Source organism: Silene latifolia, chromosome 2 (assembly GCF_048544455.1).
Source record: "Silene latifolia isolate original U9 population chromosome 2, ASM4854445v1, whole genome shotgun sequence".
NCBI lineage: Eukaryota > Viridiplantae > Streptophyta > Magnoliopsida > Caryophyllales > Caryophyllaceae > Silene > Silene latifolia.
The window spans coordinates 58,010,864-58,082,952 of NC_133527.1; the positions used below are offsets into that span (position 1 = coordinate 58,010,864).

Here is a 72,089-nt window from a genome sequence, read left to right on the forward strand (position 1 = left end):
ACCACCGTCATACGATAGTAATGTCAAACTCTAGTCAGCTAACCATTACCGATTAATGTGGATCAGTTGACAATAAATATTACTTTCCCTCATGTATTCTTATGATGAGATTTAAACATGTGATCGCATTATTGTCGAGGACACATACTCCAACAATCTCCCACTTGTCCGCGACAAGTGTGCGTCACCAATTCTCTTGTCCTATTACTATTTCCCACTCAATGCAAGGTGTCTTGCAGGTCGTACTTGCACTTGATCATATCATGAGTAGTTTTCTCGACCTGGAGAATAACTGTCTGACCAGAATTATCTACCGTAGATACCTTCCGAGCGTTGCCTCTGTAATACCCCGTATTTTGATAATGATTTATGAGAATAATTTATGTAATTTAATAATTAATTAAAGGCATTTCTAATAATAATTACAAGTAAGACGTTAATTAAATAATAAATTAAGTATCCAAGTCGGGAATTGGGCTTAGCTAATAATTGAGCGTTGGGCCGTGTGCCATTGTTAATTGGACCGAAACTTATTAATTTAGTACGAGTATGATACGGGATTTTTGTATCGGGATTTAATAAATAATATTAAGGGAATAATAAAATATAAATAAAGGTAAAAGGTAATAATAATTATATCAGTAATAATATGTAATAATAATAATAGAATTAGTAAAATAGTAAGTGGAAGTCCTACTTATTGTAAGAATAACATAATATGTAATAATAATTATTATATTAGTAATTCCTATAATAATTAGAATAAGGAAATAATTCTCAGTTTCCTAATCAACGTCATATGCTCTCTAATTCTAGACTATAAATACACAATAAGCTGAAAAATAATTCATAAAAGAAGAAGGAAGAAATCTAAAGGAAAGAAGAAAAGAATTAAGGAAGAGAAAAACAAAAGAATTAACTTTTATTATCGCCTCAAGGTAATACTTTAAGACCGTCTCATGTATACCCTATGCTTTGTTATAACTTGTTAACTAGATCACCATACGACTTGCTAAGACCATGACCATGACCGGGAAACATCAGGGAGTAGCCGGACCTCCGTTTGACCACCATTGACCGACGGGAAAGAGGTGTTCGTTGGGTGTTTCGAGGGTGGTTTGAAGGGGGTTGTAATATGGGTTTACCCGAGTTAAACACCTTGGCTTGACTTATCTGACCTGGACCTGGGTTGGGGTTGGCTTGGGGTAGTTAGTAGACGTCAGTGGTGGTGTTAGGGTGGTCAATAGTGGTGTTTGGTACGGTGGTTGACCGGAATTACGAGCTAGGGCATAATTGTCGTTTTAACACAATGGAACCCTTTAATAGTCTTTGAATTGACCTGGGTTAGGGTTGGTTGGGTGTGGGTGGTGTAGTCGACCATGAGGGAGGTGTTGTGGTGGTTTTATGTGGTGGCTAGGGATGGCAGTGGTCGGAATAGCGAGAAACAGGGGAGGATGTGTGTTTGTGTCGCTGCTGCTGCTTTTGAGTCGTGTTTGGAGGAGGTTGCTGGGGCTGGTCTGGGATACTGCTGCACCGTGGATGGGGTGTCACGGTTGTGGCGAATGGTGGTGATATTGGTGTTTGTGGCGTTGTCGGGGTGCGGTTGTTTAATTGTTGTTGGGGTCGCGTGTTGTGGTGGCTAGGGCGATGGTTTGGGCAGTCGTGTGGGGTGTTGCTGCTGGTGGTTGGGCGTGGCTGGGTAGTGCTGTAGGTGGCTCACGGTGGGGGCTGGGGCAGTAGTAGTTTCCATGCTAAGTGTTGGTTGTTGAGAGGACGTGTATGGCGTGAAGGAGTTGAGAGGTTAATGAGTATGTATATATTGTGTCACGTGTGTTGGTTGATAAGTTCGATTTGTCTTTTCTTCTAGTTATTGTAGAGCGGGTTAAGATTCGGGTTTTGAGTTGGGTTTATTCATGGGTTTTTAATTAGCATAATTTTATAATTTATAAATAATGAAATGTAAATAATTATAATTAGTTAATTAATTATAAGAGTTGAGTAATTAGTAATTATAGTCATTATTATAATATTTTGATTAGGTGACGATTGTGAAGAAATTATAATCGGATTTGGATTGCTTTATTATTGGACCGCTTTGAGCTGCTTGATTGGATTTGCTTGCCAGGTAGGATAGCTACTCAATCACTTTAATGTTTACTTGAATGATCTTAGCTGATTGTATTGGTTGACTTAATTGGAATTGTGATGGATGATATATGCGTATGCTCAATGAATGGGTAAGCAACCCTCTCTCACTTCTCTCATGCAAGAAAAATAAAGGTATATACAATATTATATAATGCAAAAATTATGGGAAGGCATATCTTACAAATGGTGGTTTTGAGATAGGACTCCACCAAACTAGTTTGAATTGTTGAAATTATTTGCTTTGTCCATAGAGCTCAACGCTCTTAGAAGAAGATCAAAGGCTTGTGAGCAAGCCCCAAATAAGCATAAGTATGGTTTGCTCCAACTCAAAATAAAGCTTGGCCAAGGAAGCTTGTCATTCATTCTTTCTTTCACTTTGCCCTTAGCACTTGAGTATTTGCAATGCTTGAAATTAATAAGCCCGTGATTCTTGTCAACATGAGGAATGAAGTACGGCTCATTCTCCTCCGGAGACTAAAGCTTACCAACTTTTTCTTCAATTTTGGTGATGACGATAGCACTTGGATTAATCAATCCTTCCAAGGTAGAAGGAGAATTTTCATAACATTGATGACCGGATGCTTTAGGAGTTGGAATCGTGGGTACCAAATCTCCACAATTAAGCTCATTCGCAAGTTTGTTCTTGAGCTTTTCCACCAAGTACCCTTTATATGATGATTTGAATTTTTGGAGAAGGTCCACTATATCATCTCCAACAATCATAGGTTCCATGGTGAGTGCGAAAAGGTCTTCATGGTCAATAGGAAAGAGAAGTTCATCTTCCTTATGGAAGCATATCTCAAATTTCTCAAGGATAGGCTCCTCAAGTGAGGTAATTTCACAAGTTCATTCTTCTTCCCTATTCCAAAGGCCCTTGTAAGACACATATTCTTCATAAGCTTCTTTTACGATCTTGTCATCATAGCTACCTTCATAAGAATCATAAATAGGGGCTTCATCTTTCTTCAATAGTTCATCTTCCACCATCTCAATATTCACATCAAAAGTTACACCCTCATACTCACAAAGGCTAAGAGTATTTGGTGTGCTCAACCTCATATCTTCCTCATCAAATACCACACTTTCATACTCACAAGAGATCAAAGAGAGTGGCTCTTCCCACTTCACATCTTTTTCATCAAAGGTCATTGCCTCAAATTCACATTCACGGTCAATGCTCAAGGTTTGGTGGGGAGTGGTTGCTTTCATTTGGGTGATTTGAATTGTCAACTCCTCACCATGGGTAGCAATGCTTTGAAGAACATTGTCCCTATTTTGGCTCACCTCTAGAATTTGTTTGAAGAAGTTTTGTTGATCTCCCATCATTTGGAGAATCACATTTTGAATGGCAAATTCATGCTCAATTTCTTGTTGTGGGTGTGTGTGAAAGTGGTTGTATTGTGGCATTTTAAATTCATTGTAAAGTGGATATTGGATGTGGTGATTTTGGTGGGAAAGTTTGGGGTAGTAGTTAGGATTTTCATTGTATGAGTAGTAAGGTAGGTTTGTGTTGACTTGCTCCTCAAACTCCCCATACCCATAGTCACATTCAAAAGATCCACCACATACTCCATATGTCAAATCTTGAGCCATCATAGCTAAGACAAAGAAACAACTACAAGCATGGAAACTACAATAAAACGGTAAGTACGAACCTTGAGGAACAAGTTCCTCAAGATTAAAGCACAATTAAAATAGACAAACAAGCAAGAACTTTATCACATAACACCGTCCCCGGCAACGGCGCCATTTTGATGTAAGAAGCGAGTCGTTGTTCACTCCATCAAACACATTTATATTCTCAACAAACAACTAGTCAGTGGTTAAGTCGAGGTCGATCCCTGGGACGGTGTGCTTTGGGTTCTAAGTCTATCTATCTCAATTTATGCTAGTGTCACAATTGATTCGGTTTGGAATTGGTTCTAAACTAATGCAAGCAACAAAGTAAAATAAGCAATAAAGCGAATAAAGATGTAGACAATTAATAAAGGATACTAGGATGTCATAGGATCATAGGGGATTCATGGGAGTTGATCATACAAACATATTCTCAATTATATAGCAAGCACTTATTGTTGTGATGGGATCGAGTTGGTGTATAAGCTTACAATCCCTAAGAAGGTTTGGATCCTGGAGCCGAATCGATTAGATTATGTAACACCTACAAGTCGACTTAATCCTTCCTATTCAACTCTAAGTATGGTCTAATGAGGCTCAAGTTGGTTTATATGCTTACAAGTCTCATTGAAAAGATAGGTGATGGGTAGAAGATGCAAGGATTCATAGGCTCGCATTTCATCAAACATAACATGTGCATAAGTTGAAATCACAATAAGCAAGTAAATCAAGAAAACATATTAGATTAAGCATAGATTAATCCCCATGTTTGTTTCCCCTAATTCTCCACTAAGCCTAGTTAAGAAACTACTCACTCATTATCATAGGAAACATGTCATTAATGGTTTCAATCATCACAACAAGTATAAACATGATAAGAAAATTAGGAAATAAACAATAAAAAGTAGAGAGTAAAGAGACTATACCAAACTTAAGATGAATAAATGGAAAGGAAAGAATAATAGAAAAGAACTTGATTGATTGATGAAGAGTTGTCAATTCTCCAATAATAACCCAATAAACTTTGAACAATGATTTAAGGAAAGATTAATATGGAATGGTTGAGATTTATCTATTCTAATCTACTCCTAATCTAGCCTAAGGAAGGTTTGCCTCCACTAAGAGGGCTCTCTCCTTTAAATATTACAAATGGAGTATATATAGTAGTACATCATTAGGTTAAGCAAGGGTGGGTTAGTAAATGACAATGCTAAGTTGTAACTAGGGAACTGCAAGTCTCTAGGGAGATGCGCATATTACGTGAAGGGGTCCGCTCCTCTTGCTAGGGAGACGCTCGGATCAAGAGTCAATGATCCGCTCGTCTCAATGCTCGGGCTGCTCGGATCTTGATAGGGCAATCCGCCCATCTTATGCATAAGACGCACGGATCCAGCAACAGTTCGCCACCGTCTTGCTTTAGGGCCTATGATCTACGTATACTCTTTATTCTTGCTTCACTGGTCATTGCTCTTGCCTCCTCTTCATATTAGTCCATATAGGATTGTCAACAAGCTTCAAAATATGCACGGGAGACGGGAATTCCGCCTCCTCTTCTCCTTTCCTATAAGACATATGAAATGCACTAGGAAGGCAAAATAGGAAGGAATTAACGGATAAAATGGCCATGAAATGCTATATTAGTATGCAAAATAGGTTCAATTAGGGGACTAAATATGTGCAATTAAGAGTCACATCAGTTGCATAAACTGAATAACGATTCTAACAAACTAATAGTAATAAAAGACAAGAGAATTAAAGGAGCAAAAGAAATTAAATTGAGTTAAAGAGAGTAAAGAAATTACAAAAGTTGAGATCTGGAAAATAGAGAGCAAAGTAACGTTGCAAGAGAAATGTCTACTGAATGATTAAGAGTAAAGTATAAGATAATGATCTATGTTAAATCTAATTAAGTCCCTCCTTTATAAAGGCGAGATGCTTATTTAACCTAAAAACGAAACTAGGATATTAAGTAAATAAGATTACACGAGAAAATCTCGCATCAGATAGCAAAGTGCTCGATCGAGTACTTTCAGACTCCTCGATCGAACACTCTTCCATCAAAACCTCTCGATTGAGTACTTAATATACTCGATCGAGGACCTCCAAAATACCACATCTCGATCAAGAACAGCATGGTCTCGATCGAGGTCTTCTCTGCATCTTGTAGATACCCGTATCCGTCGATATTGGAATTTATAGAGAACCCGACAAACACCCGATGATGATAGGACACATGTATTCTTTAGTTGTCATTGTCATTATTTGGGCTCGTTTTACGATGTAGAATGAGCGTTGTCGACAAAGTATTTTATTAATTTAAATGATATTTAAATTAAATGTTTTTTTTGAGTGAATTCATTTTATTGTTTTAACTTGAATTTATTTTCTTAAATTTATTTTATTGAAAATAAAATATATTTTTTGATGTGAAAATATTTCTTTAGTTAATTGATTTGAAAAATCAATTTAAATCGTTTTATAAATCGTATTTGAAGAACTCGTTTTTTACGACGATTTTATACGCGATTTTGAGCTCGTTTTCAACTTGATTTGGGCACGATTTTCGAAGCAAACTCGAACCAACTCTTGACCTATAACCCAACCCATCACTCACCCTCATAACCAGGCCCTAATACTATGCAAACCCACGTCCATACCTCCTTATTTTCGAGCCCCAAACAACAGCACAAACCAGTCCGTCACCCTTCAACCCGAGTCCACTAAACAGCCCCAAACCCGCTCCAAACACCAGTTAAACCCGTGCCCATTAACCCTAATCCATACCCTAGTATCCTACCCATATTAACCTAGCTTAAACACCAAGAAAAACCCCTCCAAAACCCTACACGGGCTCACAATAGCTGCTGGACAGCAGCAGCAAAACAGAGCAGCCCGACTGCTTGTTGCTCTCTTTTACCCTATTTTAACTCCCTATAAATACCTCCCCTCTGCCATACTTTCATTCCTCAAAGTTCTCCATACATACCACCGTCATTCACAAGCTTTAAACTCCAGAAACAAACCCTAATTGCCTCTCAAAAACCCTCGACAAAACCGACTTACAAACTGAGAATCAGTTTGTGTGTCCTCTTTGAAACCGTTCGTTCAACCATCAAACCTCCATTAAAATTCGAGTTTCTTGTTCCAAATTAACCACACAACATCCATATACATCTTAGACAAAGATTTACGAGCCAAATTACCCTTGAGAGTACACGAATCCCCTCGAAAAACAGAGTGTTATACACTCTGTTTTCGCGGCTTTTCCTGTCTGTCCAGTTCTGTTTGTGCTCGTTTTTCGTGCCCAATAACTCAGAACGAGCAGGGATTGTTTTAAGATCTCTGTTCTCCTCTCTTTCTAGTTTTAAAAACATCTTTTAAATCGAATTTTCACCGTGAAACGAGAGAGAAATCACAGTTTGAAAGTTGCTGTCCAGATTTGCAAAAAACGTGTTGTTTGCTTTGTTTCTTCGTCGACGACGGCCTCTCGAGATAAAATCTACCATCGATTACGATCCAAGACGGTGTCAACGATACATGTAGGTTGAGGGTGCATCAAATCCTCCTCTTTCTCCCTTTTATTTCGTTTTTTATGTTTGTTTTCTTATAGTTCGTTTTTGTTTGTTTATCGTTTTTGTTTATCGATTGTTATTATTAACTATGAAACTAGTTTAGTCCGAGTATGAGTTAAAGTACCACCATGAACACCCGCGTTGACTTGAGATGGGAAAGAAACCCTTACATCAGTCGGTCGTAACCCCTGTCTCATTTACATATCCTCGTGTTCAAGGTAGGGCATTAATAAAACGAATTCTAACTTCGCTCTTCGCTTTTGACCCCTCTTTTGTTTCGTGTAATTCGACCCACCCTAGGACCATTCACATGTTAGTAGGACCTCTGATTGTTAACATATAACTCGTTTAGATGACATTAGATCAGTTTAATAACCTAATTAGACACGTTAGGGTACATCGACATAGCTTTAAAAATCAACTAACAATTCTGTAACTTAATTGAATGCATCTCTCTCTTTCACTTAATTTCTCGCTAGTATAAGAGTGCGTGGTTAGCACCTTCTTATTAACACTCGATGAGTTAAATTAATTAGCGAACTTGACCTAATTTGACCCCTTTAGGCCGTGTAGAATACACCTTTGCAAGATATCTTTTCAATCGATCAACGTCGTTTCTAACTTGTTTTCTAGCCCGCTTTCGAACTTGTTTCGCAATCAATTGATCTAACTAATGAACCTGACCTAGGACCTAGGTTATCCGTGTCTAGAGTGGCCGTGGCTTGGCCGTGTCCTTTGGTCTTTCTTGCTTCGCTTTTTTATGAATCGTTCGTTCTTTATTGTTTTGTCGCTTGTAATTTATCGTTTGCTCGTCGAGTTGTAATTTTCAAGTTAGCTTTCTTTTATCGAGTCAAAACCTCTTCCAAAAACCTTAGTCTTGTTTGGTTAGATGGTTGTGCCCCAATGCATGTAAGAGCGTAGTAAATCGCATGTTGTTTAAAGCAACATGGCCCGATTTATTCTAATGCATGCTTTGGTGTGTGGCCCTATGTCTAAATCGATAAGATTAAGTGAAAGCACGCATCACGAGGAGTGACCCAAGGCCGTGAGTCATGTAAGCCGTGGGCCACCCCCCTTGTGCACGTTTCCCTAGGCCGAATTGGCCGTGTAATGTGTCGTGTACGGTTTTGTGTATAGCGTTGTATTTTAGATCGAGTTGTATCTTTAATTTATCGTTGTGTCGGCATGAAATGCCTGGGTTGTAATAGGATAGATCCCAACGGCTCCCCCATTCCCCTTAAGCCTTGTTTGCTTTGTATGTTGTTAGATCAATCAACCCACATGCTAAATTACAACTTTGACAAAGTTAGTTTAGTTTCATCTAAATCGACATAGAAACTTCACATGTTAGGGTTTTAAAAACGATGTTTGCATATCATATATCGTAGTAGCTACGACCTTGTTTGAAATCCAATACTTGACTTAGTAGAGGCCGTTATCGACGGGCGGGTTTAGGTGTCCTTATGGGCTTCCTAACACGTACCCTCACCCCTTACTCAAGATCTATGGTTTGTGGATCCGTCTAAATACCATTGGATTACGAGAGTCATTCAAATCGAGTGATATAGGGTACAAGTCTTTATATTTAATCACTCGTAGTCGATTGGCTTTATGTTTTTCGATGAAAGGTGTAAAGTTGACTTGAACGGTTCCAAGTTCCCAAAAAACTTGGTGGCGACTCTAATTTGTCTTAATTCGATTCGAAAGAACCTCGAGTCGATTATGCCTAGTGTGGATCCCGCGGACGCAGATCCCGAGGGCCTTGTCCACACATCCATAAGTACTCGATCGAACAGATAGGTCAGCAAAACCTCTCGATCGAGTATACTACTACTGAAGTCAGCTATGATCCGTTGATTTGGCATACAAAACTTCTTCATGCTTCCCGAGGCAAAGGCAATCTTGCTTCAATTCTTCCATCTCCAAAAATGCAAGCTAAAGGGACAGTAAAAGGCTCGATTCCGCCTTCCTTGGTACATTCCTGCAATAAAAGTCAAACAAATCAAAGTAGACTATTCGAGAGACATTTCGCAGTATAAAACTACGAGAATTACATGGAAATGCGTGCAAATAAGGCTTAAAAAGACTATATAAAATGCACGCATCACTGGCCCAATTCATATTCACTGTAAATGCATCAAAAAAGAAGCAAAACGGCCGACATATTCTTCAAATTGGGAAAGATAGTCATGAAAGGGTTGGTTTTATTGTTGCAAGAAAGGGAATACAACCATTATGAAAGGCTAAGCGGACCCCCTTGAGATAGCTTCATTACCTACAAAATAGGCACTAAATCTACAAAGAAACTGTGAGAACGGTCCTAAGGAACAAGTGTTCCCTGGGACAAAATAAAACAAGATAAAATTCAACAACTAATAGCAAACAAAACCGTGCTCCCCGGAAACGGCGCTAAAATTTGATAGGCTACCGCACACCAAACAAAGATAGCCTAGACTTGGCTAACAAATGAATGTAGTAAAGTAGGGGTCAAACACAAGGAGACGGGAGTTGCTAAACAAGTTGTCATGGAGCGAATTTTATCAAGGTTGGTTACGATTGGTGTTAGGTTTAATTAGTAAAACAATGATAATATAATGAAAGAAATCAATAATAATAAAGAGTCTAGGGGAATTGTGTCACATATGCAAATATGTAAATGCTCATGTCAAACTAGGAATTCTCAATAACGATAATTGTTTAGGTCTAACGACAACCACCTCTCGGCTTTATTGTCAACCATCGAACGGGTTCTAGCGAGCTCTCGCTATTACTAGATGGGTCTACTAAAACACCTTAGTCTAATTCAATTTCATGTCTCTCGACTTTTAGAAACGAATTAACAAATTTAATCCAGGATTGTGATCAATAATCAAAAACTAACAAAACAATACAAGCATATGATAGAAATGTTTAATCGATATTATAGCATCCTATTTCAATAATTACAAATATTATTTATGCATGGCTCCTCTAATCCCTAAACTAATGAACTACTCACACATATTAAAAACTAAGCTAATAACATATGATATAATAAACATGATGATAATGACAATAACGAAATAATGAAATAGGCGGAATAACGATTAGCAAATGATGAATTAACGAACTAACTAACAACGAAAATGACAAATGAATTAACGAAACAATACTAGAAATTAAATTACCGTAACAAATGAAAATGGAACTTGAATAATAACTTGTAGAGAAACTTGTACTATAACTTGGAAATGCTAAATGGAAATTGTTTAGAACAACAAAGAAAGTTAAAGGAAATCTAAATTTTATTCTGAAAACTGAAATAAAGCGTATGAAAGTGTGTCCTTAATGACGAATTCAACACCCCTTATATAGGACTTGGAGGTTGAAACGTAAAAGACATAAATGAGGGTCACCCCGATCGGGAACACCAACCCGATCGGAGTCGTGGAAATCCGGCTATTCTCCTTAAAAGCTTGATTAATTAGCATAAGGAATCCAATGACCCATCTTAATGCCTCTTAATTCCCTCGACTAATTGCAAAAAGGGAATCCTAAGCTTGCTCTTTAATCTTCATTTGGGCTTCATTTCTTTACTTATCCACCAACCAAAGTTGGTATCTTCATGCTTGGAATTTCCATGCTCGGTGTTTTGTGTGGATTTTGCGCAAGGCGAAATCAGGTCAGGGTGATATTGTGCAGGGTTAACTAGCTCTAATTAGATTTACTGTCGGGTTGATGAGGTGCGATTTAAGTTTGTAAATAAGATAATAGAAATAACAAGACAAACAATTTTGTACGTGGAAAACCCTTGAATGGGAAAAAACCACGGGCACCAAGCCAGGAGAGGATTTCACTATATGATTTGAGAGAATATTCTAATGATAACAATAATGCTTGTATTTCTAAGTAATGTGTGTTCTTCTTCTTGTGTATGAATGATGTCCTTCAGATCTCTCAAGTGTTCTTTATATAGCTTCCCATCTTGAACGGCTGCATGATCAAGCATTGAAGGCTGAATATTCTCCATAATTGCTTGTAATAATTGCCAAATATATCCTTCTTAATTACCGTAATTACTGCATAATCTTTACACTTAATGCTGCGTATTTATTTCCTTTAATATACGCGGATTTGGTCAAATATTGTCCTGGTATTTGGACCGTTGTCCTGTCCATGGCCTGGCGCCTAACTTCATGTGCCCTGAGAGCCTGGCACCCTGAGAGCCTGGCAGTCAGGTTTAGATGAAATGCTGATAAGGGTGGTCTGCGGATTTCCAGGCCTAACAATTGCCCCTTATCTCCTTATTGGTAGTGCCAGGACGAAAAAATGAGGAGATAACTTCAATTTTGATAAGATCACCCAACGGTTAATTTTCCCTGATCAGTTTCCTGTAACGGCTCTTTTACTGCAACTGCTGACGCGTGGATATTTACTGCAACTTGTCTTAATTATTTTGCGGCTGAAACCCTAATCTTCTTTGCTATAAATACTTGGGTGCTTCATTGATTTGAACTCATCAACATAATTTCTTCTTCTTATTTCTCTTAACTTCCTTTCTCTTCAGTTTTCTTCATTCTCAACCTCCCAAATCTTTTAATCAATCTTTCATAATTCTTCAATCAATGGCTGCAAAGAAAAAATCTACCAGGGCAGCGGTTCCTGCTACTCCTCCTCCTCAGAATCCTGAGGAGGTTTCTTCTGAAACTCTTCCTGCTTCTTCTGCCGCTCCATCTCCCGTAGTGGATAAGTCAAGTGATCCTCCATTGGAGATGATTTCAATATCTCATGGCGCTTTTCAATTTAAGCCTACCAAGGCTTTAAATGAGGATCAGTCTCCTGCAAATCGCTTGAAGCCTGAGTTCGAAAAAATTTTGAAGGATAAGGGAATCATCCCTGCTGACGCTGAAGTCTGGATCCCAGAGAATTCTCCTATCAGGGCTGACTGGGCTTGTCCTGGTTGGTTCTGTATCCACGACTGGGCCTTCAGGGCAGGCTGTAAGCTTCCTTTCTCTCCTCTTATGGTTGAGGTTATTAAGGAAATTGGTGTCCCTTCTTATCAATTAATGCCGATGGTGTGGAAAGTTGTATGTTCTATTGAGAACCTCTGTAAAAAAACACATTGTCTCTTTTTCTCTTGATGATTTGAAGACCTGTTATGCTATTAAAACAAACAGTCCTGGCCGCATAAGTTTTAAGGTCATGCCGTCAACTACTCCCCTTCTGAGCAATTTAGACAGTGGCCATGATAAGGGGCTGGGTCTGCTGGTTATATGTTTGTCGGGACCAATTCTGTGGTCCCGACCGGCGTATTTGAATCATGAGGCCTGTGTGGTGGTGAGTCCTTTGATTTCTTTCTTTAACTGCGTGCTTTTCTTGTTAGTGAAAAAATGAAATGAAAATAATAAGTCATACCTCTTATGTGTGCGATTGATGACTAGTTCTTGGCCGAGTACCCTACTCCCAATATCTCTGCTTTCCTTGCTATTCCTCCTTTGGAGAGGTCATGGCCTCTTTGTTGTGGGGTTGGTCACCTTCCTCGCTGTTTGAAGGCCGACGGTGCTCCCGTGGTCGCTAAAGCGTCGGGGGCTGCTTGGTGCCGCACTTGAGCGATAAGTCTTTTTTATCTTTCCTTTCTTTCTACCTGGACTTCCTAATAATACTTGGTTTATATTGCTTTGATATAGCATTTCGTGTTGCGGCTACCGGGTCATCTATTCGACTTGCCGGGTTTGGTATGGGTGACCTCTCGGCCAGTGGCTAAGATTAAGGAGGAAGGTCCTCGGGGAGCGGGGATCTTGAACTTTGTCATTGATTTGACTGAGCAGTCCAATGCTGCCAAGGTCACTACTGCACCTGCTGTCCCTGCTGGAACAAGTTCAGCAGCCCAAAAAAGGAAAATTGAAGATGTTGATAATTCTGCCCCGGTTAGGGAGGTGAGAGCCAGGGTGGAAAATATGGAGGCTGCTAGGGTGAAGATCAGGGACTATCCGGCTTCTAAATCGGATGTCATGCTCACCCTTAACCCTGTTGAGACTGCTACTCGGCGGTTGCTTGATGGATCATTCGATCGACCTCTTGGGTCGGTGCCCCGGCTTTGTAAAGGAGGTATGTTGGAATCGTTTCCATGTGTTTTGTTTTTGGTAGTCTTCTATTGTTGGTATAAGTTACTCATACTTTTCTTGTCTTTGGTCGGTGCCGCGACTGTCTCCATAATGCCTATCGGGCTACTTCTTTGGTAGCCGAGGATTGATCGATGAGATCAAATTATGATAGGTTGAAGTCCGAGCCGGAATTTGCAAGGGACTTGGCGCCAAGACTGCGATTTGACAAGAGTGCGGTGAGAGGGATCTTGCTAAGACGAGGCGACTTCAAGCACGCGGTACATTGCGGGAGGCCCTGGATAGGAATGAAGAGCTTACCCGGAGAGAGGGATGACTTGGAGTTCAAGTTGGATGATGCCTCCCTCTATTTCTACATTAAGGGAAGGGCGGCTGCCATGTCGGAACTGTCGAGGCCAGGGCAAAATGGGGCGCTTCTGGTGAGATGGCTTTTCTTTGCTTGCCGAGTATCCCGACTGCATAATTTGGAGAATGAACAGGAGGTCGACTCTCCGGGGAGCGGGCGTTGGGCCGAGCCGGCTAAGAGTGGGGAGCGGGTTGCGATCTTTCTTTATTCGAGGAGAAGGAGTAATATTTAATAATTTTCAGTTGGTATTTTGGCCCATCCAGGGGGGATGTCCCTGGACAAACATTATTTTGGTTTTCCTGTTTTGGGTCATTTATGAATATTTCGGTACCTTTGCCCCGGGGGGTAAGGGTTTATTAATATAGACATGATGGCCTTCTTTTGGCTGATTTCACTTTTTGTCTTTGCTTGATTTGTGAGTTTCATCCTATTGGACCTGTCAAATATTTTGTTTGCATGATTTTGGCTAAATAACCTGCACATCTTTGTTTCAATTTTTTGTCATAAGTATTTCAACCAAGTATAGTTTTTTGCTATAATGGTTGAAAGGGTGGAAAATCCGGCCTGTCAGGAGGGCTTATGTCCCCTGCCTGGCTGGAGGGCTTGGTATTCGGCTGTCGAGAGGGCATTTTAGATGATGGTCGGGATAAAACACCCTTGCACCGTCTTGCTTTGCGTCCGGTAGGTTGTTATCCGTGGCGATAAACCTAGTCAGGTCAGGCAATTATTTTATGCCTGATTGGTCCTGACTTTTTACTGTATCCGATGATGGTTACTAACTCGTTAGGCACGGTTAAGTGCAAAATTTTTGTTTCAGGAATATATAGTAGAGTAGCCCTCAATCCTGAATATTTATGCGTATAATCTTTTATCATGTATAATTGTTAAGGATTCAAAAGGTAAATAGATGGGTTAGTTGAACAGGTATAAAATACAGACAAGTCATATAAAGATGTAGTTCATCACATAGCACATCGTTGAGTAGTGATTGAATTTGTACCGATGTAGCCTTTGATCTGATCTTTACATATGGAATAGTTTTAAATGAGTTACATTCCAGGATCTTGGGATCATTTCCCCTTCTAGTGTTTGGAGCCTGTATGCTCCTTGTCCAACAATTGAATCAATTAAGTAAGGGCCTTCCCATGTGGGAGCTAGCTTGCCTGCTGATTTTTCCTTTTTATTTGGAAACACTTTGCATAGGACAAGGTCTCCTTCTTTGAAGACCCTGACCCTGACGTTTTTATTGTAAGTCCTGGCAACTGCTTGTTGATATGATGCCATCCTGATTTTGGTAGCGTCTCTTAGTTCTTACCGTCGGGACTAAGTTATCTTGCATCGGTCTTTGTTTGTTTCAACGTTGTTCAGCCGGATCGGATGTTGGTACTCATACTTCTGGGGATGATAGCTTCGCGACCATACACCAGGGGAGTAAGGTGTTTGGCCATGTCGCGATTTTGGAGTTGTCCTGTCTGCCCATAGTACTAATGGAAGTTCTTCAGCCCATCTGCCTCGTCTTCTTTTCAGCTTCTTTTTTAGGCGGCTTATGACTACCTTGTTGCTTGACTCTGCCTGTTATCCAGGGGTTGATGTTACCAGGTTGATATTCCATTCTTGGCAGAATGCTTGGGTCCTTTTACCCACGAATTAAGTTCCATTGTCACATACTATTTCTGATGGGACTCCATATCTGCAAATAATGTTTGTCATGATGAAGGATATTACTTCTTTTTCGGTTACTTGCCTATAAGAGTCAGCCTCGATCCACTTAGAGAAGTAATCAGTCATGGTTAACATGAAGACTTTTTGCCCTGGAGCTACAGGCAGTTTTCCCACAATGTCCATGCCCCCACTTTATAAATGGCCAGGGCGCGGAGATTGAATGAAGGAGTTCGGATGGCTGATGTATGATTGGCGCATGGATTTGGCAAGCTTCACATTTCGAAGAGTATTCCAGCGATCGACCCTCGGCGTAGGCCAGAGTAGCCTTGTCCCGAGAACTTTGCTTGCCAGGCTCTTTCCTCCTTTATGATTGCCACAGTGTCCATCATGTATTTCTTGAAGTACTAGCTTGGCTTCGTCAGGCTCCAAGCATCTCAGGTAGGGTCCAGCCTTTAGGTTTTGAACACCGAGGTCTAGACATACCTTTAAGCCTGCTATCAGGGCTTCATATTCTACTTCGTTGTTGGTAGCTTTGAACTCACAGCTTACAGCCTGAGCTATTACATCTCCCTGGGGTGATTTAAGTACTAATCCCAACCCTGTCCCCCTGGCATTGGATGCCCCATCTATGAACAAGGTCCATTCTTGGTCTAGGGTTTTATTTTCTAGTTGGTTGACCTCTTTTATTAGGTCTGGTTCCGGTTAGGGTGAAGTCGACCACAAAGTCTGCTAGGGCCTGCGATTTGATCGGCCGCCCTGGTTCAAAGGAGATGTCATATGTACTAATCAGTCGACCATTTGGCCATCCCGCCCGAAAGTTCAGGCTTACGTAGGACAGACTTTATGGGTAAGTTGGTCCTGACTATAATTGGGTGACTTTCAAAATAAGGTCTCGGCTTGGTACACGACATTATCAATGCTAGAACATATTTTTCAAGTAGTTCATACCTCAACTCAAAGATCTAGCGAGCTTTTACTTACATAGTAGACGGATGTTCTTTGCCCGTCTGTTCTTTCACCAGGATCGCACGATTCTTTGTGTCGGTGACGATAGGTATATCGACAAAGGTTCTCCCTTTTCTGGTTTAGCCGATGGGTGGAGATGATAAATAGGATTTTAGATCCTGGAAAGGCCCTCATGTTCGTCCGTCCACTTTGGAATTGTTTATTTTTCTGAGTAAGTTATAGAATGTCTTGCATCTTTCGAAGATCTTGATATAAAGCGGTTCGGGCTACTACCCGACTGTCAATTTTTGGATATCCTTGACAGACTTGGGTGACTGTAGTTCCAGGATGGCCTTTATCTGTTCAGGGCTTGCTTCTATGCCTCTCTTTGTGACCATATATCCAAGAAATTTGCTGCAGAGACCCCAAAGTGGCACTTTGCGGGTTCACTTCATGTTATATTTTTGTAATATCTCAAATGCTACTTCCAGGTGCTTCACATGATCTTCTGCATTCTTGGATTTCACCACCATGTCATCTATGTATACTTCCATGATGTCACCTATCTGGTCTTTAAACATCATGTTGACCGGTATTTGATACGTTGCCCCTGCATTCTTCGGGCCGAAAGGCATGGCGGTTAATAACAATATATGCCTCGGTCTGTAATGAATGCAATACTCTCCTGGTCGGCAGGGTGCATCTTTATTTGATTGAATCCACTTTGGAAGCATCCATGAATGTTAGCATCTCGTGGTCTCTGCTGTTGCGTCTACCATGGCATCAATATGAGGCGGGGGGGAACGGATCTTTAGGACGGGCTTTGTTCAAGTCGGTGTAGTCTCACGCAGACTCTCCACTTTCCATTCTTTTTCTCGCACAACAACTACATTAGCCACCACTCGGGGTACATTACTTCCCTGATCATCCCCATATCCAGGAGTTTTTCTACTTCTTCATTTATTATGGTATTTCTTTCAGCTGCAAATTTGCGCCTTTTCTGTTGCACAGGCTTAAAAGATGGGTCAACATTGAGCTTATGAGTAATAATATCAGCGCTAATTCCAGTCATATCAAAATGTGACCAAGCAAACCAAGATGATTTATTTTTAAGAAATTTTACCAGTTTAGGCCCGACACTATCCGTGCGTCGGATCCTATTAAAACATACCTGTCAGGGTACTCAGGGTCTAGAATTACCTGATCTGTTTCCATTTTGGGAGGTGCTACATACGTGCTCCTGACAGGGTACTGTAATTGCTATGCCAGGGACTTACCTGCCTTGGAAGGCTTCAAGGCTGATGTGTAGCACTCCTGGGCTGTCTTGTGATCCCCTTTGATTGTGGCTATGCCCCAGTCTGTTGGTATCTTGATGCACTGGTGATAGGTTGAAGGTACGGCCTTGACGTTGTGAATCCAGGGTCTGTCCAGGATGGCGTTGTAGGATGACAAGCAGTCAAGGACCCCAAACTTTTCGTAGGATGAGACTCCTTCCACATAGGTTGGGAGGTGGATCTCTCCTAGACTGCTCCTGGTTTCTCCACTGAACCCTACTAGAACGCAGGATTTTTTGGTGATTTAATCCTCGTTTATCTTCATGGCTTTCAGTACGTCAAGCATGATCAGGTTTACAGAGCTGCCTCCATCTACCAGGATTCTTCTTACTGTGGCTGTTCCAATCTGCATAGAAATGACCAGGCCATCGTGATGAACATCAGGGATGCCCACTAGGTCGCAATCATTGAAAGTGATTGTTGGAACTGGATCCAACTTGCAGGGTGACACGTTCCTTGGTGTCCTGGCTATCTTTTTTGCTGCTGAGCTTGTCAGGCCACAGATCTCTGAACCGCCTGATATGAATTTTACTTCATAGAGTGGTGGTGGTGGAGGAGGGAGGCTGCGATCCTGCTTGTGCTCCTGATTTTCTTTATCCTGGTTTTCATTCCTGCCTTTTGACTTGATCAGGTCTTTTAAGTATTCTGATTTCAGCAGGTAAGCCACTTCCTTCCTCAGAGTGAAACAATCATCCGTTGTGTGTCCAATATCCATGTGAAATTCGCACCATTTTGAATTGTCTCTTCTGGGATTTGGATTTTCTACCTTCCTGGGCCATCTAACAGATGTTCCCATGTTGTCAAGCCTCTGGATCAATCCTGCAGTATCAACACAAAAGTTATGTTCGGAGATAGGTGGATAAACCTTAACCTTACCTTGATATTCATGAGTCAGGTTGACTTCTGATTGATCTGGCCTGGAATATGGAGTAGGTCTGTAATTGTTCCCTCTGTTGCTTTTTCTATTGCTTTTTTCATGATCCCTTGGTCCACTGGGTGATCCAAGCTTGTAGCTTTTATCTTCTTCCAGCCTGATGAAGGCAAGGGTCTTGGCCTGAACATCTTCGAAGGTGTGGCAGGGATATTTAGTGAGTTCATTGTATAAGTCACTATGTGGTAGTAACCCCTGTCTAAATGCCTCCACTGCTGTTCCAACGTCACATCTGAGTATAGATACTTTTTCTTTGTTGAACCTTGCAAGGAATGTCCTGAGTGTTTCATCAGGCTTCTGTGTAACTCGGTAAAGGTCACTGGATCGTTTCTCCAACTCCCTGCTACTTGCGAACTGCTGGTTGAAACTGTTAATCAAGTTGGCAAAGGAATGGATACTGCCAGTAGGCAGGTTGATGTACCATTGCAGGGCAGGGCCAGTCAAGGTCGTCCCAAATCCCTTACACATACAAACTTGTCTGAATTCGCTGGGAATGGATGCAGCCAACATCTTCTGCTTGTAAAGAGCCACGTGATTTTGTGGATCCGTGGTTCCATCATAGACCCTCATGGATGGAATTGTGAACTTCTTTGGTAGGTCTACTTTGGCTATTTCGTCTATGAAGGGTGAATCAGCATAGGCGTCGGGCGCTTCTTCCATACTTGGCGGTACTCACTGGTATCTTGTCAAATTTTTCATTGAGTTTCTTGATCTCCGAACTACGCCATCATGATAGGCTGCTGCAGATTCATCAGGTTTATCATCATTTTTCGGCTCTTCATCACCATCTACGTTAGTGATTTTAGGAGTATTTGGGCTCCCAAAACTGGAAAAATCAATGTTTTTAATAATTGATGAAAATGGGGTTCCTGGTTGGAATCTAGAGCCTGCCCCTTGGGTTTTTTCCAGTTTTTGTTTCAGGGCTGACTCAGATTCTTTAAATAGCAGGATCTCTGCTTCAGTTTGGGCCACTTTTTCTTTCAGGCTTTCCAACTCAGCGATTTTTTGGAGAGCTGCATTCAATTGATCTTCAACGGTGGGTTGGGCCATTTTTGTAGGTTTTTAAGTTTTTGTAAGATGAGAAAAAAGGGGTTTAAAGAGCTAGATGCCCCACGGTGGGCGCCAATTGTTTTGTGTGGATTTTGCGCAAGGCGAAATCAGGTCAGGGTGATATTGTGCAGGGTTAACTAGCTCTAATTAGATTTACGTCGGGTTGACGGTACGATTTAAGCTGTAAATAAGATAATAGAAATAACAAGACAAACAATTTTGTACGTGGAAAACCCTTGAATGGGAAAAAACCACGGGCACCAAGCCAGGAGAGGATTTCACTATATGATTTGAGAGAATATTCTAATGATAACAATAATGCTTGTATTTCTAAGTAATGTGTGTTCTTCTTCTTGTGTTTGAATGATGTCCTTCTTCAGATCTCTCAAGTGTTCTTTATATAGCTTCCCATCTTGAACGGCTGCATGATCAAGCATTGAAGGCTGAATATTCTCCATAATTGCTGGTAATAATTGCCAAATATATCCTTCTTAATTACCGTAATAACTGCGTAATCTTTACACTTAATGCTGCGTATTTATTTCCTTTAATATACGCGGATTTGGTCAAATATTGTCCTGATATTTGGACCGGTGTCCTCTCCATGGCCTGACGCCTAACTTCATGTGCCCTGAGAGCCTAGCACCCTGAGAGCCTGGCAGTCAGGTTTAGATGAAATGATGATCAGGGTGGTCTGCGGATTTCCAGGCCTAACACTCGGGATTTCCCAATTCTTCCCAAAACGCCCCCTCCATGGTCAAGTCTTGTTTCCATTAGCCTCGTGAACTTTGGTGCTTGCTAACTTGACGGGAAAAAGCTACCGAATGCTTCATTTCCTACAAAATGCAATGAATACAACCAATACACCTAGAACACGGAATTAGCTCACAAATATACTAATAAAATTGTAATAATCAAATAAACCGAGCTAAAATAGGGAGTAAAATCATATATAAATTAGACACATCAAAAATCCATTCACTTTAGTACAATGTAAACTGACCTATATGTTTGACTAAGCTCTAGCATCTACTACACTACATAATATGCTAAGCAGGGCTTCTTGAGTCTTCTGTTGCCTTAAAAGGCAGATATTCAAATGCAACTGATGAAGGCAGCGCGGAAAGTCGTACAAATTGAGAAACGCCTGTGTGCTACGCTTTATATATATTGCCTAAACTGAAATAGCGAGTATTCTGCATGTCCGTTGTTATAATCTAATTTATTACGCAGAATGCTAATCAACATACTCAAACACACGCTGAGAACATGGTCTTGCAAGCTTATGGCCACCAGAAAATAAAATACAAAAAAAACTGTGCAATGAGGAACCAAATTAGGGAACAGCGCGGCGCAACAACTAGTTATAGAAAAAAAAAATATCAAATCTTAGAACTAATTACCAATGACTTTGCAGAAGCAATTTTCCCCAATTCTGGTGATTGAGCAAGAAAATTGAATGAACGAATAACAGAATTCCCAATTCTAATGATTAAGAAAAAATCAAATGAACCAGGAACATACTTCTCAATTCTTTTGATTGACAAAGATAAACAAACTGAAGAAATAACCAGAATCATATCCTTATATTGATGCCATATAAGAACTTAGTACGAACATTATTAATGGAGATTGAATATGAAATTAAGAAAAAAATGAAGAACGTGAATATTGTAGATTGTATTAATCTCAGTAAGAGGATTATATATCTGATGTATTACCTCCAATTCTATAGTTTTTGAGTATTCTAATCAAGTTTTTGAGTTTTATTTTAAAGTTTTTGAGTTTTACTATAAAGTTTCTGAGTTTATTCACTTAAAAAATTAAGCTCTAAAAAATTACAATAAAACTCAAAAATATTACATATTAGTTTAGTTAAATTTGAGTTTTGACGGAAAAAATATTAAAATCTAACTTATAAACTTTAAAATCTCAAAGAAATATACATATGCTCAAAAACAAATAAAGTTTGAGGCAATAAGCTCAAAAAAAATACATATATGCTCAAAAAATAAAAAAGTTGGATGTAGTACATCCGATGTATGTTCCTTTTTCTCTATTAATCTTTAGTAAATTTTATGATTACAAGTAACTTGTGTGAACTAAGTGAGCTATATATAGCTGGTAGGAGGAAAACTAGGTGTCGTAATATACTAGAATTAGCCTATCAAATTAACAATTTATAAACCAAACTCACTCTACACTATGCTATTAAGGATAGTAGTAAAGGGAAGTAAGGGTCGAACCCAAGAGAAGGGATTTAAGACTAAAAACTTGAATTGTAAACTATTGACTACTAAGTAGGTCTCTACTACTAATTAAGATCTTAATGACAATTTAAACTTAACAAAAGGCACTAATCACAAACAATGGGTATTAACAAAGGTCAACTAGTAGGAAACATAGATGAAAAAGGATTGGTTTTGGGAAACAAACATGGAAGTATGAGTAAAGATTGGAGATCTTCCTATTGAGACAATTCCACAAACAACTAGTATGCAAGATTCAATATTAAGGGGAATACTTGATGTAATTCTCTCTTAGTAACCCAATAATGGTAAAGCTTGACTCTTTTTACTCTCTCACAATTATCTACCCAATACTATCACCTCAAGATGTTGATACATGTAAATTAAACCATCTACACATACCCTTCAAGCTTAAGCAACAAATCATTAAACCATGAAAAGAGACTAAGCATGAGCATTAAGAATTTACCAAAAGATGAAGCTAGGATCAATTCCTCATAAGATTAAACCATACAAATGAGCAAAAGACATGGACTTTTCTATTTGTTGTAAGAATCCTTTAAACCAATTCAACAAACAACAAACTTGCTTCAACAATCCCAACTAAATTAGACAATTTCCTTAGGATTTGCACTAGTCAAGTGAATAACATGCAAGGATGGCCAACCCAAACATTCAATTACTCAACATAAGAAATTAAGCACAAGAAAAGAGCATTAGATAAATTAAGAGAGGTTTAAGAGTCTTACAATTACCAAAGTTGGATACTTTGATCAAATTACATCAAGCAAAGGGAAGATTAGCCTTCCATATTCTTAGAAAAACCCAAGAAATGAAGAAAGATTAACATCCAAAGCTAAAAGATTACAACTTTCACCCAAAATAAAGTGTTCTTCCTACTACAAGTTTCTAGAGATTATTCAATAATTAGATGATTAGATGAGAGTAGGAGTCCTCCTTTTAGATCTCAAAATTCTAGATATATATAGGGAGGCACGAGAATCTAGGTTAAGTCCCTTAAGAAAGCCCAAAACACGGAACTAGAATTGCGAAATCTAGAGCGGCGCCAACAGTCTTGCACAATTATCTTGCAGTGCGCGCACTCAGACTGACAACAGCATCTTGCGAAGGCCATATCTCTCTCGTTTCTTGGACAAACGAGGCGTGTGACCTACCGTTGGAAAGCTAAGATCACAAGCTTTCACCTCCATTTGGCCTTGCGTCGATACGAGCTCTAGAACTCGAGATATATCCATTTGAAGTTGACCCTTGTGAAACCGAGTTTTCAATTCTTCATTTTGGCTCTTGTTTGTCTATGCCAAGGCATCAAATCTTCCATTAGCTTACTTTTCTTGACTTTGCACTTATTCCATTTGGCTTACCTTTGCGTCTCCTCCTTCACCTTGGTAAGTTATAAGCTAAGGCTCTAAAATTACAACCAAAAGTCAAAAACCTAGATATTACAACAAGTCCCACTAAAACACGGTATCAAGCATGTTTATTGTGATAACATTAACCTATTGACTCGTCACAATTTGACACTATCAATAGCCGTCTCTCTCTATTCTCCTTCCCTTCCCTTCCCTTCTTATCCCGATCCCGATCCCGATCCCGATCCCGATCCCAATCCCCCTATTTTCTATTTCTTTTTTTCTTTTTTTTCTTTTTTTCTTTTTTTTTTTTTTTTTTTGCATCCAAACAATAGACAAATGAAGACAACGAAACATAAATGGCCCATTACCCATGCAAAAACAAGAATGAAATATCTAAGCACGAACCCTACAATTTGATTTTATGAGTATTTGCTGATTCATTTCTCACCCACCCTTTGGTTCAAATCATGGCCGTATGCACTTTCTATCCCTCATCACTACCATAACTGTGAAGACTTTTTCGTCATTACGGAGTATGAAAATATGAACTCTGCTTTCCATTCATTCTTGTTCTTTTCAGACTCAGATTATCATTTCTATGAATACCTGGGTCATTCGTGTCTGACATGCAAAGTACCATACTAGGACCGGTGCTACATGCCCAAATCACATCCGCTTTGTACAGATTAGTATTTACACAGTCACTCTGAAAAAGCAACCCATGGGACAATGCACATACGAAGTATATCATTGACAACTGAAAACTTAATAAATAAAAATGGCCACAATTCAGAGTCAAGTAATTTTGCCAGTTTTCATGGCATAAACCAAGTATGTCATGGAACATTAACATCAAACAAACTATCAAAGTCGTACCATCAATCAAACGTGCTTCTAATAGTCAATTGTTTCAATTACATGACAACCACCTAAATCAGGCGTGTGTCTTAAATGAAAATCAATCCAAATTCCAGATTTGGCACTTGCCTAAGTACCTTACCTACTTTCTTAGCACAATTTGTCAAGCCTTCTACTGCAATGCAGGAATAAGTACTCCCTATAATTTTGAGTCACATTGCAATTACTTCTACCAATAAGTCCTAGCTAATTTTTTTAGTTGTAACCAACGGAACCTATCAGTTGCTTTCATTAATTATTGTGGAGGAACGTACACAACAAATATCGAGCTCAAATCTCTCCCTTGGGTTATTGACTTTAGTGTGAAAGCTGCAAAGCCTCTCACGGATGGCAAGTAGAAGTCGGATACATGCGGTCGTAACTTTCACTCAGATTGTTTAAATTGGTACATGAAGTCCATTATATTTTAGTCCATGAGTCTCAATCTCAAAACAAAACTTTAACTTTCACTCAGATTGTTTAAATTGGTACACATTGACCAGATACCATACCAGTAATACTCCATAAGAAAAGGTGCGCATAAAAGCAGCAAGTTTGAAGAGACCTAGAGCCCATAAAAGTGAAGGGTCCACCAAAGAAATGCAACAATCTAGGCAAGGTTAGATGGGATAAAATGCTTAAACAAGTACAAGTAATTAGCAAAGTGATTAGCCACAATCAGACAAATCACTAAAAAGACTCAAAGCTTGAAACAAAAGTCAAGTCAAGTAGATCAAGAATGCATAAAAATATGAGGAAAGAATCAAGAGTGAATATTTCATTCACTTTGGCCAACAATTCAACCCTCTCAAAAGCTATTACACTTATGCAAGGCTATACCCCTCTTCCTCCAAAAGAGAGAAACATTGTTCTTTTTCTCTCTTTTTATGTACTTAACATCAAGATTACTACCAAATTGAAAAGAAAAAAAATAACAAAAAAAAACAACAAATGGCCACCTGGTAATTTGAAAATCTCTGATTTTCTCTTACCCTTCTCATCCGCAAGGATGGTATAGATTGATTTTTAATCAATCTAGTTTCCTTACCTTAAAAAAAAAAAAAAAAAAAAAAAAAAAAAAAAAAAAAACCAGAATTCCCATCAAAATTTTTTACCAATTTTACCCCAATTATTTAGTCATTTACAATGTGCAAGGTATACCCACACCATTTTTCACAATTAGAATTTCTTCTCCCCCACCTTTTGTAGCATACTACCAACATCTAAGGAATCTAAAATAATTAAGGAATAATTAAAAATACGCTGCAAATTACCGAGGACTAAGACGCTGTGAAAGTGAACGAGGAGGCGCCACAGGAAGAGAAGGCACATTTCCAAAGACCATTGTCTGTGAGCGAGTGATCATATCAGCCATCATGGTCGTCTGATAAACTTGAGAAAGACTGGTACTGCTTGTGGTATCGCCTCTTGCGGTTGCCCTCTGCCAAGAATGAGAACTCAGTCCCGACAAAACATATGCCCTTCCAGATGCCTCGTATATCTGACGATTACACATCCTCTCTTGAATCTCCCGTAACTCGTTGCCTAGGCCTACTGTCATTGGATCCCCAGCTTGAGTAGACGTGCTCGCTGACAGCATCTCTCGACATCTCTCGAGGATTAATATTGCGCCAGCTAGATCACCACCCTCAGCAACAGATTTTGCTTCTGACATAGCTTCCGCTGCTCTTAGCCTATTACGTTGCCTATCCACCTCAATGGAAACCACAAGTGGGCCAGGCCCCTGTGTCTCAGGTCGGTCAATCTTGACCACAACTTCATCTAAACTTATCGGATTATTTGTAAGTGGGTCCCGATAGGAGCAGTTTACTTTCAGAAGCGGCATCTCATTGATTGATGCCTTGGGGATATTCAAAGTGGCCAGGAAATGCTTATCTTCTTCAGCATACAAATCCCCGACATTAATCTGACCTAATCTAGCATTGTCTGTAAGCTGTACGAAATAGCTTCCAGCTTCTATAGATCTCAGCTCCAGGGTAGGGTGAACACATTCCACAGACACAAGAAGTTCTTGTGTCACCACACTGAGTAGACCTCCCATGCACTGAGCAAATGCGTCTTGAATCACGCTCTCCACCTCTATAAATGAAAATGTTCCCCCGGAGGCTTCAGAGATTGAATGCATTGCAACAGCATCATGGTCTACTCCAAACCCAAACGTATGAACTGGAATTTGTAAACTCTGTTGTATGGAACTTGGAAGAAGTGAGTTGTAATCTGTCCTTGATTGGGCCCCACCAGGTCCCATTACTGTGTATGTGTCCTGCCCATCGGATAAGAGAATGATACTGCTAACTGGGTTCTTGCACTTTCGGTCCAACATTACCTTGGCACCTTTTTTGAGACCTTCAGCTATATTTGTTCCCCCATTTGAGGAAAGAGAATTGACAGCCTGGAGTGCCTGATGCCGTCCAATGTCGTTCATCCGGCGAAGGGGAAACAACCGGCGGGCTGTAGCAGAAAATGCAATAACCGAGAGACGGTCATGTGGGCCAAGGTGCTGTATAACAAACCCCATAGCCCGTTTAAGCAACGCAAGCTTGGTACCTGCCATGCTGCCGCTTACATCCAATACAGTTACAAGATCGACAGGCGCACGAGAATTTTGAGATCCTGCGATGGGAGCTTTCAGATGTATGAGAACTGTAAAGTCAGCATAAGAAATTGACTTGGGAATGGCAGAAACTTCAGGGCATGTCCTAATCTCAATCCTTTGGTTGTCTGAGGTACTATCCACAGATTGTTCTCTAACCCGCCTTTGCTCCTCAATGAAGTCGTCATCATCATAGATCCCGGGCTCAGAAGCTTGCAAATGATTCCCTTCTGTGGAAAGGTCATTTCTGTTCCAAGACGGCATGTTTCCTCTTAGCTTTTCACGAGGGCCAGGGGTCCGACTTTGGAAAGGAATTTCTTTCCATTTTGCCCTACAAACTGGGCATACACGATTTCCGTGCTTCACATTAGAGGTGATACAATTAAAGTGAAAGGAGTGTGAGCACTCGGCGGTAAATATAGCAAGGCCCTGGCCTGGGATCATACTATTCAGGCATATAGCACAAGTCTTCTGCTGTAACAAAAACAAAGAAATATCTAATAAGAATAGAAGAAACTTTTTAATAAGAACCAATAGCAAAATTTGTAAAGAAAAATTCCTGAATAAATAATACTCAAGTAGATGAGAAGTGTTTCGACTGCTCATGCAAATAGAGCAATTATAAGCCGCAAAATAAAGTTTAGTTTATTCTCATATTAGTTTAGCTTTCAAATAAGAGAAGCTATTATGTATTGAAGGCTTTGCATAAGAAAAAACTAGTGTCCTATCTTCTTCTAACAAAAATGCAGCCTGCTTTCTCTGACATTCTTACCCACTTTGCACCCTCAAAAATTTTCAGGTACTCCACCCCCTTAAAACTCACATTCCTCACCTAGAGCAACAAAATTTAAAGCTACAAGATAAGCAGATATGTTAACATCCTTGCCCACTTTGCTCCCTCAAAGTTTTTAGGTACTCTGAGTCCGTAAAATGCACATTTCTCCCAAAATCATCAAAACATAAAGCTACAAAATAAGCAGATATGTCAAAGATTACCATAAGTTCACGGGCAATGCTTAAAATCAAAAGTTCACAATTAAACGAGTCACCTGAACAGCGTCGAAATAAAGCACCAAATATAACGCAGTGACGACGCTCTATGATTGTTTTAGGCCATCAAAGAAATAAGAGAATGTAAAAACATCTGATAATGGTCAATTATTACCCAAGAGTTTTCTATTATGTACCTCTCTATTTTTTCAATCATCTAATTTATCCCTAAAGTCAATAATTAGATCCTAAACTAACTTAAATTCCATAACTTTGATTTTTTAATGGTTAAGTTTTGTTATCAAAAGAGGCGTATTGATGGTAACACAATTATTAGGTTGATGGCTCCACTAGTTATGGATGAGCAACTAATAAACTGTCTAAACATAACATTTAAACGAGATGAATTTGAGTATTGAAGTCATCAGCAGGAATTTCATTGATATTAGGGGTATATTAGACAAACTTAAAAAATTAAAGGTTCATGTCAGAATTCCAAAAAACATATGGGTAAACCTCAGAATATCCCTAAAAACTTAGAGGGCTTAATTTCACTATTGGTTAAACTTAAGGGTTTCAATTGCCATTTTCGTGTCCCTAAAAATTACGGAGTAAATAAGAAGATATCTAGGAAAAGAGAGGCATTTTATAGTATGTAACAATGTACTAATGAGTTGTCCACCAAAAAAAGAAAACAAAAAAGGAAAACTGCCGACATTAATCATCAAAACACTCATTTACTAAGAACAAGTAGATACTTGAAAAACAAACGATGACTTTGCATTTGTTATTCCAAACACTCAATCCTTCGTGGCATGCTATTTAAATATCCAGAGAGTAGAGAGCATGTTTTTACGAAAGCAGCTTGCCAACTACAGTAGATCATTAAGAAGCAGTTTCAGAGATTTCCACATATAATAAATTTAATATTTCAATCATTTTGTGATTCAACGTAAATGCTCAAGAGCAAGGGAGATGTATAAACAAAATTGATAACTAAAAACTAAAGTCAAAATTGACCGACAATATTCCGTTGTTTTAATCCCATCAAAGCAGAATAAAAAAGTTGGTCAAGATAGAACATGTCACATAAATTGTCAAAGTAAAACTTGTAGTCGAAAGCAAGAATAAGATAGGTTCAATGAAAATCCAAGTTGTTCACCCAAAATACAAAAGTCAATGTTAGGCAGCCAGAAGCATGAAGGATAATGTAGTTGAGAAGAGCTTTTGTTTTAAGAAAGTGATGAAGCATCTTTTAGCAGTAATAATGAGCGAAATAAAATAAAATAAAATAAAATAAAAGGTATACTCCGTAATAGAGAGGCAGGGACACATAAAAAGAAGAGGAAATGATGAGGTGCAGTAAATAATAAATATTAATATTAATTTATATGGTGGTTAATACACATAATTAAGCTTAAGGGTAGGGCTAAGAAACCTGACAATCATGGTCAACAGGCTTTATTTAATTTTCTTTCCCCCCCATAAAAAGGGGAGAGTGACAAGTAAATGAAGAGTAAAAATGATGGTGTATGGCCATCCATACATACATAGTGATACATCCATATAGGTTGGTGCTGACGATGCAAAGCACTTAGCATTGAGTATTATTATAATTATAATTGGAATACATAAGAGAGAAATGAAGAATGTAGTCCGTTTTATTTTCCCGTTTAGTAAGTAGTGTGTGATGGATGGTCCTGTATCTCACTTTTGGCTCCACTTTATGACTTGACATGAACAATTCAACCCAATTTCCCATTCCCACTCCCACTATTAAGATTCCTTCACTGTATATCCCACACATCCACAGGCACACATTATAAGGATAAGAATGAATGCACATCAACAAAATTGATTTTACAGGTTTCCCAGGATCCAAATAAGACGGTTTAATAGCTCATAAATAAATGGATTAATTCTAACACTACATAATATTATAATTACATTAACATGGATCCGCAAGTGGCCTATTTTGAATTAACAAATTAACAAACAAAAACATACAAACAGCTGTAAATTAATGAATTAAAAAACATATAGAAACGATAGGACAAATAAATGAAGGAAACCTTGGAAGATGATTTAGAACAAGTCCTGGAGAAACGCATGAGACCTTGAGATGAAGGAGTAGGAGTCATGGGAGAAGGTGGACGGATGACGTCAGATGGTGAGGTGGAAGAGAGAGAAACCCCTGCATCTGAAACCCTACGCCGCTCACTTGGAGTTACGCTACCATTAATATTAATATTAATATTATCATTGTTTTGTTCAAGTGTTTGAGGGATTAGTATGCATCCTAATGCTTGCTTTGCTTTCTTCCATTTATCACTACCCATTGCCCCCTCAAAATCAAGATGATGAATAGAGAGAAGATGTAGATAGATGAATTAAAAAAGAGAAGGGGGTTTTTAAAGAAGGAATGAAATGATATTTAATTGGGGATTTTGACTTTTTTTAGTGAAAGACCTCAGTTTTGGATACCGCTGATTTAATTACACAGCCCACTCGGGGTACAGCTGAGGATTCGCTGCGTTTAAAGAGGGGAATGATGGATGTCGGGCTACCAAAGTGTGTTATGCGGGATTATACTCACCTTTAAGCCAAGATGTCTCAAATTAGGTTATTTGGGACTTAAAGTCATTCAATTTAAATCATACTTCCTCCATTCAACTCCACTCTACCAGTTGGAGTTTTGCACAACAATTAAGAAAAATTAAAGAAACAATAGAAATACATATGGGATTGTGCATGTTGCTTTATTAAATGATAAAATTTGGGTCTAAACCTGATTTGATTATGGGATAATCTTCCCACCAAAAAGTTTAACATTTTAAAAACCTCACCAAAAACTTCACTTTACATTTTCCCTCCACTTCTTGTCAAGTCTATATCACTAAAACCAAGGAACTCCAGCATTATTACAGTACAACTTCACCATTATTTACAACAAATTTGACCTCAAATTACATCTTCTCTCAGTCCATAAATTCTTACAGTCCTTAACATTAAATTACAAACATAAAAGTACAACAAAATGGGCTTCAAATGCATGACAGAAATCGCCATTTACTTGCTCGAAAAGTCGCAAAAAGGTAAGCTTTCTCGTGGCACCATCAAAGAGGTAGCTGCAAGATATGGTTTGAGTGATAGAAGCATCTCTAACATATGGAGACTAGCCAAAAAACCAAGGTTAGTAGGTGAGAAGTTAGATGTAAAGAGTGGTAGGATAGGCAACAAAAATAGGAAAAGAATCTTACCAAACATTGAGCACATAAAGTCACTAGATCATTCTCTAAGAGATACCATGATAAGAGTTTCAGAAAATTATGGAGTTTCAGTTGGAACAGTCCATTCATGGGTGAAAGAGGGTTTACTTAAACCTCATTCAAGCCCATTACATCCTAAACTCACAGACTTACATAAGGATCAAAGGCTACTTTATTCACTTAGGTCATTAGTTGTCAAGCAAGTACTTCAAGAATTCTTTGATCTCAATAATGTGCCACTAACTGAAATCTTATTTACTGAAATGAGCAACACAATACATATGGATGAGAAGTGGTTCTTCGTCACAGATGACAACGAGAAAGTATATGTTGTGGAGGGGGAGGAGCTGCCATATAGAAGTTGCCAATCAAAGAGGTACATCACAAAAGTTATGTTCATGTGTGCGGTGAAGCGAGGCCAATATATTCAAATGATGGGGAATGTCTATTTGATGGTAAAATAGGCATGTTTCCATTCACAAACCAAGTTCCAACAAAGAAGGACAAGCGAAATAGGCCTAGGAGTACTTTAGAGACTAAGCCAATTGAGTCTATCACAAAAGTGGTCATCAAAGAATGCCTAATACTGACAAGTCATTCCAAAGATTAAGAGGGTTTGGCCGAAAGGTTTAAGCAAACACATATACATACAACAAGACAATGCAAGGCCTCATATCAAGAATGATGATCCCGAGTTTATGGCGGTACAAACTCGGATGGATTTCACATTGAGTTGGTATTTCACCACCTAACTCACCAGACCTCAACTGTAATGACTTAGGTTATTTCAGAGCTTTACAATCATTACAAAAAAAACATGCAGCAAAGACAGTGGATGATTTAGTTAATGAGGTAATGCAAGCATTTGTTGATTATAGTCCAAGTAAACTGAATAATATATTCCTATCATTACAAGCAGTAATGGTTGAGATTATGAAATGCAAGGGTCATAACAATTTCTCTCTTCCACATATGGGGAAGGGGCATCTGGCTGCCATTGGTATGTTACCAAGGAATTTAGAGGTCAATGTGGAGTTGGTCAAGGAATGCATTGAGTATTTGCAAGGTATTGGTAAAACAGATGGATTAGAATATCTTATGAACGAACTAGGTTACAATGTTGAAGGTATAGTTGATCAGCTAAATGGAATGTAATGGTTAGTTTAATGTTCACTTTTATCCTTTAATGTAATGTTAAGTTTAAAGTTCATTTGAAAAAACCATTTCAAATGACAATTAAACTTTATTTTGAAATGTAATGGAATGTGAAATGCAAAGTTCAGTTCAGTTTTATGCATACAAAATGTGAAATTTTCAGTTTCATGCAAACAGAAATGATACTGACACAATACAAAACAAAAATGCAAAATGCATAGACTAACTCTCAGGCTAAATTTGCCCTCATCATTGAGTTGTCCCAAGTATTCTTACCTCCTACACTTTAACAAAATGAAGGTAGACCATGCTCAACAAGCAAAAAAACAGTATTGACATCCAAAATAATCTCTCAAACCAATAAGGTATAGTCATCATTGAGTAATCATACTGTAGTTACCATGATTGAGCACACACACCCTTTCATTAATATAGCATGTGGTGGCAAAAAATACTTGTAAGTAATGGGCAATATACTTCCTCCATTCAACTCCACCAAAAACCACGTATAGCCCTCAAACCATTAAGGTATAATCATCATAGAGCTTGTCTGGTTTAAACAACTCTCAGGCCAATGTGGCCTCATCATTGAGTTTTCTATAGCTGTAAAGCCTCCTACACATAAACAATGAAGGTAGACCATGTCACCTCCATTCAACAAGAGTACACCATCAGCCCTCAAACCATTAAGGTAGAGTAATCATTGAGCTGTAAAAGTACTCATGTTTAACTGGTTAGACACACACACCCATTCATTCATATATAATGTGGTGGCTTAACAACTAAACAGTATTGGCCACTTAACTAGACTCCACCAAAAACATTCTATAGCTCTCAAACCATTAAGGCTACTTCATCACAGAGCAACAATGACAAGAATAATAATAACGATGATGATACCCTCTCGATCCAGGAAGGACCATCATCGAGGTTAATGACAATAAACCTTCAATCCTAACAGAAAAAATTCAACACATTAAGCCTTGAATCCTCAGAAATTATAACAAAAGAGTAGACCAAATTAACCAAATTCATCTTAACAGTTCAATTTTAACAGCAAGTCGAATTTTTCAGTTTCAGTTCAGAGTATACCTTAACTGAGTTTTTAACACTTAAGGTAAATTTTAACAGGCAGTCGAATTTTTCAGTTTCAGTTCAGAGTATACCTTAACTGAGTTTTTAACACTTAAGGTAAATTTTAACAGTAAGTCGAATTTTTCAGTTTCGAGGAACAAACCAAATAGACAATAAACCTTAACCAAATTAACCAAAATGAACAATAACAGTCGAAAAAAAGTCATTGAGCACCAATTGAACCAAATTCATCCAACAGTAACCAAATTTTTCAATAGACAATAAACATTAAACATATTTTACCAATAACAGTCGAAAAAAATTAATCCATAAACTAGTTAACCAAGTTCATCCAACGTTAACATTTTCAACCAACACAATAAACAAAATATAAACAAACAGTCGAAAAAATTCATCCATATCAAAAACAAATAGTCCTAATTCCTAACAGCACGAAATCCCAACATATTAATTGTTGAACTTATAAATAAATTATAAAAAGACTAAGATTTAGAGATTATACCAACGAGTTTGCTTAATTAATGCTTAACATTGAATCCATCGCAAGAAGCCTTGAATTTTTTTGAACTTGGTGATGGAGAATGATCCTTCACAGGTGTTTTCGCACGTTTAGCAGCCATCCTCTTCAAATAAGCATTCACATATTTGGTGCATGGCGATTCAGACTTAGAACGGTCATCAGGTGCACCAGATCTACAACCCAAACCATCAGCAAGTGGGATGTCAGGTGACTTAGGACAGTCGTCGTTCTCAGGGAAGGTAGGTAAGCATAAAAAACATCATCGAACTCCGTCTCCATGACCTGAGTCCCTAAATCTTCAGGATCTAAGGAATCAGGAACAACGATGTTTGGAGGAGGTGAATCAGGCGCAGAGCCTTCAATCTCATCTTCTTGCTCATCTTCAGATGAACCATTACGATACCATTCAAGCTTACACATCAAACATTCATGACCGCATTTTTTATGTGAAGGATTCATTATTTTTATTGTAAGAACACTCATAAATAGATCAGGAAGGTGGATTTATGATTGAAAGGTAATCAGGAACAACAAAGATTTAGGGTTTAATCATGATATAAGACGGCTTTTTTGTTTAACTGAGATGAGGATGAAGGAGGGAGGCGGCAGTAGAGAGAGAGAGAGAGAATAGAGATTTAGGGTTTGGAATTCTCTAGATGAATGGAGATAATGAGAGACGAATGGGTAGGTGAAGGGAGTAAATGGGAGTAAATGGGGTTGGGTTTTCAGTTGGATTTTTTGAATGGATTTGGGGGAGTATATAGGTTGGGTTAGGATAATTTGGAGGGAAGGGTTAGTGAAGGGTGGAATGGATTAGGAATACTAATTGGGCCAGAAATAGATTAGGGTGGATTTTATTAGTAAAAGGAGGTGGGCCATATAATGGCATTTCTTGTAAATAGGATGGTGTGATAAGGACGAATAGGTCATTTTGCTTTCTTTTTATAGTAAGTGGTAGAGTGGAGTTGAATGAATGATTATGGAAAGGTGGTAGAGTGGAGTTGAATGGAGGAAGTATCATCATATCATATCATTATATATTATATTATATTATATTTATATCATATCATATATTATATTAAAGCAACAACCGGTTGCCTTTTGATTGTCACATGTCATTAGCTTATAAATTTTTCACGTGTAGCTTGCTTATTAAAATGTCACATCAGTTACGGTATATTTTAATATATTTAATAAATTCAAATACAAAAAAAAAAAGATTCCTTAAATGAAATGTGAACAGAAATAAAATACAAAAAAAAAAATCGAAGTCCCCAATCAATCATATATTCTACCATATCTCCACAAATATTGCCCAAATCAACTTAAAATTAGAAATAGCACCAAAAAAAAACTTAAAATTAGAAATAATCCTTCAATCACTTATATACTTTCTTTTTTCTTGATATATAAAAAATAAAAAAAATGCACTAAGTTTTATTTCATTGTTAGGTGGAAGATTCCTTAAATTTAAATCTAATTAAACAATCAATATTAAAATATTAAATTTGAAATGGCCTAACTAATGATATAAGATGTACAGTCAATATTAAATTTGAAAATTCGCCTAAAACCATTATACAGTTCACTTCCTAATATCAATCAGATTCTCTATCATCTCGCCAATTGCCATATATTCTGCGTCATATCATAATTTTATGCAACTGACTATAAGGCTCCGTTTGGCACGACACTTCAGGTAGCTTATTTGACCAAAGTAGCTTATTTGACCAAAATTTCAGCTACCTAATTTTTTTGCAAGTGTTTGGTAAGTAGCTTATTTGGTCAAATAAGATACCTGAAATGAAATGCTACCTCAGGTAGCATTTGAGAAATCAGGTACCTGAAAGGACTTATTTTTCATTTTTTACTCCTTTATTCTATAATATTAAATAATTTTCATATCCTTTTACGTCATTTTACCAAAATCATTTAACTTTTCAGCTAGTTTGCCAAACACATTTTTATATAATCAGTTACCTTATCAGCTCCTAATTTTCAGCTACCTTATCAGTTACCTTTTCAGGTTTCAGTTAGCTTTTCAGTTTTCAGCTACCTTTTCAGGTTTCAGCTACCTTTTCAGGTAGTTTTGCCAAACAGAGCTTAATTATGGTACAAAATCAAGGGCGGATCTAGCCTTGGGCTACTCGGGCTGTAGCCCGAGATAAATTGCTAAATAAAATTCAGTGCATTGAGAGAACATGATCAAAGTGTGGCGCAGATGGTAGTTGAGTTTTGACTAAGGAGACGGGGGTTCAGTCCCCACTACCACAAGTTTTGTCCAATTTTTTTTTAATAGCTGTACATTGAATTGATTTTACGCAAATCCAAATTCCAAAACATAATGAATACCTTCCCTAATTTTTAATGTCCATTCTTCATAAATTCCAATATTATTTATTTGTCATACAAAACTCTAATTTTTAATATCCATTCTTCACAATTTCCAATATTATTTATTTTTCATACAAAACTCCATTTTATGAGACAATATTTTAAGATATACTGTATTTAAATTAACTAACTATCGAGTATGTTATATTGTTATTATTATAAAATATTTGATTGCTAAAAAACTGAATATGACCGACTTTCTTTCCAGTTAACTTCTTTTTTGCTAATCTTTAATACCGGTTATGCAAAATTAATTAAAAAAGTTACTACCTCCCTCGATACAAAATTATGCCACGGTTATAGAGCTTCCATAAAATTTTATTTTCGGGATTCCAGTAAAGCGACTTTTGTGTAAAAGTATAAATTTTATTTTATTTAGTCTAAACAGTGAACAAAATACACAAAAAACTCATTTTCCGAGTATCCTTGAACTCGAAAACTCATACATGGATGCCAATAGCCACGGTTTGAATTTTTTTAGCCAATAAATTTATATAGTCTAGAAATTTAGCCCTAGATAAATCTCATTCCTGGTTCCGCCCCTGTAAAAAATATAGTCCAATTATGGAGAAAAAAATGGATACAAATATATTATTTCAAAATCCATAAATGTAGGAGTGATTTTAGCAATATCCAACTATGCAACAAATCATAACCCGCTCAAAACCTTATATTACTTAATGCCATAATATAATTTGAGCCCTACATTGATGATATACTTATCTCATTCTTCTTTTTTTTATTTTGCATCTCTTATGAAAAAAACCATTTTCATATGTTCATATTTTATCTAATGTTACGTACTCCCTCGGTCCCAATCTGGCCTCCATCCCAATCATTTATTACCTTTCATTAATATATTTCACAAAGAATATAGAAGGGAAATAAAAGATTAGAACGAAGGGAGTCATGAAGTAATATACAACTAACTTAATGTCTCTTTTTTCTTTCTTTTGAAGATTATCGTTTCTGGAAGAAATTTAGACGAGTGTTTGACATTGACGAATAGACGGTAACCGGCTGGAAATTTGATCAATCCTAAAGATAAATGACCCACCCACTATCATCATAAGGTATGTTTGATGAAAATTATATGAAATTTAATCAATACTAACTTAAGTAGTGTTTTGTTTTGAATTAATTTTTTTTTTTTAATATATCTAACTGTAAAGTAGTTAAATTGTTCAATTCAAATTTCCTTCTCTTATGTGCATATATTTTTGGAATTGTTCCAATTTTTCTGTATAGGCATATTACAGGAGGAGAAAGAGGAGATCATCTGATGACTACAGTTTCTTAATTTGACTTGAAAAATAAAGATTTTATTTTTAATTTATTTTTATTAGCTGGGGATATGGGGTGGAGGGTAAACTTGAGTTTGTGAATTCACTTTTTTCTACTGGAATGCTTATTCATTCGAGTCATAACTTTGCTTTTTTTATTGTTGTCTATGGAGCTATGCAGTGTTGAATACTTACTTATGGAGCTGTTTTGGCATTACGGTGATTTTTCGTTAACCCGTCAATTCAACATTTCAAGTTACCGTAGTGTAGCCAGCTAGCCATATTTTATGATGGTTTTTCTATGAAGTTATGAATATGATATAAGCAATAAATACCTTTAATCTTTCTCATAAATATCGTTGTCATTGTGTTCGTGTGATTTTGCATTGAAACGACATAATCGAACATTGCCTTAATTCAATTGAGGTTCGTTTTTAAGATAAGACTGTACTTTTTAAGGTTTTATTAGACACAATGCAAATCCATTGTTTCATTTTGTGTCCTATATTAATTATGTTCTATATTTGGGTCAAATTTGATCGAGTGGTCATTTCAACAGTTATCGTATTATCAACACAAAATTTGATATTTTCGGAAAAGAGTTTAAAATCGGTTTTATCAACACAAAATTACCTATTTATAAGGTAGTGTTAGACTATTGAATTTTTTATTTTATTTATGATGATAATAAGAAAATTCATAAATTATTTATTTTAGATCTTCGAATTAGGTTGGTTTAGATCATATCCAGGCTCGGAATTACAAAATGACAATTGCATTATTCGATAAAATTCATTCTTTTGTGAAAAATATGACATAAAATATATCAATATTTTTGATTTTTTTTTGTCACAAAAATAGTGAATAGCCGTGTAGATATAACTTTCAAGTAGACCAGTTAAACGGGTCGGGCGGAACAGGTCATACGAGTCGGATTGAGTCAGAGTACGGGTCAAAAGAAAGTTTATGCCATTTTTTCTTTTACATTTTTAGCTGAAAAACATACATTTTAAAATTAAATCATATTCTAATAATATACTTATATTCATCACGTATCGTGCGTATATTAAGAAATTTATAAAAACAAAAATTATTTTAATAAAATTGCATCTCATAAACTACTATAAAATGTAAATTTTGCTAATAATCATAAATTTTGATTATTTCTCTAAAGTGCATCATTTAATGAAAGGAGCGGAAGACAATATTTCATTACATTGAAATAATCTTACTTTATTCAGATATTGGGTTTTAGATAAGAAATATAAATAAATATGATTTAGCTAAAATGTCTCGAGTAATTCCGTAATATATATGTATATCAGATCATGAGCAAAAGGTAATACATAATTGAAATTTTTCTAACTACTAATGCATAACATTGTCACATTGAAAGGTAATGAGTAAATAAGTTGTTAACAAAAAAGAATACTTTATACATTTTAATTTTAATGTTGAATCTCCTATTAATGCAATGGGTTGGTAATGATGGGGTGGGGAGTCGCATACGGTTACGATAAAGGCTAGGGGTTACACATGGGGTGGCCAGCGATGGTGATTATACATGAGGTACAGTGGGAGACATAAGGGATGATGAAGTCAAGAAGGAGTAGGGTAGTTGGAGGGCGTAGGATATGAATAGCAGGGTGGTTAGTTGTGGGGGGTTACTGAGATAGGGGTTGACAGGGACGCCGTGGTTCGAGACTCCGAGGTGTTGGGTGTGGTCACCACTGCACTGGAGGGTCGATCAGTGACAGTGAATGCTGCTTCTAGGCATCGAGGTGATGGTGGGTGGGATACGAAATGAGAGAAAAGGTAGATAATTGATAAAAGAACAAATAAGAGGGGTAATAACAAAAATATGCGTACAAAAATGTATAAAATTAAATGTATACTGCGTAAATATTCAGGTTATGTCTACAACAATTTTATATCCCCTTTGTAGATTTCACCTCTCATAAGTTAAAAAGTCGGGAGAAAAAAACAGATTATTTCAAATAAAATTAAGCAATATAAACATATCAAAAATGTATGGGTGACAAAGTAAAATTTTCTAAAATTTAGTAATTTACTAAATCCAAATAATACGTAAGTTTTACTTTTAATAATACTCTTCTTTACCATCCATGCAGTGCACGGGTTCAAAAACTAGTATTATATTAAAGCTGAAACCAGGCAGCCTAATTTTTCGCCATGTGTCATTAGTTTTATAGTCCGCCACGTGTCAACAACTATAATTATTTAAAAAAAAAACAAATTAATTGGGAAAGATATTTGTTCAGTTGAGATATATTAGGATAATTTTAGAATATCTTTTAAAAAATATAACTTTCTGATTAATTGACTTAAATTTGATTAACTAAGTTTTAAATCTAACTAATTAAGGTTAGAATCCTCCAGTCAGTTTAAAAAACAAAATATCTCCCTTAAATTACGAGATCTAAAACTGATTACCATAATTACATAATTTCACATTATTTCCTAAAAGATCCCGTAAAAAATATATATATATATATATATATATATATATATATATATATATATATATATATATATATATATATATATATATATATATATATATATATAGGGTCGATCCTAAGAACCACTACTATAATGAGAACTATGAGAACCTCTCACATCCCTTAGATATAAACAAAGGTTGAGATCGTACCACAATTTCGTCTTAATTTGGTTAGACAAATGAAAGGGCGGACTCATCTAACCAAATTGGTTTCTCTATCCAACATGTTTCTTTCTCCTCGATTGTTTCCTCAAATTGAAGAAAATATTTTGCTACTTCCTTCATCAATGGAAACTCAAGTTTAACGCATCATTCATGAACGCTGCAAATTTGATAAGGTTTGTTTATATACTCCATTAATTTTCAATAAATTCGCCTTTATTTGCTTGGAATTCGTTAATTCGTCAACAAATTAGGTTAATGAGTCGTTAATTCGAGTTATGTAAAGAGGCACAGAATTCAAATTGTTTGTGAAATTAGGGTTTAAGTTCATAAAATTGGTAAATTTGCACATGAAATTGGTATATTAGGGTTGGGGAAAATCGAGAAATTACCTCAATTTGTTGAAATCATGAAATTGGGAACTCGATTTTGTGAATTAAGTAGTCTTGCCACTGACATTCCGTTTATCATTTTATTTCCTACCTGGTGCTCTTATCTTCTTGTCACTTGTTTTGGTCAGATGTGAGTAGAGTAGTTTTTTGTTTGTGATGCTCGACTTGTTAGCTATACAAGAGCGAGGAGCCAGCCATGTAATATGTTCTAGATCTTAATTTTTGACAAATAGACTTGCATAAAACCTCTACCATATTTTTTTGTTTTCTTTAGACAGTTATATGCATCATTTTTTCTCATCTATATAAATTGTTAGGTTGAAATGTTAATTCGTTTGTGTTGTGGATTTTTTTAGACAATCTATATGCATTATTCCTTATCTAAGTGAGTTGTGATAGGTAGACGAGAAGTGTACAAGCAGATGTAAGAAATTTAGGTGAGATATCAGTTGAGTTGTCTAGTCAAGATGCTCAACCTGCTTAGAGTTATTGATAGAAAAAAAATCTGGATCTGTTCGTAGTGTTGATTAATAGAACTTAGTACTCTCTTTCCCTTTCTCCCATTATATTGAATGAGAAATAATATTGGGGTTCAGATGTGTGTTGTTGTCGGCCAGATGTTGGTTTTGGGTGGGTTGGGTGTGGGTTGCGTATACATAAAATTTGAGGCTAGATACACAATTAAGTATTTCAGATACAAGTTGATTTGTGTATCTGGAGGCCTAGCTTGTATATCTAGAGTATTAAAGTGTAAATTTGTGTGGTTTGTATAGGTTCATATCGTAACATGATGTGATTTTGACTTAGAGTTTTAGCCAGGTTATTTGTTTTCATTATGTTGCATATGTGTCTTGAAGAAATGCACAATCTCACTTTTCATTGTTAAATGTTTAATTTTTTTTTGTGCATGTAGTGGTTATTTTTGTGTATCTACTGAATATTTCTATGCATATAGGCTTCAATCTACTCCATAATACTGGCTTAGTGAATAAAACTAAGCCTGTAGAGCTCATATCATGTGAGACGGACGCATACATGTACTCCTCCCAGCACCGATGACATCTCTACTTACTCAGAAGAGTGAGAGTTCGTTTGAGTAACTTATATACGTTGCTATTTACTGAATTCCAATGATGTATAGCTGCCATTTCTCTTCTTGCCTTCTCATCTGATATGAGTTGCATGCATTCCCCACTAGTTTTTCTTGTTGGTTGATCGCATTCATTGTTAGTTGATCACATATGTTCATTGAGAATAATTTAATGAAACATCAACATATCAGTTTATACTATCTTTGATACCGTCATTACCGTTTCTACATTACGAATACTTACATTTTACTTATTTCGAAAGCCAATTAGCTTAAATGGCAAAGCATTGTGCAATGCACAAGATGTGGGTTCAACTCCCACATTGGCTAGGAAATATCAGTGTTTCTTTTACATTGAGATCGGCAAAAACCAAAATGTATGGTCATAGTTTCTATACATAAGCTAGTCTTTAAATTTCTAATCACTACAAAGCTATTACATTGGCTCCTTGAAGTTCTTACTCTACACGCAAGTCTAATTATGGCCCGTTTAGTCGTAGCTGTACTGGATCGCTTGTATCTGGACAAGTTGCAATCATGAGATTTGTTATTTAGTAGGCTATATAGGATTCGAACCCATATCTTTGTGCAAAATTTGCACTTTGCTCTACCATTGAGCTAATAGCCTTTAAAATACATTAAACAAAGTTGAAACAAGGGGGGTATACATAACTAAATTGCTCAAAAGAGATAGATTAGAACATATTAAAGAGTTTAGAGGAGTCAAACACCAACACGCAATATATGTATATCCAAAGCACAAATCTCCACATCTAACACCTAAAATTCCTAAAATTGATATAGAGACACATTAAAAGCCAAAAATTAACAACAATTGTCTCAAATTTTAGGAAGATCTTGATACAGATAACACAACAATCATGGTTCATTTTTAGGGAAAAAATGGCAGAAATATTATTGCAGGTTGCAGGAAAAGCAGTCGTCTAACAAATTGGGTAAGCAAACAACATTGGCCTCACTAGTATCCTCAAATGCTAAAAATTCATACACTTAATACAGTGGCAATTGAAATGGCAAGGGTGTGATAAGATGACGCAAGATTGGGATGCGGTGTTAGCCCATAGTTCGGATAGTAAGTCAAAAGCAGATTTCTGACAAGAAAGCAATACGTCTGAAATCCAATCCTGTAATTTAACCAAAGGAAAGGGTCCCAAACGACGGAAAGTCTCTTTGAATTGAATAACGTTTGTTAGTACACAAATTATCAGCCCCGAAAAGTAGAACAATAATATGCACAAATCAATCAATCAACAACAAAATGGAATATAAAACCAAGTAGAGCAATAATATGCAACGAATAATGGTAAACCTAATAGCTAACTAACTGATGCAACTGGATAACGTTTTAATGCACATACATGGTCAAATCAACCACATAAAAATAATAAGTACACACATGTAAACAAAGTTTAAATTTTTTTTTTTTAAGAGAATAGTCTTCGACACATACTCCAATGCCTAACTTCCATGCACCTAGAACACCATTATTTGTTAGACTTACCGGGACTCAACGTCCTCCAAACAAAAAGACATCCTAAAGAGGACAAACTGAAACTAGAAATAACTTATGTAACCAGAGACCTTTTTAATGCACATACAACTTCTTATCATTCACATAAACACAAAAAAAAAAGACAAAACAAAACTAAAACTAAAAAGAGGAAGGGGAATACGTTAAAACGAGGGGGGAAGGGTATCCTAAATTTAGGACGGCAAAGGATTTAGAGTTGGATTAGGCGGCTCCGCACCCTTTTCCTTATTATTGGAATGAGTTTAAATTAAAATTAGGGGGAAATAGTGTCCTTAAGTAGGCCCTTTTCCCTTTCCCTTTTCCGAAAAAGTCATTTGAACAGCCTCAAGACCAAAAGACACCCTAGTGGGGCAGAGTGAACCCTTTCGAAGGGGAATATGATCAAACAAGGGGGATAGGTATCCTAAAATGTAGGACGGAAGAGGTTTATGGTTGGATTAGGCGGCTCTACGGTAAAAACCCTAAACTCTTTCCCTTTTGATGGGAACAGATTTTGCATATTTCATGCATGTAAAAGATTGTTTAATGCACCTATATTGCTTTTCCATGCATCTACAAGGCTATTTCATGCACTAATAAGATTATTACACCCAAAGCTCTTGCCATTCGTTTAGAACGAGAAAGGGTTTAAATTTGATGAAATAGTGTCCTTAAGTAGGCCGAAAATAGGGTTTAGGGTAGGATTAGCCAACCTCGTCGTACCCTAAACCCTTTTCGGAAAAGTCTTTCAAACAGCCTTAAGACAAAAGACACCCTAGAGGGTAGAGTGAACCTTTTCCGAGGAGAATGGGATCAAACAAGGGGTCAGGTACCCGAATATTTAGGACATGAAAGGGTTTAGGGTTGGATTAGGCGGCCCTCTACCTTTCCCTTATGATGGGAACGTAGTTTACATATTTCATGCATGTACAAGGTTGTTTAATGCACATATATTGCTTTTTCATGCATCTACAAGGCTAAGTGGAGGCGCCTAATCGAACCCTTAAATCATTTTCAGTCATTAGACCATCATATACTACTATTAAAGCTCATATATAGACACTATTTACTAGAACATGTACACTAAATACCCATATACTCCCTCCGACACTATTTACTAGCACATTCCAGTCTATTTTGACATATGTACATTGAAATGTTTCTCACATATTAGTAAGATATGTAGTAGAGACACTAAAATGGCTTTGTAATTACATAAAAAAAGGTCGGTAAATACATTAAATATGCACGCTTTCAAGGTCGCCTAAATATAATGAATATTTGACTGTAAAAGGCACGAACAAGGCCAAAATATAACTAGCAAGCTAGCAGCTAACCTGCGACACGTGTTGATACTTTACCGTGACTCAAGAGATGAACAAGTTAATGAATGAACTCTTCTAAAATTAGTGTACAACCAAGAGTAGCAACTTTAACTCAAATTCGTAAAGGCTATATTCCCCAGTACTAGCTTCTTGAGCAACTACAGAAGCAATTAGATGATTAGAATAAGCAGCCAAAATTGAGAACATACTAGTAAATCAATGCTTCTTTAGCCAACTAGTGTTTTCATCAGCTCAAATTACAGCTTGCATGATATAGTCGATAATTAAAGGGGAAATCTCAAACAAATCACATTTTGGAAAACTACAATGAATGGGAAATGGAATGCCTCTAGACTTATAAATAGATCACGGAACTCTATCAATCAGCTACAAAAATTAAACACCGCATTGCAACATTTATCAAAGAAACGATGAAATCAGCTGCAAGAAATTGGACAAGTCATACGCAATTACAACTACGATCAACCGAAACCTAGAATTCAACAAATCAAATTATGAACTATACATAAATATAGTACAGTAACACTTCATAGTACACAAAGGGGAAAAAAACGATAAATGCCATCTAAAAAGGTTGCACAAAGACACGTAACATGGGAATCAATTGTTAATTGTTAGTGTATAGCTTCATCGTTATGTATTTCGAATTATAAAGCCATGACAAAACTAATTGAATAGTATCAAGACTCCTTTCATATGTAATCAACACATATTGTGTTGCTTCATAAGTATTCAACATAGTTCAGGCAAAACCTTCCTAAAATCATTATGTATTTAAGATAGAATAACTGAACAAAAAAGGCGCGATAGAATTGTAGTAAAAACTTATAACATAAACCAGCTGGAAAAACCATTCATTCTAAACATCAACCAATCAAATAGCACACATTTCAATTTCAACGATCCGCTGGAAATCGAGACAGCTAATGGCATTCAATTAATCTAATAACAACAGTTAAACAATCAATCAATCTACACATGAAAACATAAAGAATAAAGAATAAAATGTGCAAAAGGTGATAATACCTCTTGATAGCATGGCCACAAAGAAGCTTATAATCGAAAGATTCACACTGGGAAGCAGCGAAAAGACCTCTATTATAGCAATGCATATGAAACATGAGGAAGCCATGATCTAATATAAATTCTTATTCGTACCAAATGTGGAGTTTCTTAGTATCAATTCTTATCCATGTCAGATACGAAATAACATAAGGTATAGTAATTCTAATAGAAGTCAATAAGCCAAAGCTCTATCACCAAAAGCAGCCAACGGTTGGATACCTATTGAAAGTTGAATACTCTGCCCCTTTCCCTAATCATCAATTAGGCTGTGTTATCTTCGTCATTAACATAATACATCATCAGGATGGAACACAAGACATTATAAAGATAGATCAATGACTAACGAAGTAAATTGAATAAATTAATAAGCCACTAAACCAAAAGCAAGCAGAAGAAATCATGAATGAAACTCTAATTAACTAATTTGAAGCATAATAATCATTAAATTGAAGAATAAGAAAGAAAATAGGGCAAATTGAGAAATTACCAAAATGTTAAGGAATAAAGTAAGAGAAACGAGATAAAATTAAAGTAAACAAAAGATGGAAGGACGAAGGAATGCGGTCGATCGTTGTAGATGAATGTGAACGTGATGATAGGAACACATAAATGGCGATTTAGATACAAGAGGAAGAAGGTGAGAATTGAAATTGCGTAAAGTGATGGTAAATGGAGGGTATGAGTATTGGTTAGCTGACTTAATCTCAACTCTTTATTTTTTTGAGATCCAAGGACTCTGAGTGGTTCTCATGGTTCCCATTATCTCATTAGTTCTCACAGGATCCCAAATCTATATATATATATATATATACTAGTTTTTGAACTCGTGCCCTGCATGGGTGGCAATGTAGAGTGTTAATCGAAATAGATCTTAAATATATTAGCTTTTGGAGTGAAGCTGTAAGGTTCATTAATATTCGTAGGTTTTAGATGGAACTTTTGAAACTTTTTTATTTAAGCATATCCATACTCTTTTAAAAACCCAAAGTTGGGTTACTGTAGCCAGTACAGTAAAATATAGCAATTTTGCCAATTTTGCCCCTATGTCTCAACACGGTACATCTGTCCTTTTCTGTTGTTTGCCTTTCCTTTTCCTTGCTCTCGTCTCTCTCTTTCTCACTGTCACTTCTCTCTCTTTCCTTCTCTCTTTCGCAGCTGTTATTAACATGGCCACCATCTGTTTCTCTACTTTAATTTCTACTGATTCCTTTCATTTTCTCACTACTCATCATGTAGCACATCAGAGCTATCACGATTTGAATAGCAGGTAAATTGCCCTTTTCATTTTGGTGATTTAACTATTGAGGTTATTTATTGATAGTGAATTATTAAATTAAATAATTTAGAGTTTAGTTTCTGGGTTTTGGTTTTAAATTGACTCCACAATAATTTGGGGATTTTTAAAGGTTTAAAATGATTGCATGCAATAATTTGGGCCAATTTTAATTTCTGGTAGTTATTAATCACTGTGATGCATTATGCATGAACGGAAATTCTTGCTAATTAGAAAGTTGCGATGGTTTTTAATGATTTGTGTTTCATAAAATGCACATCTAACTTTCTTTAATTGTTTATCGAAGAAAATGGGAGTAGGTAGGAAGGATTTGAAGAAAGGAGTTGAAGATGTTAATGTCCTTCAACACGGTCAAATCCTTATTGAGGTCCGTTCCATTATTTGTTTACCTTTGTTTTAATTCCCGCACACAATTAACTAATCAAGTACTCGCTTTGCCCTAATTATTTGTTTATGAAATAAATAAATGATTGAGACGGAGGAACAAAGACTATAAGGTTTTGATTGGAACCACCCGAGCGTTTTAGACAAAGGAAGAATTGATGCTTTATTGATGAATATTGGTCTGACTTGGGTTAATTTAGCGTTTTTAGCCTATGATTATGGATGTGTACTGCCTTGTTGGGGTTTATTATGGGTGTATTTTATTGTATTTCTTTGTGGTCAGGAAGTGAAATAAGTATTTATGTGTGTTGCGTACTATACTGGTTGTTGTCGCACTTCCATGTATCCATGAAATTGTCCATTTGGTGTTGTTGGATATAGGACTGTCTCTTTTTAGTTTTATTGCGGACTAATTACTGTATTTATTGTTCCGATTTTGGCTGGATTTATTCTATTTTTAGACAGAATCTAGACTCCACTACTGGAGCATCATTCTTACATTACTGCTTAGCAAACAAATATTTTCTCACATTATTTGAATTAACTTTTATAATTATATATTCTGAACTCATTATAGAGGAGGAATGCATAGAGCTTAGAGACTAAACTTGCAGTGGGAATTGAGCAATCACAAATGTAGATGTGAATCTTGTAATTTCAGGAAAAGATTTTGTAGAATAATAGGATAATGCATGGATTTAAAGCCAAAAAGTAATGGAAAGTCTCATGGCTGATTGGCAGGCATTAAAAATGAAGGTTTCTATTCTTTGAGCTGTAGCTGTGTTTTCGATGCCTACAATATGTGCCCATGAATGTGATAGATAGCCTGTACGAATCTCAGTCCATTTTCGGTCTATGGGTCGTGAATGCAGGATGAATATGTGGGAATTTCAGGTTGTATGATAAGCATCTTATATACCGAGGTGCCATTCTATTGTTCTGTATGGAATAGTATCTGAAAATAGGAAATTTTGATGCACTGTAATTTTCTGACTTTGTTTTCAGACTCTCGCTGTAGCATAATTGCTGTAGAGAGTTTCTTGTATGTATGTACTTTACTAATGGGTGCCTATCTAGGGCCAAGGATGAGAGAGTTTACCATGTTACTAACCAGCTTTGAAAGAGTATGAAAGCTGCACACCTGTCTTTGCAGGGTTTATTACAATTTGGTCACCGAACATCATCATCATCGTTTGCTCTATAACCTTCTCGATAGATACTTAGATTACTACTAAGATTATTATGGTTATTAGTATACACTGGCTAACACATAGAAGAATTATATGGTAAAATGATATTATTAGCTGATAAGCAAAACCAAATTAATTACTTAGTGCAATAATCATGATATTATTAGTGATATTTAGTATAAGTAATTATTAGTATATGGTAATAAGTCATATATGGGTATACCCATATATAACTAAATTTAGTATTAGTAATTATAAGTATATGGGTATACCCCATATATAATTTATTAATTGGGTTTTATAACTTACCATTATTTGTTTTCCTTTTACGCCATGTTAAACTTAGTTAACCAAATTGGGGTATTCTTTTGGCACAATTAAGCATTAGCATAGTTTAGACAGAGTATTCCTTTTCCTGTTAAGAGCAGTGCTTATTAATTCATCACATTATGTTGATATTAGCTTATTAAAAATATTAATAGAGTATTGTATATCTCTAATGACATGATTTATCTAAGTATATGACCGATATTTAATCAGGATTACTTTTTTACATATTACTTTTACTAATTTGGCATTAAATTTTGCCTTGTAATTCTTTTATCGCACTATATGGGATTAGCTTTTTTGGAATATGGTATTTTCCGTTTTCGGAAGATAGAAGTGCGGAGTTTCTGTCCATCCATGAGTTGATGTTTGTTTTAAACAGCAGGAGTGAGGTCAAAGTCATTTTATTCCATGGATAGCTTGGAGTAGGATTTTTTTAAATTTATTTAACAGGCATAAGTGTGAACTATTCGGAATTTTGTGTTTCAAATTTGTTTTTGATGGAATAAATTCATGTCTAATGGAGCCGTAAAGTCATTGGGTTACTCAATTTCTGGGTTATTGCATAATTCCTGTGCTACTGTTATTTTTACATTCTAAATGTTACCTATTACTGCTCACGGCTGTGATTTTTGTTATGCGATTATAGCAGTTCTTGAGGACGCCGTATATCATCGCGAGGCAACACTACCACTTCCCCCCTCATTCATTTACTTTTGGTGGATCATTAAAAGGTGAATTTCCCAGTTGATTATTGTGTTTTTTCTTCCTATTTTTCTGTTGGTGAACCTTTGCATGTGAGGGTGACCAAACTATGATCATGTTATGATTTTGAATTAAATACTCCTCATAAATCTTTAAAAGTGAGCCAATTTCAAAGAAACTGAGGTAGTATAGTTCAACTTATGAATGTCTTGGATTGCATGGTGTGAGATGCTGCGTTTTATGCCCGTGATTTGATCGTCCCGATGATTGACAACAGTTGCAAGGTCAGTTTTTCGAATCCGAATTTTGTGATATAGATTGACGTTTGTCACCACCGATTATGGTTATTGCCATTTGATTTATGTTAATCTGTTTGGTGCTATTTCATTTTTGCAATTACCTTACATTATTTAAATTTTTATACAGTTAATCGGCAAGAGAGTATATTGCATGGAGGATATCTGGAGATCTATGCAAACGAAATGAGGAAGGTCACCAGACGCCTTCGAGGTACTTCGCGATTAGCGAGGTTCTTAAGTTTAGTTGACATGTTGGTGCTGATATTAGATGTGAACTATTGAAGTGGATTACTAATTGTGAATTTAATTAAATAAGTTAGGGTTTAATACTGGGTTTAAGTTGATTGCATGCAATAATTTGGGGCTTTTTTTCTTAGGTAGTAAACAATAATTATTGCTATTGTGATTTATTTATTGTTATGATTTGCTTAGAAAAAGGGCTCATATAATCATATTAGGGTTTCTGGGTTTGTCGAGGACGACGAGAATGACGCTAAAGTCCAGTCTATAGATTACTGTGTTTCAGATGATTGATTGGGGCTTCATGTTCAGGCTTACTAAAGGTGCGATTTGTCCTACAATTTCTTATTGTTGATGATAGTTGTCGCTTGCCGGCGATTGTGCTCAACAATTTGGGTTATTGATGACTATTATTTTGTGATGATCAGTTTAAAATTTATACTTGCTGAACTCAGATCAACGATTTGGAGCAGACCAGGTGGGTACAATGTAAGAGAGGGTGATTAATTAGTTGTGCAATTTATGGAGGTTAAGCCATAGCTTAGAACTCAATTTGATTTTGATGGTAATTATGTTAATTTAGGCGGTTTCTAAAGTTTATGGTAATTATCGCTTCTTATTTTAGTCTCGGTTTGATTGGGTATCTTGTGTTTTTTTGCGGTGATGCTCTTGATTTTCCCCTTTTCTTTAGCCTATGCTGTAACCATATTACGTGGTCTTTGTGTTTTCCAGAGAAAAATAGACGATAATCGTTTGGCTAGATAATGGTTGTCTTAGTTCCAGTTGTTGCGGGCTGTAGTGTGATGGTTTGAGCTCATATGTAGTTTCTTTGTTTTGAATGCCTGACTGTTTTACACATCAGGTTACATTGCTTGGGCAAATTTTATACGTCATGCTGTAATTGATGCGCGCATTTGACTAGGTTAACCTGTGAATATTTCAACATCAATCTAAATCTTATTTAGTTTCTTGACCATCAGATGAGGCTTCTCCACACAGGCAGTAGAAGCAGCAAAAAAATTGGGAGAGGTTAGAGCCTTAGAGGTGTTGGCTGCATCCTATTGGTGAGATAATGAGTTGAAAATTTTTCTACTGGAGCTTTTTTATGACTTTCGTCATCCTCTCTAAAATTGCTTCTTTTTTTGCTTCTCTTAAATAGGCCACACATGGACATCTTCCCTTTCTCTTCCGTTTCCCTTGGGTTGCATTGCTTAGTGGATGATCCATGAAGATATCCTTCCAGGGGATAGAGGTGCTTTTCATACACCTCGTCACTGAAGGTAATAGTGCTTTCATAGCTTTTCATACCCGGTATTTCATTATTCCCTTCTTTTTCAGCTTCAGCTTTGAGGAAGTTTTCCACATTATCACTGATCAGCTCTAAGTCATATTTAATATCTGGTATTACTTCCTCATTTGTTTCCTGAGAAGATAAACCAAAAGTGGGTGCATCGGGTTTTGTTACCGGATGTGAAGATGTTTTGAGTTTGGTAATTTGGTTGGTCTGGTTTTTATTTGATGTGTATTTGTGATTGGGGATGCCTTTGAATTGCAGTCACGAGTTGTACCAGATACATCGGCCGGGTTGATTGAGTATTTCCTTGGCACTGAGGCTCAAGAGATTGAATACGAAATCTCAAGGTTGAGGCCTAGGTTAGTCTGCTTTCTCTTCTTCAGAGTTCCATTTTTTCTGATTTAGCCTGCCTTATGATTGAAATGTTTGATGATTTGTCTTATTCGCGAGACTTTGTGTAGATTGATGCAGTCACCTTGACTTAGTTGTAATTCTCTTGCAGATTAGATGATGAATTTTTCAGAGATCTGAAATCAGAATTGGGATTGCTTCGTTTTTCTGTGACTAAAACTCGGGTTATTATCTAATGATATTTCATGTCATTCCTTGACGTGATCATTACTTAATAATAAATTACTGTTGTTGAGTTTCTTAGGAAATGGAGGATTGAATGATTGAGCTGGAAGCACTGCAGAAGGCCCTTCTTGAGGGAACTGGTCTGTTTTAACAGTTACAGACTTTTAGTTTTCATTTCCGTCACTTAAACTGAAACTTATGCTCACATGTTCTTGGTTTTTTCTGCCAGAGGCATACGATCAAATGCAGACCGAGCTTGTAAAAGCAAAGCAAAGTATTACGAAAATATTTACATCAAAGGATATTAAGACTACTGTATGTACTCCCCTTCCTCGTCTTAAAACATTTTAGTACGAGTAGTTTTTTTATTGTATAGAATTATTTAGTTGAGTTTACAGTTTCATTGTGCTTGCATGCGGTTGCTTGATATGGTAGAGAACAATGAGTCGAACCGGTCTTTATTGACCCTTCTTGATGAAAATATAGCAAGCGCTCAAATGAAGTGATCGAGTTAGTGTTGCTTCGAGAATTGAGTATTCATTCATTTCGAAAATTCAGCATTATTCGAAATTCTGACGCTTGAAACATGCAAACCAGTTTCTTTATTATTACCTTGTTATATGTCGAGTTTACTTCTCAGATGTTACAGTAGCGTAAATATGTCATTCTGCCTTAAATATCGACTTGAAATTGATGAATGAAAGTGATGATGAATTCTTGAACAGAAACAAGCTGCTGACTACATGAAGAAGATCCGCGGGGCTGTTTTCAAGTATGTAACCGTTTAGGGTGGAAACTTCGATGAATAGATTTCTTTCTCAACCATCTGAGTTTATAATTATTATTCCTTCTTATCTGTGAAATGAAATTTTGTATGAAAGGAACTGAGAATTATCACGACGATGTTCACTCATCATCGATGTATAACCAAAACCTATACAATGTAGTTGCAATGCAATGTTTCACGTTATTTTTAGCTAGACTCGAGAAATGGGTTAACAAGGCCGGGTTTGGAGTCGAGTAAATTTGGAACAGGTCAACTTAGGGTTTGTAGGGTTCGAGTCAGGTCGGGTCAGGTTGTCAAGTATGAATAAGGTTTGTCCTACAGACGAGCCTCATATTATACTATTTATGCAAGAGTTTATATATTTGCAATTAGGCATTATGCTTCGAATCGTTAAATGTATTCGATTTTAAAGGCACATATTTCCAAAACTGTGTTTTTCATATTCTTTGTAAGTCTTTGCCTGTCACTTGCAAATTGTTAGGCTGTGTTTTGTATTCTTGTTCATGAGTTGGTCAGTAGCTACTTTTACCCTACGAGGGAGAAACAAGGGTTTGCTGAGAAAGAGCTACGGAATGCAATATAAGCTTCCATTTCTTTCGACAAAAGAAGTTTGTTAGACAAATGCTTATGTAATTAGCTATTTAGCTACATCAACAAGAAGAAGGATAATGAGCAAATAATAATAAGAATCAGTTAGTGGTGAGATAAATTGATACCGGCCGATGTTTATGTAGTAGTAATAGTAGTAGTAGTATTTTATGATTATGTAGTAGTAATTGTTATACGAGAAGAGAGATATGTAGAGGACAAGATAGAAGGAATTAGTTAGTGGTTAGACAAATTAATATTAACTGATGTTCATGAATTTGGAAACTTTGCATAAGTGTAAAGTTTATGAAATTGATGTGTTAAGGAAAGCTACTAATGACTTTGATGAGAAGTTTTTCTTTCAAAATTCTATTTATAAATAGTCTGTTGGTGAATTTAGAGGAGTTGTTTTCTTTACCAGTACGATTATACTTGTGCGATTTTTAAAATGTGATTGCAGTTGAGCAAAATGGAGATAGAGGAAGTAAGGACGTCATCGTATATTTTTACGATACAAGAACTCCTACGAATGTATGTTGTCTCTTTTTTCTGTTTATTTTGGTGATTTAGTGGATTTGAAGTTATAGACATCCAAACTGTCTCTAAATACTCCTTTTTAAAAATTTTAAAGGTAAACAAAGATTAAAATAACATTGACAACACTAACTATCATACAACTTTAATGTTGCAATCTCAAAGGACAATGTTATGCTATTGCTGCAATGAATTTTGCTATGAAATTAGCCTTCAATCGCCAAGTCACGGATAGATTATCATCAATAACGAGTAACCATACTTTGCTAAATTTCCCCAAATTAACAAAATAAAACGCAAGCCACAAATTTGCATTTTAAAACTCCAAAAAAAAACCCCTAAAAACGTTTAAAGATATAAAGAGCCTGTAGTTAATGCTCTCATAGATGCAACTATTTAAAACGTTTGGAATTATTGACATAAATACATGAAAGGGCAGTTGACTAGACATCACTATTCATTTATATTTTTAAGGCAGAGCAAGATAAAACGTCATATTACCCTTTCCTCTCCTCTATAAAGGTAATAGAGTGCACTACAATTACCCTGTCATTATCCTCCTGCCTTTATGAAAAAAACTTAAAATATTATTAACCCACAAATATACTACCTCCTTAACATGAATACCTTCACATGTACACGCCCTTTCTTCCAAGATAAGGGTGACAGAGAAGAATTTATAGAGAAATATGAGGACTGGAAGAAAGGTCGTTTCAACTGCAAAGAGATATTTGTTAAAGCGAATGTATTGAAGGGTATACCACAAGATGACGATATGCAGCACCATCAGGCACTTAGTTTAGAGGTTGTGCTCTCTAATGTATTTAATAGGCTCTCAAAAGGTGATAAGAGGAGTGTAGCCGAGGTTTGCAAATGGTGGGCAGAATTGTTCCTTGTGGGAACTAAAACATCAAAAGTACTTGTTGATTATAATAATCAATTAGTTACAGAAAATGTACGTGGTTTGATCACGGCTCAAAGGGGCCAAAAGGTGGTGAAGATGTATTGTGTATGCAACAACTACACGACTACAAGAGAAAAATACGAATGTCATCGTCGCCTAGATAAAGCACACTTAGTTTCGGAAGATCTCACTATGTGGCCTGAAGACAACTCTGGTAGCGAGGGATACTATGATTCTGACTGCTAGGTTGATGCCAATATAATTATAGTGCCTTGCAAGCTCCACCTTTGTCTTTTTCAAACCGGCTCTATTGATATGTTTAAATTATTAATATTATTATTATGTTTAAGGCTTATCTGTAGTATTTGAAAACTATACTACTAGGTTAATGTATTGCTGCTCCTTTATTTTTTACCGACATTATTAAGCGTACGTGTATGTTAAAGTTGCTGGACTTTTATCAAAGTTAAACTTGCCTGTTTACCCCTTGAACAAATAAATACTGAGCAAGATGGTGTACTTCTCACACTTCATCCAAAGACCATTGAACAATTACTTTATGCTGTCAAATTCCGACTCCGTTTTAGGTCATGATGGGTCTCACTTTCACCATACCCCATTCCAGATTGTATTAAGGGAATTTGAGTGGTCTGTTACATACTAGGCATTTCAGGGTTATATCTTTTAGTCAAATGCTTAGCTGCATATGTGGTCACTGTTAGTTGATGCAACACATTTGACACTACGGAGACAATCGTCACATTCTTACTAGAAATTAATTTATTAAATCTAAACAATTTGGTCTTAAATTATATCTACAAGAACAAATGGTGAAGAATAATTATTTACATACTTATTAACTTTCTGATAATTGATATAAAGAATTCTTATTTATTTGCACCCAGCTATAACATTCCCCCTCACGCGATTACCTTATTTTATTTCAGGCTAATTGTGGTTCTTTGATATACCAACAGGCATCAGAATTGGGTACAAGCTTTGGGGGAGTAACTTACTTTTCCTGGTGGAGAGACTCAATGTATGCATGGTGCTCTACATTACATTGATTTCATTCCGAAGGTATTACAAGTAATTTATGACATTGCTGTCTGTCTCTTTCTCTTTCATACTCCGCTATTCTAGAACTTAAACTTTCCAAATGCAAGGTCTGCGACAATGTTCCCTGATCTTTGAAGTTGACCCTAGCTATGTCCTTAATTCATTTGCAAAGTATTCTGTCTTTTAAGTTGTGTAGAAGACTTGTGACTGCCATATTCCCACAAATGAGTCTATGAACTTGTTGCTTAATTTTGTCGTTTTGTTTGTTGAGACTGATTGGTATCAGCTTTTTCTGGTGTAATCTTGGTTCTTTTACCTAAAAATTCCCTTTCTCGGCTTCTAGATTGTGAATATTAGTTTTATAGAGTTTTGGAGGTAGAGGTGTCGTATCATATGCCTATTTGTCGTTCGAAAACTACAATTTATAGTTATGTTTTTCCTTAATAAATCATGTTTTTCCTGGGTAGTTGAATGTGGTTGGTGTGTCTAAATTGCAGTGACAGCTATATAATAAGTATAATTATGTGTCCAAATTTAACGCCTCATCCTCTGCTCCCTTTTTTCTCCAAAATATTAACCTCAATCACAACAAAAGGATTGCATAAGATATACCAAATGAATGGTTTGTCAAACATAAAGTCAACAGGAGAGATTCCTTCTCCTATTTGATGACCTATACATAACCATCTTGACTATAGAACCCTAAATCATCGGAGCTAGAAGATGACATTATCTGAGGCTTTGGTGATGTTTTAGCCATCTTAGAGGCTTTGTTTTTTTATGTGAGTGGTAGTGTTAGTATTAGTCTTTTGACGTGTATAAACTATAAAGTTCTTGCCTTTTAATTGAATTGATCAAGTAATAAAGCAATATCACTCGCGAAATTACAATATACCATTTGTTTCCTGATCAGTTAATTGTTATGGCAGGTGTAAGACAATGCTTCATTCTCTTTAGAAGTTTCAATAGATCAGTTTGTTTAAGCTCATGGTAATTCAATATAGATTGATTGATTATTGTGGTTGTATATAAGGGAAGCGGCAATGTCCTATGTCTCTGAGATTATATTGACTCATGCAATTAACAGTTTCGTGATGGGTCCGCTCCATATGAGGAAGGGGGAAGTAGGCATATGGGAGACAGGGTAAGAGGAGAGGACGGAAATGAGAGGAAAAAAAAGAGTTCAGAGGGAGGGAATGATGACGAGAGAGGGTGGGAGGGAGAACATTTAATTTCCTGCTGAAGTGTTCACCCTTGACCTTTGACTAACTTGTAGTATCCAGCTGTTCAGGTAAAAGACGTAACAAATATATCTAATATTTGTTCTAGATACTATAGAACACCATAGCTTATATTTGGGGCTACAGAATACACCACAGCTATTGACGCCTGGACTGTTGGCTCTGTTGTCGCATAACTAATTCTTGGACAGGTACTGTATTTTTTGAAAAATACATACTTTTCTTCATGCTAAGTGATTTTTCTGTGTATGTAGATATTTATTAACACTTACTGTTTTTTGCAGCCACTATTTCCTTGTGAGAGTGGAGATGAGCAGCTTATGGAGATAATAAAGGTAATAGTCATCCTTTTGATCTTTCTAATGAAGGGTGGCATCCATGTTTGTTATATATTGAAGTGTTATGAAGTTCAATGCTTTTTGTAATTTGTTAAATTTTAATGATATTGGTGAACCTATTAAATGTTAAAGTCATCCTTTTGATCTTTCTAATGAAGGGTGGCATCCATGTTTGTTATATATTGAAGTGTTATGAAGTTCAATGCTTTTTGTAATTTGTTAAATTTTAATGATATTGGTGAACCTATTAAATGTTAACTAGGCATTCATGTTTTTCTTCATTAGTAATTCTTTCAAAAGTCATATGAGTGCATATTTATTCTCAATTTTATTGCCACTTAAAATGCATACTTTAAAAATGTTTAGACCAACACCCAAGCTTTGATTGTTAAGAATTCTGCTAGGAGGTTATTAGAACAAACATGAAATGAAGTTTCTTGTAGACATTTTTAGAAGGTGTGATATCTTTAAATTTAGGTTCCGCTTCTATTATTAGTGTAGCCAAAACAAGAATCTTCTGAACTTGTGCCTTCAACATGCGAGTCAGTTGTTGCATTTTCTTTGTGTGTTCAGTTTGTGTTGAGGAGTATTGGTTTGAGAAAGCCATATCCGCTAAGGAACATTACATACTAGGATGTATAAACACTTGTAGCTACCAAAATTTTCCTTCGTCCTATTAAGGTTACTTACATGGTCCTTGTCTAGGATGTAGAAGCTTTTGTAGCTTTAGACATTCTGAAAAACCCTCCACTGAGGTTACATATCAGTTATATGTTGCCTTAAGTTTACTAATCTGAGAGTTCTAAAAGTAATAAGACAAGCAAATTCCATGCAGTACTTTTCGTAATTTCACCCCATTGCTATAATGACATTTACCTACATCTTGCTCATTAATACCAAATATTTTCACATTACATGGTGATTAGAATGGTGCTTTTATCATATGGTATGACTTACAAAAATACACTATCAACGCCGCGACAACACTTTTCTTTTGGCTTTAAGTAATTAATTGATACGGTGAATGGTGGGGAAAATTTGAGTGGACAATGCGTGTGCGAAGGTCATAATAGTACGTGAAAAAACCACTAACGTAGCATAAATTTTGTGGCAAAGCACTTATTCTAAAAGCTTTGACTTTTGAGGCAGGTAACTCTTCTAATAGGTACTTTACATGCATTGTTAGGCAACATCAGTAAGCCCCATTTTAGACTAGGAAATATTCATCCCTTGCTACTTTCCCTGTATTCTTAAAAGACATCAATTAAGTATCAAAATATATAATAAAATAGTGCCAAGAAAAAGTTTACAGACATTGTTAACCAACATCAGTAAGCCCCATCCTAAGCTAGAAAATATTCATCCCTTGCTACTTTCCATGCATTGTTAAAAGGCATCAATTAGGTATGAAAATATACTATCAACTAATGCAAAGTTAAAGCATCCAAAACTGCCAATGTTTCTAAATGAAACCAAAGCAACTTACACACCTTGATTTAAAATAGGAACTACCGTATCTCTCGGTTGCAGCTGTCGACTGAAGATGAAGATGACGGCAACGCCCTATCTATATCTCTCTCCATCTCATATGCAAAATGTTGATCCCTTAAGTAATCTGAGTATATAGTTATCAACTCAAATTTTGACCGTTCACTTTCTGGGAAACTAAATAAAGTGCGCCCCCCGTAGCACAAATCCCACAATGCACTTGATGTCATAACACTTTCAAGCTTAAATAGAAAATCTACCACTTCTTGTTTTAAGGCTTCCAGATACCCTTTTTTAGAATAAAACTCGGTCACGAGTTACATTTTGCAAAAGACATCGTAGCCTGGTTAAGTAGTTCATTTGGTGTATTTCCACAAAGAATTTGAACAAGCATAACACAGTTTGAGTTTTGGTTAAGTTTCTCCCATATAATGCTTTCAACAAAACTATTTTTAGTCGAACAAATAACTCTTGAATTTCTTTTACAATCTTATCAATTGCATGTTGCATTGCCTTTATTTTCTGAATATTATTTGACATAATAACTACAGTAGAAATGTGAGGATATGGGAATTGGTGGGATGTATTAGAGTTTTTTCCTATTTATATACTTCTTTCTCTTTGTATAGGTCAGTTGATTGACATCTAAATTATTTGATGTTGATGATAGACCTAGATTCTATGTAAGAGATAAGCATAGATATGAGGTTGGATAAGGTAAGGATAATAATAGATAAGGTTATGTTCCACAAGTAGATCTTAATTTTAATTTAAATGTCTGCAGTGCAATCCTTTTTAAAAAAGAAACATTGTATTGTTTATTGATTCTTTTCTTAAACACGGTAGTACTAATTTACCCTCAGCAATGGTTTAAGACAAGAAATAATAATGATGAATTATGTTAGTTAATTTATTTACTTTATCAGTTTATGTAATTTCATTTTAAACCAATATGCATTTCACATTCAAGGGTTCCTCTGTGTATTATTTAAGATATTACGCGGCAACTATTATACCGTATTAACTTGTACTAATTGCCTTCCAATAGGAAAGCAATGGCGTAACTGGACAGAAAGCTTAGCATGTTCATTTCGGTAGACAAACAGGTACTCTGTTTGGAAACACAGATCATAAGGCGTCTAAAATCACAAATATTGTCCCGATGATTATGAATTTAGACAAAGGAATGTCCGTTCATATGGAATATTTAGACTTATTTGGGTATCATGCTACCAAAAACATCCCAAAAAAAAAAAAGAGCAATTGAATATTGTACGAAGTTTTTTTAGTCCCCTTTTAGTTTTGCTACTTAAAGTTTGACCGCCATCACCCAATTGACTCACCATGGAATGATCTTCGTGCTAAACAGGTACACATTTGGAGCCGGAATGTTCGAGTTGGACAATGTAAAACGTGGGAGCCCATATGGTGCTGGAACTTAAGTAGGAGATGGTTCGAGACAACCGATTGAGCAAAGAAGCTTAAAGGAATAAAGTAGTCGCTTAACTTATAACTTTCAAAGTCATAGATGAATTGTGGATCATACACATTAGCTACACATAAGATAAATGCCAAAGATTCTTATTATTACGCCATCATTTATTTGCCTTTTCCAAATTTGCCAAAGGTTGGTTCATTACATTTTGTAACACTCATGTATTTAAAGAGCCTAACCAAATATGCTTTGATGTTTAAAGGAGTAGATGTTGAATGCAAGACAGACACCTGCATTATCGATACAAATGTGAATGCACTTTAGCTAACATCGACGTCGCCTTCTGCGGTTTAATTTGTGAAGTTTTACCAAGGCGTGTGTCCCAGTGGCATGAGACCTATATATACTCGGCGCTTGTGCAGTCGTTTTGGTGTTGTATTCTCGGTCTTTTAGTCTATTTGAAAAACAACATACGTTCTACCCTTTTTGTGCCAGTTTAACTCTACAGTCTTTTTATTAAAGATAGTCATTCACTTGTGAGTTACACCGTATTATTTTTGCATTAGACATGGTATTGTAAAGCATTTACGCGCATTTTGTAATGAATACTATGCTCGTTCCACATCTTTAAATATAAAAGACCAAGGCACGTTTTTATTGATACACTTCCGACTTGCTTCCACTTCGCATTTCACCAAATTGGGGCGCCGCGCCCGATAGGGCGCGGAGCAACAACTAGTATATTTAAAAAGTTATATCTTAATTTTATTCATAGTACTTTGTAATTTGTTTTCTTTTCGTCTAGTTAAACACTTAAATTATGCGAGTATTTAGTAAATATACATTTTTTTCCGTCTAGTTAAATACTTTGTGATTTGTTTTCTTTTCGTCAAGTATTGCACGAGTGGTAATAGAAAGTATTATTAAAAGTAAAATATACATTTTTTTTTATTAAATTACTAAATTTTGGAAAATTTAACTTCGTCTACTCATATACTTTTTGAAAATTTTATATTTCTTAATTTAATTTGAAGTACTACTTCTGCCATTTTTTTTTTCAACAGAAATTTGAAAATTGGATTTTAGATTATTGTAGATATCACGACGTATTTATTTACGCAATGCATATTTAATTTTACTCATTACATTACGTTTTTTTTAACCATATTAGCTTCTTCTCAATTCTCTACTTTCTCTCTCATTTCCTCTCCCACCCATCATCTCCTGAAAGCTTGGAATTGTTGGCCACCACTGACCGACTACCTCGAGGCCCACCACCAGACCCTCCACTGCACCAAGCACCTCATTTACCAGTGGACCACGACCTCCCTCTCAACCCATATCTCAACAACACCCACAACCAACCACCACCCTCAAATCCATGTATCACCTCTTTCAACCACCTTTACCCCCTCTTACCTCCATCATCTCCTATGTCTCCCGTCATACCTCCAACATGATCGCCGTCCCCTGATCCCACCACACACGTGACTCCCAACCCTCATCATACCTTTTTAGAATCTCATATGTCCCATGTCGTACCTCCAGCATGACCGTTGTCCCCCGGTCCCACCACACACGTAACCCCCAACCCCGACGCCTCCAATTCCTTGTCAATGACCTCTCATTAGCAACATGGCCCCTTCATTTGGCTTTTAAATGCTAAATACTAATAGTTTTGTTTCTTTTCTTTGTTTATGTGACATATTAACAAATGACACTTTTCTCTCACATTGTTCATCATTTTTGTCATTCAACCAAAAAATTCTATAATCTTTCCCGCTATTATGGTTCTACCATTTTACTTGATCCATTCATCTTCATGCCAAACTAAGTCTAACTACAAAGTATACACATGTATTCTCACCATTTCTAATACCATTTGTGTTCAATACCTTATATATAAGATTTTTAAAATCGTATTAAAAGTTTTGATACTCGTATATTTGTAGATTTAAACAGCCTTAATAGTCTTGATCGAGAAATGCTTCAAATGACATAATGCATACTACCCTTAAAATAGAAACCCAAAATAACCATGATAGACCCATACGTAAACAATTCAAAAACAATAAATCGTATACAACTTACCTCTAAAATAAACTAAATTAAACACAACATGAAAACTCCAATTAACATGAGTGGATATCTTCGAAATTTTTGTGCACGTCTATTTTTTCCTTGAAAATTACTCTCACAACTCGGTGTCACATAATTATTGTTTTTATAATTTAAAACGTCAAAATTTAATCAAATTTAATTTCTGGACTATCATGAAATAAATATTTGACAGTATATATGGGTAATCCCATCATAATTTTATGAGATTGTTTCATGCAATATATTTGACCTTGGTGCTTATTACTTCGTAGTATATATAACTTCAGAAATAATGATGTTAGTAATCAAATTATTATTGTAGTCTTGTAGAGTATGTATGTAGACCCACTACTACAAATCAAGGCAACCACAACGGCCCTTTAACAACGCTTATTCACGAAAATCACCAAAAGACGTTGTAGAATGGATAATTATCTTTGCGCGAAGTTTTACTAAACTTAATTACAACGGTTATGTGTTGTTAACCGTTGTTATTGGTTTTAACAACGGGTCAAACTTGCGCAACCGTTGTTAATATAAAAACTAATAACAACAGTTTACACTGTAATACATTATAACCATTTTTATTATGTACTATTTTAAGTATTAAGAAAATAAGAATTACCTCCTTACGTCTACCCTCCAAAACTCCACTGTATTAATTTTGAAACCAACCCTAATACCACTAAAAAAAAAAAAAACTTCACAATTTACCTCTACATTCTAAATGTACAAATTTTAAACCAACACATTTTATAATGAGATAAAAGAAAAGAGAATTAGGATTGGAATTTGGTAGGCAAACCATGCACATCAAACATATCATGGTAAAAAGTCTGATTTTGTTAACAAACTTATGGAGTATTTAGCAAAAAATACCACCAATATGTAGTAGAAGTAACGAAAGATATATTATGCTGAATAAAATTAAACCAAGTAAAATTAGTGTCACAATAAAAACAACAACGTTCAAATCCTCAAAATTGAAAAAAAAAATTAATAAATGGAATCTGCTAAATCTATGACATTATTTATATAAATGGTCAATGAAAATCATTTCCATTTATTGATGGAGATTTTATGGAGAATGATTTCCGTTTTGATCGCCAAGTTGGAAAAATAATAATAAAAAACAGATATTATAGCTGAGATTTTAGGAGTTAATATATTGAGAATAGAATTTGAGTCGCAATTAAATTTAAATTTATATTATGGTGACTCTTGGTTAGAATCTTACTAAATGTGTGACTTATTTTCTGCAAATGACATGTGGCAAATGACACGTGGCAATCAAAGAGGCATCGGGTTACAGCTTTAATATAATATATGATATAAATATATATATATATATATATATATATATATATATATATATATATATATATATATATATATATATATATATATATATATATATAGCAAAGTTCTCATAAGTCCTTCATATGCCTTTGAGTCCATGAGTCCTTTCCACAACCCTTGGATCATGCATGGTGGAAGGTTGAGATTGAAAGGAAGAAATACACTTATCACTAGTTAATTCACTTCTCTCTCTAGTTTTAGTAATACATTCACTAATTCATTATCACACACAATTAACACCACCTTTTGTCTTATACTTCAAAGTTTATGAAAATTTTGTTAACAATTTCCCTGTTTCGGTTTTATTTCGTTTTTTTTCGAGACAAGTTTTCGACATTTTAGGATTTTACGAGTGTAATTCTAACAACAAAAAGTGTAATTTTAAGGAATGTACGAGAATTTTGTGTTTTACAAGTTTAACTTCAGTCTTTTTCGAGTGATTTTGACGAATAATATTTTGAATTTTTGTAATTTTATCACAAGTTATTGTAATTTTAGTATTTTACGAGTGTTATTTTAACGACAAAAAGTGTTATTTTAGTCCAGGTAAGTGTAATTTCAGTCCAATGAGATTGTTATTTTAGTAAAGGAGAATGTAATTTTAGTCTAGGAAAGTGTAATTTTAGTCCAGGAAAGTATAATTTCAGTCTACTGAGAATGTAATTTTAGTCCATTGAGAGTGGAGAGTGTAACATTAGTCCAATGTGAATATGACCAAGTCCATTGAGAGTGTAACATTAGTCCAATAGAAGTAAGAGTTATTCTAGCAGAAAAAAGTATAATTTTAACAGAAAAAAGTGTAATTTTAATAGAAAAAAGTGTAATTTTAATAGAAAAAAGTGTAACTTTAATAATAGAGAAAAAAGTAACTTTAACAGAAAAAATTGTAATTTTAATAGAAAAAAATTGTGATTTTAATAGAAAAAAGTGTGATTTTATTAGATAAAAGTGTAATTTTAATGGAGAAAAATGTGTAATTTTAACAGAAAAAAGTGTAATTTTAGCAGAAAAAAGTATAACTTTAATAGAAAAAAGTGTAATTTTAATAGATAAATGTGTAATTTTAATGGAGAAAAGTGTAACTTTAATAATAGAGAAAAATGTAACTTTAACAAAAAAAAAATGTAATTTTAATAGAAAAAAGTGTAATTTTAATGGACAAAAGTGTAACTTTAATAATATAGAAAAATGTAACTTTAACAGAAAAATGTGTAATTTTAATAGAAAAAAGTGTAATTTTTTTTTTGGTAGAATGTGAATATATATTAATATCAAAAAGACGTGCCACCATTACATACAAATTTGAGTATCATACTATATCATACTATATATGGAGCCTACAAAAATTTCTTATCAAAAAAATCAGAATGCCTTAAAATACCCAGGAAGACTGATATTTGGACGGCCATGTCCTGCTTTGAAACCGAGCTTGAACTGAACTTTTCACCATCTTCATCACCTGATTAGGGGAATGAACAACCATATCTAGCCTGCAGAGATTTCGACCCGCCAAATGTTGTATAAGACAAACCACCACTGCAAAGAAAAGTCGATGCTTCTTGAGCAACGATTTGCATCTCCACTTAACACACCATTACGAACATCCTGTGTAGGAAGTGAGACACCCAGCCACCGCCTTAAAATATCCCAACACCGTTTGCTTTGAACTCACACCGATAGAACAAATGATAGTGATTCTCGGAATGCACAAAGACAGAGATCACAGACCCCATCAATTGGTAAACCAAAAACCCTCAATCTATCTTTAGTCAGAAGCCTCTCCTTAGCAAATAGCCAAGCAATGAAGGAATGCTTGGGTACATTAAGCCTGTTCCATATCACGGAGCCCATTGAACTTTAGTCCGAGGACCCCGCAACCACCTATAACCAAAGAAGCCCACGATACTTCCCATCACACCATTGATTCGACTATAGCCAGGTTTAAATATATCCTTAACAGCACAAATCTTTCTCCATGTCCAACTAGATTGTAAAGAAGGAATATACTCCTGCCAATTCCTACCTTTCATATACACATGATCCACCCATTTGATCCATAAATGATCACTTTTGCAAGCGAGCCACCATGTATATTTACCAATAAGAGCTTGATTCCACAGTCTACAATTCACTATACCAAGACCACCAAATTTTTTCTCAGTGCAAAGTGCTTCCCAGGCCACAGATGGGGCTTTCCCGTACTGATCACTGCTACTCCAGAGGTAGTTCCTACAGATTGCAGTGACTCTATCTAGAACTGTAACAGGAATCACAAAGATTCGAGCCCAATACACATGAAGTTGGGATAAGACAGATTGAATCAACACCAGTCTCCCAGAGTAGCTGAGCTTCTTTGCCCCCCAGCCCCTGAGTTTACTCACCACTTTTTCAACAAGTCTAGTACAATCTCCAATTGCCATACGTTTATAAGAGATGGGGATTCCTAGATACCTAAAAGGGAAACTCCCCTCCTTGAACCCAGAAATACTGAGAATATAATCAATCTCTCCTTGAGGAATGCCATTAAAATAGATTTCAGATTTGTCACAATTCATTTCAAGCCCAGAAACAGAGGAGAAAGTTGCAAAGGCTCTCAATGATAGAGACCCTATCCCCCCTACAAAACATGAGAAGGTCATCTGCAAAACACAGATGACTAAGCTTCAAAGTTCTGCAGAGGGAATGATAATTGAAATCCAATTGCTCAGTGACCACCCTTATGATCCTACTCAAATACTCCATGCAGATGGTAAAAATCAAGGGTGACATTGGATCACCTTGTCTAATCCCACGTTTCCCTTGAAAATATCCAAAAGTAGACCCATTTAGTGAGAGAGTAAACCAGGGAGAGGACACACACTTAATAATCCACTGTACCATCTTAGCAGGAAACTTTAGGGCCAAAAGCATCTGCTCAATGAACTACCATTCAATGGAGTCATATGCTTTTTTGAGGTCTATCTTCATTATGCACCTTGGAGAACAAGACTTCCTATTATAAAGCCGCACTAAGTCTTGACAAATTAAGATATTATCAACTATCTCTCTGCCTTTGATAAAGGCACTCTGATTAGCACTAATGATCTCAGGGAGAACAGTAGCCATTCTGTTACAAATAACTTTGGAAATAATCTTGTAAAGGACGTTACAACAGGCAATAGGCCTGAAGTCAGCAACACTCAGAGGTCTCTCTTTTTTGGGGATCAAAGTCAAGGTAGTAGAGTTCACTTGTTTTAGAAGCTCACCAGTCATAAAGAACTCCTTGACAGCCTTAATGATATCATTACCAACAGTTGAATACGCATCCTTATAAAACTGAGAGGTGTAACCATCAGGGCCTGGGGATTTGTTAGGAGGGATAGAACACAATGCCTCATAGATTTCAGCATCAGTCACATCCCTGATTAACTCAGCAGCCTGTGTCTCAGAAACAGTCACCCCATATCTCACAGTGGGAATATGAACATTACCAACCCACTTACTAGTCCCTAGGAGACTCTTGTAATAATCCTCAAAAGCCTTCTCAATACCAGCATTTGAATTCTGCAGCACTCCATGCCTGTCCAGAATACAAAAGACTCTGTTCTGTAACCTCCTAACTTTCAGAGTACTATGAAAATAGCTAGTATTCTCATCCCCCTCACTACACCAATGAGTCTTAGCTTTTTGGCTAAGGAAACTCACCCTAGCCTTTTCCAACTCACGATAGGCTTCTGCAGCCACCTTCTCATTTTGTTGAAGCATAACATTGGAAGGATCCAGGTGTAATTGGGACTGAACATCATGTAGATGGATCAGGGCCACATTAGCAAAGCGATCTCAATATTAGCAAAACGGCGATTCGAGCTTTCAGAGACTGTTTTAGCAACTTCAATTTCTTAACAACTTGGAACATGGTATGGCCTTCAATCTGAGAATCCCATACCTGTTTAACCACATCTCCAAAAGTAGGCTCACTCCCCCACATATTGAAATATTTAAAGCTCCCTCTCTTCCTTATAACCTCAGGCCACAGAGAGATAGTGCAAGGACAGTGGTCAAATAATCCCTCAGGATGGAACATAGTATGAGTCTCTGGGAACTGACTGAGCCATTCATCATTCACCAGAACTCTATCAATTCTACTGTAAATATTATCCCCAACCTCATGCTTGTTATTCCAGGTGAAAAAAGCCCCATGGGCAGGAATATCCATCAAACCACAAGCAGCAATACAATTCTGGAACCCCCTCAACTCAGCATTAGTGACCTCAAACCCAATTCTCTCATTCATAGCCAGGACATTGTTAAAATCCCCCATAACTACCCAGGGACCATCAACAATGGCAGTCATATTAGACAAAGATTCCCAAAGAGGTATCCTCTCAAAGAATTCATAAACCCATAAACCATAGATACCCACCAATGCACCCCAGTAGGAAGAAAAGTCACTCTAGTATGAATGACTTGAGCTTCATTACTGATGACTTCTACCTTATAGTTCATAGCATCCCAAACAATCTAAATCCTACCACCTTCATGACTGCAGATATTAGTTACTAACGACCAATTAGCACCCAATCCATTATGGACCTTATTTATAGAGTTTAGTCTGACCCTAGTTTCTAAGATACCAAATAAACCTACATTATTGAGATGCGAAACCTTCTAACATCATCACCGCTTATTACTACTATTAAACCCTCTAACATTCCAAAACCCAATGCTACCCATTCTCTAGCAAAGGCAAACCATCAACCACCTCACTTTCACTGACCTCTCTAACATGGATAGAACGTTCCAAAACTTCCAGGAAAGTCCTCCTACCACTACTCACACTTATCCCACCTGCCGAGTAAATTGAGTAATAATGCGGAAGGAGAAAAGGAAGGATGAAATGAGAAAGGCATTGGAGTAACAAAGGCACCAACCCCTTCAACAGGACCCTCCCCACTCCTAGTCATCATCACTCTAGACTGCTTCGGCACAAAGACCGGACCCCGCAAAGAATCGGCACTATGGTTTGAACAAAGAAGAAATGGTTGGGGAATAGGAGCGATAGTCTTCTTTGGTACCCGGTCTTCCTACCACGCACAGGCCCCTTAGTCCGTTTGTACTTACTTCGCAATCTCTAGAGTAATGACCCAAACCTTTACACTCGACAAATGGTAGGTCTCCACTCATAGTGAACAATCTGCCTATGTTTAACATCCAATTCATCCATAAACTCAATAACTTCAGGCAAATCATCCCCCATTTTAACCTCAACCATGATACGAGCATAACCAAGGAAAGTCTTCATTGTGTATTACTATCACACCGATAGGAGTCCCAACCAGGACTAGCAATTTTCTTAAGAGCATTTCCCCAGAATTTCAGAGGGAGCCCATAAAATCTAATCCAAATTGGAACCATATCAACTGCCTCCCTGATAAGTTTCGACTCCGGTAACCATTCCTTGACAACAACCGGCTTATTATCAAAGAAAACCGGTCCTGCTTTGCAATACTCTCATTTTCATGGCTTCATTTTAAAGCGCACTTAAAAAATACCATTAGAATGAAAAGCAATCTTCTCTATTTCAAGATATCCCCGATACGTTTAACAAAACCATCTATGACCTTAAAAGGAGGATTCGCTCCAAGGACATAACAATATACAACTTGTTGACCAATACTCTAACTCGTCTTTAACATCGAGTCCATTAGCCAAGCCCACTTACCCTAGATGATGACGACGACTCCGAGATTTGCCCACCACTGCGTCCTTGAACCTCCACCCAATCCTCATCAGATTCTTCTTCGAGTATCGATTCCATCACCTCACTTAGGTTGTAAGGACGAAGAACCGATACTGGCTCCTCAGTACCTGCATCCGAAGCCCCCAAATCAGGCGGATTCAAAGGCAAAACACGAAATCGAGATCCAGAATTTTGATTATTATTAGTACTATTAATATTCGATGAATTATTATTATTATTAAGTGAATTTTTTGTGTTTTTTGTATTATTTGATGATATTATCCTTACTAATCTACTAGATTTAGGGTAGTTTTTCTTTTGTTTAGCCATTACTAATCGCAGAAATCGATCCCTAAATCGCTTCTCTCTCTATTCATACTTCTCTCTTTTTTTTTTTTAAAAAAAAAAAAAAAAAAACAAAAAAAAGAGTGTAATTTTAATAATAGAACTTTAACAGAAAAAATGTAACTTTACTAATACTAAAAATGTAGTTCATACTAAAAATCATGATAATACAATTTTTTTAATCTACTTTATATTTAGTAGATCTACTAATAAAATCAACAAATTAGAAAAATAAAAAATCAACAAAAATCTACTACATATTCAATAGATCTATTAAAAAATCTAGTTCATAATAATAAAAAACAAACAAGGGAAAAAAAAACGAAATCAGAAGAAGATTTTTTTTTTTAGATCTGAAAAATAATAGAGAAAGGAGAAGGGGACGGAGGCGGCACGACCATCACTTGCACAACCAACACATGTACCACCACCACCCCATTACTACCAAGACATCTCAGCCACGACGAAAAAAATAATAATAATAAAGCACCAGCTAGATCTGGGATTGAAGAAAGCAAAAAAAAAAAAAAAAAAAAAAAAAACGAACAAACAGATCTGGTAAGGAAGAAAGGAAAAAAAATGAAGAGAGGAGGAGGATCGTGAGTGGTGGCGGTGTTGGAGGAGGATGGTATTAATCCGAAAATCGAAAAAGGAGGAAAAACAAGGGAAAAAAAGAAAAAGAAAAAGAAAATAACAAAACAATAACAACACCACCAGGCCACTAATTTTTTTTAAAAAAAAAAATAATTAAATTGCCAGATTTGAAAATCGAAAAAGAAGGAAAAAGAAGGGGAAAAAACAAAAACAAAAACAAAAAAAAAAAACCATAACAACACTACCAGCCACCCCAACCCACTAATTTTTTTTTTTTTAAAAAAAAGGCAGCTCGGAAAATCGAAAAAGGAGGAGAAGAAAAGGGAGGGGAAAGCAATGGTTGGTGGTGTCGGTGGAAGGGAGCGCCAAGAGGGGCTGTGTTGTGGGTGCATGGGGGTGGTGCCGGGCTGGTGGGTGCGTGGGGTGGAGCCGGCTGGAGAGGAGGGTGGGTGTGCGGGAGGGGTGACGGAGGTGGTAGAAGGTGGCAGATCGGGTGGGTTGTGGGTGGTGGTGTCGGGTGGGATGATGATGGTGGGAGTGGGTGGTGGAAGATTTAGGGTTTTTATTTATTTGAGTTTTGAATTAATTTGGGTTTTAGAGAGGGAGTAGAGAAGTGAATTGTGTGAATGAGAGAGAAGTTGGTGGAAAAATAAAGGTTATATAGTGGATTAATATTTGATTAGTGTGGATTAGTAAAGTAGAGAGGGAGAGTGTTTAATTAGGCATTAATCCTCCTTTTTTTGCTTCCAATCTCAACCCTCCATCTTCCTCATCCATTGGCTCTAAATGGGACTTATGGACTCACATGTAAGAGGAGGACTTACATGATCCTAATACTATATATATATATATATATATATATATATATATATATATATATATATATATATATATATATATATATATATATATATATATATATAGAATCGAGATCCTCACAACCAAATTATGGTGCGAACCGTACGAACTGAATAAAAACCCTTGGTTTACTGAAATAACCCTTATTACTCGTCGTCACTCACTACTCTATCCATTCACTCACACTTAGCACTTCAACGACCCCCACCCCACATCCCTCCTCCACTCACTGATTTCACGCCCAGCACCGGTCAAACACGCCGGCGACTTACTCATCGTCTCCGACGTCTCTGTTTCTCTTCATCCTTCTTCTCTTCTCATCTCTAATCCGCCTCACTCAGCTCGAGTCGCCTATCCCGACACTGAGATACCAGATCTCAGGAGTGAGAAAAGGGAAGGAGATGTGCCGATCTTGTGGTGCTCGTCGTCGGAGCAGCAACAGGTTGAGGGGAAAGTTCAGAGGAGTAAGAAAGGGGAAGGAGATGGAAACATGTAACTCCATACAACCAGATCTGGAGTTTTTTTAAGTAGTAGCGAAAACTGTGGTCGTTGAATTCAATCGGAGTTTCTCGAATTGAAGGGGCATTAGTGGTTGCTATCGGATCTGGGCTCGAATTGAAGGGGCAACAGTGGCTGCTCCGCACATACCACCATCTTTCTTTCTTCTTTCATTTCACCCTTTCTCACTACCAGCCCAAATTCCATTATAACCCAATTCATGGTCATTAATGCCGGTATTTTCCCGAAAATTTACTCCTTTATTCATAGATCTATTG

The 72,089-nt window shown here is 36.5% G+C and overlaps 1 protein-coding gene, 1 long non-coding RNA gene and 1 pseudogene across 3 annotated transcripts; 2 read left to right on the forward strand and 1 right to left on the reverse strand.

The window, feature by feature from the left end:
* Nucleotides 1-22,651: 22,651 nt before the first annotated feature.
* LOC141642781 (E3 ubiquitin-protein ligase WAV3-like) lies at nucleotides 22,652-30,397 on the reverse strand. Of its 2 annotated transcripts, none has more exons than XM_074451711.1 (3): nucleotides 29,902-30,397; nucleotides 25,500-27,313; nucleotides 22,652-23,381 (listed from the first exon to the last, which is right to left on the reverse strand). In XM_074451711.1, exons 1-3 carry the CDS (start codon nucleotides 30,166-30,168, stop codon nucleotides 23,354-23,356), a joined length of 2,109 nt encoding a protein of 702 aa, XP_074307812.1. In that variant the 5' UTR covers nucleotides 30,169-30,397; the 3' UTR covers nucleotides 22,652-23,353. The 2 variants fall into 2 exon arrangements, with proteins under 2 accessions (XP_074307812.1, XP_074307813.1); XM_074451712.1 differs by having other exon boundaries at nucleotides 25,500-27,310; nucleotides 29,902-30,360.
* Nucleotides 30,398-51,619: 21,222 nt separating this feature from the next.
* On the forward strand, nucleotides 51,620-52,470 carry LOC141640837 (uncharacterized; annotated as a pseudogene).
* A 4,863-nt stretch (nucleotides 52,471-57,333) lies between these two features.
* On the forward strand, nucleotides 57,334-60,358 carry LOC141642782 (uncharacterized). Its single transcript, XR_012543422.1, has 3 exons — nucleotides 57,334-57,412; nucleotides 59,952-60,009; nucleotides 60,273-60,358. It is a non-coding gene; the product is annotated as an uncharacterized LOC141642782 (long non-coding RNA).
* Nucleotides 60,359-72,089: the final 11,731 nt, after the last annotated feature.

Bases quoted from the DNA above. Each gene is read 5' to 3' on its own strand.
- LOC141642781 (XM_074451711.1), bottom strand. From the start codon at position 30,168: ATGGGTAGTGATAAATGGAAGAAAGCAAAGCAAGCATTAGGATGCATA. The intron at 27,314-29,901 runs GTTTCCTTCATT...TTTTTGTTACAG, and splicing joins GTTCTAAATCATCTTCCAAG to CAGAAGACTTGTGCTATATG. The intron at 23,382-25,499 runs GTAATTTGCAGC...TTGTAATTTTAG, and splicing joins TCACAGCGTCTTAGTCCTCG to AGCCTTAGCTTATAACTTAC.